Consider the following 72,089-nt stretch of genomic DNA (forward strand, 5'->3'; position numbering starts at 1 on the left):
ACATTCATTCTAAAATAACTATTGCTGTTGCTTTGCACTGATTTCACCTTGTCTTACTGTACCTTTGTGTTGCTGTAACTTTCTGGCACAAAGATCACAAGGATACACAAATTAATTGAGAATAAGACTTCAGCTTTCAGTATATGTACTGCAAATAAAATGTATTGTGGTAGTATTTGTAAGTGTGCTGTTTCATATTGAGTCTAGAATGGCATCTAAAACATATTGTACTGTTTTCCATACATAGGAAACCACACTTGCTACAGTTGGAGGGAGAAAAGCTGATCATGTTGTGCGCCATATACTAGAGAGACTATTCACAAATAGATTGGCATTGAAATACAATTGGACAGGAAAAAATCAGAAGATAGCATTAAAAAATCTGCAGCTGATGAAGATTATACCTGGTGAGTCAAAACGCATAGAATACTATTTTAGGTACTTTCGTATTAACGTCACCGCAGCTGCTAAATCAGAAGTTTCCAATGAAAACAAGCATGTTGTGACTGACCTAACCTAACCCTTCAATTTTTTATTTTCAATTTTTGACTGTTAACGGGGTTTTGATTTAACATTAAATTTTAAACGTTCCAAACAGACCTATGTTCCGAGACAAAGGGTTACGTTGGGTTTGGTCAGTCACTATATTGCTGATTTATAATGCCATTTTTGAATGCTATGAATATGTGTATTTGGGATTTGCCAAAAACAGAACAAGATACAATTTTGTATTTTTTAGGAGCCAAATATTTGACCAAAAAGGTAATGTGAACGTAAATAAAAACCAACATGGCCGCCACCACATCTACTGTAAGAGTTTGCAGTGCTTTAAAAAACGTTAATATTGAAGTGGGTTTTGCCAAAAACAGAACAAAATACAATTTTATAATTTCTGGAGTTAAATATTTAACCAAAAAACCAGAAATATGAACGTAAATAAGAACCAACATGGCCGCCACCGCATCTACTGTAAACGTTTGCAGTAAATGAATGTAAACAAAACCTATCATGGCAGCCACAGAATCTTAATCAAGGGCTGTGGTGGCGTTAATACGAAAGTACCCTATCTTACTATGTTTAATTCTACAGAATTGTCAGTTTATACTGTAACAAAGGTATATGTTTGGCATTTTAAGTAATGATTTTACTGTAGAACTGTCTTAGAGTGGTTACCTTTTGTTTGTTTAAAAAAAAATTCTATTACCATTTCATACATCCAAATTCAACTGAGTGATTCTATTAGTATTGCTTTAAAGTTTTAATACGAAATAACTGGAACAAATTAACAGCTGTATTATCATGAAATGTGTGTGTTAATGAATTATTTTCGTAGAATTCATTTTAGTGAAAACAAGTACGAGTAAGAGTGATAATACAAAACATACACACACATGTGTGTGTATGTGTATATATATTAAGTACATTATAAGTATAGAACATAAAATCACTACATATTCTATCATTTGATTACCAAAACAGAAAATCGAGACAAAGTGTAGCAGGTGAAATACAAAAAGTAAATAATGTAGAGTTGTATATTATGACTCAAAATTTATTTATTAATTTCTTATTGTATGAAATGTAATGAGAAAATATTTTCATTCTGAAATTGGGATCGTTAACATGTGAATGAGAATATTAGCATTGATTTTAGCATGCAAGTTTTCAAAGCCGATGAGGGCGAACAAGCAGGTCAGTAGAGCAGCACCAGGATATAAGGGTGAGGGAAATGTGTAGATTCAGAGAAAACCCACATGCCAACGGCGGCATCATCCAGCATTATTCCCACAATGCAAAAGTTCTGGTTAACCCTGCCAGTAATTGTAATATATATATATATATATATATATATATAATGCATGTTCTGTGTTGCCAGTAAATATTTTTAACATTTCTATTATAGACTAACTTATTTCAAAATTATGTGCATTATTTGAGATTAAAATTATTTGTATTTCCGTACTGTAGTTGTTGACAAAATTAATTGTTAGTTTTATTTCATTACATGTACTGATTGAGCATTAAACCTATCATAGTGCAGAATTGTATTTGTAATGTTAGAATAAAAAAGTTTGTTAAATTCTTAATATTTATTTTCATTTTAGCTGCTGTTAGAAGAAATAAATCCACTAGCAACATCTGTGATGATGATGTGAATACCATTTTACGGAACTGGTTCCGTTTCGCAAAGGACAGGGATGGAGGTCGAGACAGCAGAAGACAGTCGGCTAAATAGAAAAAGACATCAGAAAAATGTCTACTGTGGAAGTTCAAAGAGAACTAATTTGCGAAAAGTGGCAGTTCGTTCAAAAGAAATTTGTCAAGAATTATGTAATGAAATTCAGCACAATTATGTAAATGTTACTGTAAACACACACACTAACAATCATGGTGCTGATTCAAACAATGCAGGTATTTCTACAAATAATAATGATTACATATGCAGCAGTATTAGTAGTATAAGTAGTACTGATGATGATTCTTCAGTTGAAGAAATTGAAAATTCTGAACTTAGTGCTAACATTGTTCCTGTTGAACAAAAATTAGTTGATTGGATGTACAGTTATAACATACCACATAATGCAGCAACAGCTTTGTTGCACATTTTAAAACCACATGTGTCAGGTATGCCCCTTGATTCACGCTCTTTTCTTCACACTCCAAGGTGCTCAGTAGTGGATACACATACCTCAGGCCTTTTCAAATACTTTGGTGTAGAAAAAAATCTAGTGAAAAGAGCCCTAACTGGATTAAAACCTTGTCACTATCCATTGCTAAGAAACATTTACAGGGACTATAGTTCAGAAAATATGGTGACAATTTCTGTTAATGTTGATGGACTACCATTATTTTCCAGTTCAAATAAATCATTCTGGGTTTTGTTGGGTATACTTGACCAGGCTGTTGACAGGTGTCTTTTTGTAGTTGCAGTATATTATGGTGCATCAAAGCCTTCAGATGCTACAGAATTTCTTCAGCCATTTGTAAATGAATGTGTGTTCCTTGAAAGAAATGGAATAAATATAACGAACAAGCACTATAAGTTTTGTGTCAGTTGTGTAATTGCTGATGCACCAGCAAGGTCATTTGTGAAATCTGTAGTTGGCCATAATTCACTAAATGGATGTGAGAAGTGTGTTCAAAAAGGGAAATACTATGGTAGAACAACATGGCCGTACAAAATTGATTGTTCACTGAGGTCTGATGAGTCATTTAAATACATGGAATACCCATACCATCAGAAATCAATATCAGTGTTATCTAGTTTGCGATTAGGACTTGTGTCTCAGGTTCCATTGGACTATTTACATTTAATTTGCTTGGGGGTAATGAAACGATTGATACGCATATGGTGTGATACTGGCCTTAGGAAAGGGAAGTTAAGTTCAAAAAGCATTGATACTCTTTCTAACAGAATGCAGATATTGAGAAAGCATACTCCTAAAGAATTTTCTCGCAAACCAAGACCCGTGAAATTGTTTAAATTTTGGAAAGGTACTGAATTCAGATCTTTTTTATTGTATTTTGGACCAGTTGTTTTAGTTAAAGTTTTGCCCAGGAGTTTATTTGAGCATTTCATGTTGCTTCATACGGCTGTTTATGTTTTGGCAAGTGACATCGGTGAACAAAACTCATGGAGAAAGTATGCAAATGATTTGATGCATGTTTTTGTCAAAGAAATACCTGCATTGTATGGAAAGGATGTACTTGTTTACAATTTTCATAATTTGTTACACCTAGCAGATGATGTAGCCAATTTTGGTAAACTTGATCACTTCTCTGCTTTCCCCTTTGAAAACTTCATGAAAAAAATTAAAAACATGGTTCGTGCACCAAACAATCCATTGCAACAAGTAGTGAAGCGATTAGGTGAAGATGCGTCGTGTTGTTTAAAAACAACAAAACAGTCATCTGTTGTCAAAAATGTTGATGGTTCAATAAGGTATGTTGTGTTTGGAGATCGTAATAAATATGTAATAGGCACAAATTATTCAGATAGTTGTTTCATGACTGTGAACGGTGAAGTAATTGTAGTAAATGGAATTAAAAAGGCACTCTCTCCAGGAATTTACAGTCTTGAATGTAGTCGCTTTGAGAGTAAAACTGATTATAATAAGTATCCTTTAAAAAGCAGTACTTTAAAAATTTACTTAGTGGATAATCTTGTAAAATACAGGAAGTTATACACTACACAGTTATATCGTAAGTGTGTTCTTTTACCAGATTTCAATGATAATGCGTGTTTTTTGTGTATACCATATTGTAATATGGATGTATTTTATTGAAGTTGTCCTGTAAGCAAATATAAATGTACTTCATTGACATCCTGGAAGCATTTGTTTTATCACAAACCCCACAGTTCAATCATGTGTTATTTACTGGCTTGGAAGTTAAAATAAATGTATGTTTTTGTTTTTTCTTACTTGATGTTTTGTATAGTTTATATTACTTCAGCTCCAGTGTTTTTAAAAAATTCTTTATTGCAGTTCCAGGGTCAAAATTACTCTGCGATTACAATTATTATTTTATTTTTTAATACCTATGCAGGAAAGTAGGTAATAATAATGTTCCTTACACACTATTACAGCTGAATCTTGTGCAGCAATAATTTAACCATGCATCTTTTTTTTGTTAGCTTGTAAGTTATGTATTGTAATAAAAGTATTTTTTTCAAAAATGTTTGTTGTTATTTGCATACACATAAACTGCTTGTTTAACGAAATTTATTATAAACTATTATTGTGTTGCTTAGGTTAAAAAATGTAAATCATGGTAACTGACATTTGAAAGTAATTTAATTGTTCCAAATTAATCATATCAATCAATTGGTAATAGGATAAGACTGCTATATTTGAGGTTGTGTATATGTTGAGGCTGCCTGAAGTTTTTGAAGCGACAGGCTAATTTCACTTTATACGACAGTGATAGTTTTCTTAACATTTTGAAATTGTGTATATAATATTATAGGCTCTTTTAATTTACTATGCAGTACAGTATTTTAACAATCATTATCTATTGAATTTTACTTCATTTAAAAATGTTTGGGTGCAGGGAAAGTTAAAGCCTTTTCAATAGGGGTTAGCTCTGAAATAGTTGACTTTGTGATAGAATAACTATTATATTGGCTCAGAACATTCAGCCTTTATCTCTCTATTCTTGTTAAGAGCTGGACTACCAGCATTATTCCTGTTTTGTCCCCCTATTAATTTTCTAGAATATATATTGCATGAGCATTCAATATGCAGTTCTAACAATTGAGTGCAATTTTATTACAGCACTTCAAGTGTCTAGTGATGCTTTTATTTCTGAAGCCTTTATTTGTTTTTAAAGTACCTAGTGTGTGTGTTGCATAAAGTAATTCATTATGCAAACGAAAAAAATGGTTTTGCCATTCACATGTAGTTTACTGTAAACCTTTTCATATAAACTGAATTGCTGCCTATTAGAACTTCAATTTGAAGGGAATACAATGTGACACGTTTGCCCTGTAGTTGGGAAAGTGGGAATATTTGGATGGGTCATTTGCAAAAAGACATTGGTAAATCGTAGGCTTTGCAGATACATTTGGTTGGGCCACACACAGAAAATTGTTGGCATTGCAAATATATTTGGTAGGGCCATCAGAATAAAATTGTTGGCCAGGTGGTGTTAATGCTTGCTAGAAAACCGTTGGCCCTTCATTTGGGATGAGCCAGTTGGACAACAGTAGGCAAGTGTGCCAATTATACCGCTGTCCAACGGTGGACATTTTCAATATGCCAACATTGGCCCAACTGTATGTGCTACTAGGGTTAATACTATAAAGTTTCTGCGCATGTTAGAAATAATAATTATATGGCATTTCTAAAATATTTAACTGAAACTTTTTAAAACACATTAAAACACGAATTATATGCTTGTAAATTGGTTTTTGTTCAAACGACTGAAATCTTTATGTAAATAATTTCTACCGACATACCTTAAACTTACTGTAATGATTCGACATTATTATACGATGTTATAAAAAAGTAAAAAAAAAATTACCAGTGGCAACATTTGAATTAAGGCCCTACATTAACAAACGTGCGTTCTACCACTAAGCTACCAGGATAATATGAGGTTCGGAAGGAGACTATGTATTATCAACGGTAGCAGAGTCACGCGGAGAAAACCGTGTTTAATACGAATTATACTTGTTAAATATACACATTCCCCTACAGCAAGCAGTCTGTTTAACATTTTAATATTTATTTTTATTACAAAATAACTGTTGGTTTCGAGTTTCTCTGCACAAAATGCTAGCCGTCGTTTTAAGTTCTGGTAGCAAAATTCATTGGTTTTCTGGAGTTCCAACCCGTGATAAACCAACATATTGGCCACGGGAGAAACACTCTTTTCGTAAATTAATTCCAACCCAAGAGAATGCTTGTCCTTAAGACTTATTATATGGTCAGTGCAAATGCAATTTTTACGGGAAACTGGAGCCGATTGAAACATCGGCAAGTAGTCTGTAGGGATCATTGTAATCCTCGGGATGTGCGCCAACTGGCCGACTGCTGGCCGGTGAGGATGGTCGCCACAGTTCAGTTGTCCAAGTCCTTTATTAGTAGCCTTGTTCCATTGCACATATTAGGTAGGCTTAAATTCCTTAAGAGCATGATGTGCGTACCGATTTCTAATAAAAGTACTTGAGGTGGCAAGCCAGATGTATTCAGTGAATTTAAAAATTATTGTGGATAGTGGACTACGTCCTCGACATTGCAAACTGTGTCAACGGAATTGCAGTTTGTTATTTGGCAGGAAACGTTTTGTAGAATTAGATTGTTGACTTCATTGACAGGGTCATTCCTAGGCAACAATATTGCCCCTGAACAAGTCTCTATCGTGTAGTTTTTCAAGGACAGGATATAATGCATCCGTAAGATGCAGTATGTCAGTATATCGACCTATTTTTCCATTTAGTACGATTTCAGCGTCGTTAGAGTTAAGTTTTGGAGAAGAAAGTGCTCTTTCTCCAAGGTTGAGTAGTTTTTGTGGAAAATTATTATCTGCTAAGACGGGCTCACATGTTTTTTTGCAAATTCAGTCCTTGAATGGAACTCCATGTGCAAGATAATTTTAAGCATTATTTAATTATGTCTGCACGTGTCCCCTTTGTAAATACGGGAAGTGTCTGCCAAAAAACACCAGCAAACAAAAAAGTAATCCCACCCATTACGGCATCCAAGTTTCTGAGGTCCTTTAACGTTCGGTAAACAGCTTCAACAGCAATCGCTGTGACTTGCGAGACGCTGTGTGGTTTCAGAAGACTCTGCCGTTCGGCGTAACCTTGCTGTTCTCGACTGAGATGTCATTCGTGAGGGATGCGATTCTCTTTAAGGCATGTTGTTATTATACAGTTACAGTAACTATAACTTTACACAAAACTTGACAAAACACATTTCACATAAAACTTCACACGTCAATTTACACAAAACTCTTATAACATAAAAGTAAGAAACGAACCTAAATGAGTATTCAAATTAAAACAATGTGTATGTCTTAGATATAATTGACCAAGCACTCCATACTGATTAAATTATTCATAGAGTTATTCATAGAGAATAATTGAAAACCCCATCTTGTAAAATTTGTTACTTTTATCATAAAAAAAAACAATCTCTGTGGCTGGAGTATTAAACTTAAAAATATTTGGTATCACGGATTTTTTTTGTAAAGGTAAGAAAGCTCAATAGTTTGCCATATATTTTTTTTTTTAATTTTGTACACATTTAATTTCTTTATTTCGAAACGATTAGGCAACGCACGCTTATATAAACGAGACGGTTGGTTTTTTTCTGTTTTCAATTACAGTTATTATGATTTATGCTAAAAACAAATCTTTAACAGAGTAAAAAAATAGTCTATGGTACTCAAGGACAATGTACCTTCCTATTAGTGAAAGAATTGTTTGAATATAATCCGTTGTTTCAGAGAATACCCCTACATCCAAACTTACAAACTTACACACTTTACCTCTTTATAATATCAGTGTAGATTGTAATGCCATTTTTTAAACGTATTTTCCAACTTGGGTTTATTTTTTACTATAATTATTTTAGTTTACCTAGTATTACAGTGTACGATTATAAAGTTTAATTTGGCACACCAAAACGTTTGGTATGTGCCCTAATTTGAACAAAAGTGACTGTATACGAGTTTATGATGCTACATGTGGGTCCGCCATATTTGTGTCCCATTTCTGTTCATCGAGTTCCGTTTCTTTTTCACGAAATTACTTACTACCAAATGCCGTATACTGAATACAGTACTGTCTACATATCAAAAATTACCGGTAAGGGCATATGTGTTTCAATTTGTTATATTAACTATTTTGAATATATTAAAAAAAAAATAAAACAATCAGTAGTATATCCTGCGTTTGCACGCAACTTAACAATTCGCGCATGCACATTGAGCTTCGTCATATTAAATTTCCTTTTCCTCGTGCACGCCTATAAAATAACAGGTGAAATAAAACTTTAAAAACTCAAATTCGCGTAAAAACATACAATTGCAGCAACTACATGCCAATTTCCTTTTTAATTATTAAAATAATAAATAAGTAACGATATTTTACTTAAAAAACACCTACAATTTTAATTACAAAGCATTTTTTATTTGAAACGTTAATTTTGCAGATTAAAAATAATATATTATTTATCCAAATATTTTTAGTTATCTTTGATCTTAAAAGTACATTTAAGTATAAAAATTTTCCGTACGAATTTAATATATTAAGAAGTGGTATACAAAGAGATTGCTTGGTTCTGATGAAAGAATTTGAAAAGAGATGAAAATGTATGAATAAGCTAAAAACTGAACAATATATGTCGCTATTGGTTCTGAACAAGACGCAAAGCTAATGTGCGATAATGGTAATAAGAGAAACGAGTCACTTGGCAATGGAACTGTGATCAAAATTTAGTAAGGGATGAGATGTAATATTTGAATGCAATTAAGAGGGAAAGCGAAGAGAAAGAACAAACTTATCGCTAAAACCAATCTTAATGAAATAATTTAATTTAAAACCCTCTAGGTAGTATTAGTTAATTGAATATAGGATTTAAACAATGATATGGCAAACCCTTACTTATGATAGATATTAAGTTAATCTTCCAGAGAAATTTATCCTAGGATTAAAATAAAGAAAAAAAAACGATTTTGACTCGAACAATTATGGGCCATATGGGTGTCAGTTCAGAAAAAAAAATTAAATAGCGAAAAGAGTATTTAAAGTAAGTTATCTGGATCTATGTGTAGATTTTAAAAATCTTCACCGGTTGAAATGTTTGTAGGCTGAACTTCAAACGTATGTATCATTTTGTAACATTTTAATGTAAAGTCTTTTGACCCTTAGCTGGTTTGATGAAACTCTCCGTATGTTTGTGCTCTGCAAAAATTTTTATATCTCGTAATAACTGTCGTCTACTACACCTGCTGCAACCTCACCTACCAAACACTTCCTTTTTCCCTTCATTATATTTTAAAAAACAGTGGATACATGTAATTATGTAATAACAACAAAATTATGCGGTCACCAATACGTTGTAGTATTTTTTTGTTCATTGCAATATCTGTTCCCTTATATAAATTAACATTAATTCATACATTTAAAATGTTCTAATTTTCGTTCCTTATAGTGTAAAACTTATAAGTATACCTCCTGTGATTTTTCCAATCCTTTATAAAAGGCAGTATAAAGGAAATTAGCGAAGAAGAAAAAAAAGAAATACTAAGCATAATTTTGTACATTATTGGAAGAGGTTCTGGCCAGCAAGAATGAGTTTGATCCTCCAACAATGGCCGTCCACAGCGACCAATCACAGCTCAGCTGTGAATGTCATGTTGTATGAACAACGTGCCAGAACACCAGCCCTTCAGTTGGATGTCACCCTTGAAGATGGCTGCGACAAGGCATTACGGAACCTCGGGCACAACGTCATTGTCACGAACGTGGACTCAACCTATAAGAAAATATGTAGATTAAATTAATATAAATCATATTAGGTGTTTGCTTAAGTTGTGTTGTCTAGAATATCTGTTCAATTTAATCGCTGGGTTTAACTGTCGCTGTATTGTAAAATGTTGTTGTCTGTATTTACTGTACTTATTGCAAATGTCTCATCGTTGTCAGCCAACTGTGTTCGTCTGTGCCGTGGCAATCTTCCTTGAAAATATCTGTGCTGTCTGTGCATTTAAGATTTGACATCTGCTGATTTTGGCTTGTTTTCTGTGTTTGTGAACTTCATTTTGTTTGTACGTTCTTGAGGTTTCTCTATAACATGCAGTAAAATACAAACAATTATGTATGTTTAAAAAATTGTTTTGTTTCAGAATGACGATTAATTTTCACAGTCTAAAATAATCATTGACAAAACACATTTCACTTATCTAAAAGTGGAAGTAACAGTGTGATATATAATACACACCTGTATGCATATGCACATAAACATAAAATATATACATATGTATATACACATATATGCATAAACACATATGTGTATATACATAAATGCATATACATTGCTTAATATTTTAACAACTAAATTTCCAAAACTATTGTACTGTTAAGAATATCTAAAAATTCATTGTTCTTTATGAGAAATGAATAATTATGTTGAAAGTTTGTTTACTTTCAAATGTTTAGTTTTTGATTTTTAATAGTTAAACATATTTTTTTTTAATCTATGATTGAATAGGAAAAGTTGCACAAATTATACATTTTTATCTTTTGTAGTAAAGAAAACAATCTATACAATGAAATAATTTTGTGATAGCATATGTTTGATGTGTAATCAACAACAAAGGTTCTAGATTTATTGAGTCTATGGGAAACCATCCTGTTAGTCAGAAGTATATTTTGACAATCGTAATTAATGGTGATAAACGTGTTTAAGGATGAGTGAACTATTTAATGCTTGTTCTACAAGACTCAACTGGAGAATTCCATGATAATTCGTGAAGACATTTAATACTATATTTCATGGATTGTAATAAGATAATAGAACACTTGAATCATCGCATGAATTTGTAAGAAGACCAGATTATAGCTTCGATAGTATAGTTCACAGAAAGAGACGATATAATCTACAAGTAAATTAAAAGTGCAATACAACTAGAACATAAATATTATTGATGCGGTTTAAAAGAATAACTACAACTTCAAGACGTTCAGCACGTCAGTAAGAACGAGTCCACTACGTCGACCAAAATAAGGAAGGAAGGGAGGAAGAAAGGAAGGAGGAAGCAAGGAAGGAGGAAGCAAGGAAGCGACTGCGTGTGACATCCCGAGAGCCACTGCAGCCGAGTCCACCCTCGAAGCCGCTCATTGAGTCGCCGGCCGAATCCAAGAAGAGGATCGCGGTTCATGACGAGTGCTAACTGCCGCTGGAAGCTGTGCGATACATCTATTATTCTTCATGAGCATTGAATAGTTATGTTCCATAATCTCAACGCTAAAGCTATTGTCCGTTCCTTAAAGGTAATATTGCTCCACTGTCCTGATGTCCAAGCTAAATTGAATTCACGTTTTTTAATTCTAATGTATTTGTAATTTTTAATTTCTTAATTGAATAAAATAATCTTAATACTAATCGGTGCACAATGGATTCAAATAACTATTTAATCTGACGAGATTAGCTTACATTACATATTGAATTACACACTGTTAAATTTACTTGTTCACAATTTGAGTAATATAGACTCAGAATTCCTGTTCTTCAAGCATTGCGTTAAGCCAGAACATGCAATCATATTTATTTTAGAATATACAAGTATCAAATAATTTAAATATATTTTGATATAAACAATTGAATAATTATCTATTTCCCATTGTATTTTTGGTACTCACGGAATCGTGCAATGTTTGGAATCATTAGTATTTTAGACACAAGCTGTATCTGTTTACTACTTAATACTGTTACGATCGCGCTTGGCTGCAGTGCATGGCATCGCCGCGCTCGTTCGGCCTGTCTGCACCCCCTTCCACCCGCATCCTATTCCTGGTATCTCGTGTCATACTATCTCGTGACATCCTGACCGTCGTAGCGCACACCTGCCTCAGATCGAGTTACTTAAAAGAGGCCGCACTGCGGAATAAAAGGACTCCGACATGTTTATCGGCGCGTTTTGTGGGAACCCGATGCTTGTTGCGTTTATCGGCGTTCATTAAGCAGCCGCCGATTCCTTCGACAGGACTCACGATGCATTTCTGGACATTTCGACGGCGAAGGTCGCGCGATATCTCGGAGACATGCCCGATTGTTCTGGACGGGAACCCAAGGGCTATATAAGGAGGTTGGGCCGACCTTCGAAGAGTTCAGTGGGGAGTTCTCCCACGGCGGAGTTTTCGGGCGATAGTGCCGCGGGTGCAGCAGAGTGGCGAAGTCCTTGGACGAAGGTTCCAGGGCAGGGAGTGAGTGAGTTCAGTGGAGTCGGGAGGTTCCGGGCGATAGAGTCGCGGGCGTGGCGGAGTCCCGAGTGAAGTTGCGAGCGAGTCGTCGTGTGGGATCTCGGCGAAGGGTGTGACGGCGGCGGCGTAGTGCGGCGACGGAGTCCCGCGGCGGAGACCCACGAGGGGTGCTGCGGCGAGAGTTGCGCCGGAAGTGCGGCCCAGCGAGGTGTGTGAAACGAATGACTGGGGAATTGACATTTCTTTAAGTGTAGTTAATTATCTGCCATTTTAGAAGATTATTTGTAAGTGACAAGTAGTGGTAATAAATAAAGCTGTGTGTGTGATAAAAATCTTTAATTGGGCTATCCTTTACGAACCCCCGCGAAAAATCGTAACATTTTGGTGTCAGAAGTGGGATAGCCCTAATTAATAGATTTAGGATTCAGTTTTATTATAAGAATAGTTAAGAAATAGAATTTAGTTTACGAGAATATAGTTAGTGTTTAGAACTTTAGTTAATTTGAAATTTCTATAGTAAGTTTTAGTATACTGTAGTCAGTGTTAGTTTTGAATGTAATAGAGTTATTGTTAGTCTAATTAGAAGGTTCGACTAGGTCATTTAAAATTAAGATCAGTATTAGAAAAAAATTATTTAGGTTGTTTAATTAGAAAATCCTTTAGAGAGAGATGGCTGCTGAAGAGTTAAGTGTAGAAGATATCGGGAAGATAATGGTTGCCCTAGAAAAGATCAATAATAAAATGGAAGAAGTAAATAATGAAATGAAGACCGAAGTGAAGAGTGAAAGGAAGGAGAAGAACAGCGAAGATAAGAACAGAGAAGAGAAGAACAGAGAAGAGACGACCAGCGAAGAGAAGACCAGCCAAGAGGAGATCAGCCAAGAGGAGACCAGCCAAGGGAAGACCACCCAAGAGACCAGCCAAGGAAAGACCACCCAAGAGGAGACTAGCCAAGAGAAGACTAGCCAAGAAGAGAACAGCGAAGAGAACAGCGAAGAGAACAGTGAAGAGAACAGCGAGGAAAACAACCAGGACATGAATATGAAAGAAGAGATGAAGAAAAGCACAGAAGTAGTGAAGATGGGTTACAAAATGTGGAATAATACACAAGAAGAAATGAATATTAACCAAAGAGAGAGGGGAAAATGCCAAAAAGAACTGAAGAAGAGCCGAGAAGAGATGAACATGAGTAAAGAAGAAATAGAGAAGCTCAAAGAAGAAACGAAGAAAGACCAAGAAGAGATGCAGGAAGACCAAGAAGAGGTGAAGAAAGACCAAGAACAGGGGAAGAAAGACAGAGAAGAGAAAATGAGAACTTAAGGGGTCATGAAGAGGGTACAAGGAGAAACTAAGTGCAGTCCAGGCGAGACTCAGAAGAACCAAGAGAGCACGAGTAACCAAGAAGAGACGAAGAGGAGCCGGGATGAAATGCTGTGCGAACAAGAAGCTGCGAGAGAAGAAATGGAGAGAAAAAAGGAAGATACAAGGAAACCGTTGGAAGGCAGTAAGCAATGCACTCAAGAGTATCGGGTCTGTCCAAGGCAACGGTCAGCCCGTCTTGGGCAGCTGGCTGAACGACATGGGGAATCTGCGACCCAGAAGTGTCGCCGGGTGCCAAGAGAAGCTACATCTAATGAGAGAGAGGGTTATCTGGTGAGACTGTACAGCCCGCGATGGAGGAAAGGCAGGAGGCCTAAACTTCCAGTAGCATGGGGACCTCCAGGAGGAGATGCATTACCTGTTCGGGACGAACAGGTTTAAGGAGGGGGCAATGTTACGATCGCGCTTGGCTGCAGTGCATGGCATCGCCGCGCTCGTTCGGCCTGTCTGCGCACCCTTCCACCCGCATCCTATTCCTGGTATCTCGTGTCATACTATCTCGTGACATCCTGACCGTCGCAGCGCACACCTGCCTCAGATCGAGTTACTTAAAAGAGGCCGCACTGCGGAATAAAAGGACTCCGACATGTTTATCAGCGCGTTTTGTGGGAACCCGATGCTTGTTGCGTTTATCGGCGTTCTTTGAGCAGCCGCCGCTTCCTTCGACAGGACTCACGACGCGTTTCTGGACATTTCGACGGCGAAGGTCGCGCGATATCTCGGATACATGCCCGATTGTTCTGGACGGGAACCCAAGGGCTATATAAGGAGGTTGGGCCGACCTTCGAAGAGTTCAGTGGGGAGTTCTCCCACGGCGGAGTTTCCGGGCGATAGTGCCGCGGGTGCGGCAGAGTGGCGAAGTCCTTGGACAAGGGTTCCAGGGCAGAGAGTCTGAGTGAGTGAGTGGAGTCGGGAGTTCTCCCGCGGCGGAGTTTCCGGGCGATAGTGCCGCGGGTGCAGCAGAGTGGCGAAGTCCTTGGACGAAGGTTCCAGGGCAGGGAGTGAGTGAGTTCAGCGGAGTCGGGAGTTTCTGGGCGATAGAGTCGCGGGCGCGGCGGAGTCCCGAGTGAAGCTGCGAGCGAGTCGTCGTGTGGGATCTCGGCGAAGGGTGTGACGGCGGCGGCGGAGTGCGGCGACGGAGTCCCGCGGCGGAGACCCACGAGGGGTGCTGCGGCGAGAGTTGCGCCGGAAGTGCGGCCCAGCGAGGTGTGTGAAACGAATGACTGGGGAATTGATTTTTCTTTAAGTGTAGTTAATTATCTGCCATTTTAGAAGATTATTTGTAAGTGACAAGTAGTGGTAATAAATAAAGCTGTGTGTGTGATAAAAATCTTTAATTTGGCTATCCTTTACGAACCCCCGCGGAAAATCGTAACAATACGTTTTATTTTCTGTTGAAAATCCCTTTGAGAATAGCTGAATTAAAAGTACGTTGTTCACGAAAGAACACTAAAAATACGTAATTATTAATGTCGCATCCGAATTATTTGAGATGGTTTTTTCATGTTTCTTTAAAATAAGGCGCCCATTCCGAGTACATTCAAACTTAGAGTGATAGTCCTCAAACCTAATTGTGGAAATGGATTTTAAAATATTCTTAGGAACACACACTTTTTTTATTTCATTTATATGTTTCAAACATACAAATCGAAATCCATTGGTTTTATCAAGATATATATTTATTGAACCATTTGTAGGCATATAGAGTTGTGTTATCATAACACAATATTTATAGACAATTTTATGCATATACACATATATATGTATTTAACCACATATGAATATCCACATATATATATGTTGATCAGTCTACTGGCACAAAATTTAACTACGTAGAGTACACCAGCCTAACAAAGAGTAAATCACCCAAAGTAACCAAATTATAAGGAAAAATAAAATTTCATTTTTATATATATGTATATATAAAATATATCCTGTATATTTAATGTATATATAATGCATATATAATGTATACATAAAATTTCCAAAGATAATTTAAAATTATAACAATTGAAAAAAAAACGTGTCGAAATGCCTCATTTCCGGCACAGTATGTATATGTATACACACGTAAATGTGTACATGTATTACATGTATATAAGGTACATATACAAGCACACACACGATCTCGACGGGAACATGTGTGGGCCGGGACCAAGCTGGAGGGTGTCTGGTCCGCCCCGCGCCTGGAGATTGCCGACGGCGCACAGCGGCAACTCGGCTCGACGGGAGATGAAGTGACGGGATAAGGCGTTCCGTGGAGGGACGGGACTGTCCGCTCGCATCGACGCTGGTAAGCGAATTTCCAACGGCGCGACGAAATTGCCAAGGAAATTGATTTTCGTACCTTCTCCGAAAAAAAAAAAGTCTAGTTTGAACTGAGGGGCCTTAGAGGTCATGGCAGATCAGGACCTCCCCCCCCCCCCCCCCACCTTTTGGCGTGTACATAATAACACATACTACGAAAGCTATTCGTAAAGTAATTTCCGTTTGGTGATTTAAAAAAAAGACAAACTCGTAAAAAATGTTTTTATTTACAGTTTTAGTTAGTTACATATCTGCTCCACATCTTAACCTAATCTCTGTTCAGTTCCAATACATTTTCGTAACGCTTTACCAGTTATTTAACCCCTGTGCATAGAAGATCGCCATCTGGAAATAGAACGGACGGCCATAAGCATCATGGACTTCGAATACAAAATACGTGTAGCCTAAAGTACAGGCGCTTAGTACAATTCTCCGAAAAACGTTTAAGCAATCTCCGTACTCGAGAATAAAAATGAAGAAAACCTGTTTTCAGGCCGAAACGGGTGTCATTTTAATTGGTTTGATGAAACGTGGGTCAACAATTACAGCAAAAATTACAAAATTACGATTGTCAACTGGTTCCATTCCCAGGCGGTGAACTTCTATGCAGAGGGGTTAAAGTAACTGGTGCAGTGTTGCAAAAATTATTTGGAACGGAAAAGAAATTATGTTAAAATGTGAAGTAGATATGAATTAAACTAAAAGTGTCCAGAAATACTTTTTCTCACGATTTTTTTAATGACCAAATGGAGCTTACGTTATCAAGACCCACTGTAAATAAAATAACTTACGGCAGAGAATTTATTTTTCTGAACGTGGTCACGACAAATAAATATCTTACGAAGAGTGAATCATTGACCTCCTGACACAATGGTACAGATTTTGAAGTGGGATGCGAAGGTGAGCAATATCATCGAACATGACATGTAATAATGTTATGGGACGGAGCAGTGATGGAATGCGGTGGATGAAGTTGAAGTACCCGGAGAAAACTCGCTGGACAACGGCGAACTTCCAAAAGCCATCTCCCGCTTGTAAGAAATCGGCGTGCGCACACATTCGGGGAGAGAACTCAGATCCCTTTGTTGGAAATATTGTGGGTGGACCACTTTTCTCTTTAAACATATGATTAGCTGTTAATTGTTTGACTCCAACGAGCATACATTTGCTTAATTGACAATTAGTAATTGTCTGTATGTTAGAAGGCCAGATGACAAGTCTATAAATGTAAAACATCACGGAACAATAATTTAATTATGTAAACGAGTAATAATTTAAGTTAAATTTATAGATTATTTGAAAGTTAAAAAATACACAAAAACCATAATAACATAGATTTTACTTTCAGAACTATGGCATAGTATTTAATTCCGAAATTAAACTAAAATTAAAAATTTGCAGAGCTAAAATAAGTTTCCGTATTATAACGTGTTTAAAAACAACATATCTGAGTTTTTCCTGCAAATCGAGAAAATTAGAAACTATATTTTTCCAACTTTACTTCTCTAACTCTATTATCATTTAAGTTGGAGACAACAATTTGACAGTTTGACAGGGCTATGATCATTGTCCAGACAATGCAAATGTAAGTCCATGCGTTATTCGGTACTCGAACTCAGAGTCCCTCAGCAGTGTGATTCCATAGCCCGTGTCATCCTTAGTTACCATCCTGCGTTTACCAACCTCCATTTGCTCTCTCTTTCTACTCCACAATTTCTGCCATTAGCGCTGTCCTTGTTTTGATGTTCTTTGTTGCCAGATACACGCCATAGAGAACAAACGTTTTAGACACAATTTTATAATATTCTAGCAGAACCTGGCAGACGTTGTCCTGCCAGTGTTTATTTGTTTATTTACCTCTATATAGTTTAAACGGATGGTTTGTTTGTAATATAGTATCAATGAAGCGCTTTAAATGGAATTATATTTCAAATTCACTCACCAAATACTAATCACAGTCACAATCACTATTTGTTGTTATTGAGGATTAAGGACAGTAAAATTCACGATATACCAATTTTCATGGCAATCGGTCAAACGGTATCGGAGTTTATCCACGTCATACATACATACATACAGACACAGTATTTCAGAAACATTGTATCTAGTAAAGGAAAATTTGGAAAAATTAATTTTGGAAATATATTTTCTTATTGTATTAGATCAAGAGCATCAAAAGATCATATTTAATTTTTACCTCTAAGGAGACGTAACTGAAAGACGTCATATTAGTGTCACACGTTTTTGTCAACAAACGTTTTGTGTCATTTAGTGTTATACATTTTGACTTTGTTTGAGAATAGCCCACCATTTAATGGAATTCTTTGTTATTAATAGTAAACGACTGCTACAAAAAATTCATTTTGTGAAATAGTAATTAGAGTTTATCACTGAATGTTTTTGTCAGAATAACTAAAACTTTTTTATACACTTATTTTTATAGTTTTAGCAAAACCCGATTGTAAAATAAAAAATATATATAACTTTTAATAGATAACGATGCTTTAGAAAATAAAATTTCTAATTTTAACAACATTCTGGCCTCAGTGGGCAACATTTAGGCCGGATTTATAAACTACGCAAGACGCAATAACGCAACGCAAGTATTGTTCAAATTCCAGCTTTCTTGCCTTGTGGCTGGCGTTTTAGACGTCCATACATGAAGGGAAGTGTTCCGAAAGGTTTTTAAAGACGCATACATTATGTACATAGAAAAGCACGATGTTATTTTTGTTATATTCATCATGTTTACACATACTTAACTTTCAAACTGTAAAGAAAATAACTTTTTGGAATACAATTATTGATATTGTCTTTTGTTTTCGTGATAAATATGAATTATTATAAGATGCCCGGGGTAGAAACACAGTATGTCCAGAAAAGAATGTACCAGTTTTACATTTTAATAGTATTAACTGTAAGATATGGAGAGTTTTTTTAATGGTCACAATTAAAGAGTAACTCAAACAGTTTTAGACAAGCGCATGCACGTGTACTGCTTTGTTGTTTTCTCGCTTACAGCGCCATCTACGTAAAATGGTGACTCCTGAGCGTAAAGGGTTTATTTAGTGTTCTGCAATTCGCCAAGAGTGAACCTGTAATTTCAGTTCAACGTACGTTTCGTTTAAAGTTTGATTTTGATCCTCCATTCGGCAAAAAAACATCCGTCGATGGTCGCTTCGTCAGAGCTTTTATTCGCTGGCCTCCACGTTCACCTGACATAACACCATGCCATTATTATTTTTCTTTGGGGCTTTATAAAAGATCGTGTCTACGTTCCGCCACTACCTAATGATTTTTCCAGAGTTGACACACAGATTTGAAGAGGCTATTGCTTCCAGACTTGTTAACCAAATAGTGGGGAAATTCAGACTTTAAGTTGGATGTGTGCCATACAACTGAAGGTGTACTTACTGAACATTTAAAAGAAAAACAACTAGGTTATATTAGCATCAATCTGATGCATGATTTGTTGCGAATAGTCTAAACTAAGCTGTTACAATATACCATATAATCTGGGTCATTCTTTTATGGACAACACTGGTGTCTCATGGACAGGGTGGTTGGCGTGCGTGGTTGCGCTTGTTGCGTGGCCTGCAAGCCCGGCCCCGCTCTAAGCTGGCGACTCACCCCTGACGCTCAAGTCGCCGCTGCCCACCACAGTCTTGAAGTCGGGCGCCTCCGTGGACACCTCGCAGCGGTACGTGCCGGAGCTGTTGAAGCCCAGCCGGATCAGCGTGATGGTCGTCATGTTGGACGAGCTCAGCTGTCGAACAAGCAGAGCCCAGCGGTCAGTCCTCCGCGTGTCGTTGGCAGAGACCGGGGAAAATTCGCGGCTTCACTTCGCCATGGACCAGAATCCAAATACGTTAATTTTTTTATTTTTTTGCTGCTTCAGTGATTGGACCACAGGTTTTTTGAAAGACACAGTGAATGAATCATAGAATCATAAGCATCCCAGTTAAAAGTTGTCGAGAGTCGTTAGCCAAAGAGCAGGTGTAAATGTACCCGAGTACACAGATGATCATGGAGTCTATCCTTGAGGTCATTGAAACTGCGAATATTTCCAGTCTCCAGTCATCCGGCACGACCACACGCGACACGGTTCATGGCTACAGACAGAATGAAATTGACACTATTATACAAACACATTTCCATTGTATCATGAGTAAGGACAAGCATTTTTCGCGAAGGAATCTGAACACCCGTTAGACTGCAATAGGCTATGGGAAGCCTGCACAAGTGTTTCGTCCTTGCAAATTGCGGCCGTCTGCAAGGGAAGCCATTACCTTATTTGACCGGGCCAATCATGACGCTTTTGAGTCTGCACTGGATTACTGTGATTGGTGTGCTCAATCACAGTAGACATGCATCCAAAAACTCACCCAAACACTGAACGCTGATGATACTGCAGTGTTTTAACCCTCAGCTAGTTTCGAAATATTTTCGCGAAAAATACATAATCCTTAACATGGGTCTTTGACGCGCCTTGAAACACAGGGAGACAATAAGTAAATAACGAAAATCCACCATGACCCAACCATGTGCAATTCGTACAGAAAGTATAATGTGGCAGCAGCCAGTGAACTGAAGAAACTGGTTTTTTTATTTACAAGTGTGTGGAAAATAGACTAGTAACACAAGATAACGAGAATTTTGCGGGTCCCTACCAATGATGAAGTAAGTTTTTCTATATGGAAAACAGAATCTAACATAACCAAACTTATACTGAAAGATGGTGACACAACAGAACAAATGTTTTGAATATTTGCTAAACTTCAACACACCTTTTTCATCACTCGTCATTCCTTTCTCCATTACCTCTGATTTATGAATGACGCTAGTTTTTAACTTTACTGAGTGAACAAATATTGAGCTTGTATTGTGACCATTTGCAATGCGAAAAGAGGCAGAGAGTAGCAGCAGCCAACGAACGAAAGGATTTGGTTTGTTTTTGTCTCTAGCCGTTGCCTGTGGTAACGAACCATTCCATAATCCACCTAGAGTCATTTCGAATGAGACTGCAAAACAGAAATCAAAATGGTTGGATCTGGAATTGCAAGTGAGAGTCCTCTGTAATGCGAGTACCACTGCATCGCACCTATCCATATCAAACATAGTCTAGTTTTCCGGCCAGGAAATCTACACACGTGACCACGAAAGAGAAGTCGGTAAGGTGGAAAAATTGTAGACATAATCCATACAATATAATATGTTCGTTGAAGAGTAACCGACACTAAAACGAAAAAAAATGAAGCCATGGCAACCTACTGCCAAAAATGATTAATTTAACACATATGGAATTACTAAGAAGTAATCAAGTTAGTGAAACTATACAATACAAATGAACACAATAAATCAACGAAACAACGCGGAAATAATAACTGCTATTGGACAACATGTATGGTTTTATCATTTTAAAACCCCATTCCTTCTTCAGATTTTTAACGTGTTAACATATTGATTAAAAAAGTTGACTTTGGATTGTTAAATATGGCTTTTACATATTTTTTTGATTTCTCTGCTACGGGAAAATGCTATGCAATGTCGTAATACCACAATTCCTTACAGGCTTATGAATACCAATTGACAGCAATTTTTATATATGAAAAAAAGCAGTCAAATACACTAGCCTTTATTCAGAGATTAAATCACTCGTAGGTATTTGCAGTGTAAATAAATTTTGTTCATATATTATCAAGCGAAATTTCACTGGAATATATGTTTTACTACAAAGGTAGGGTCTGGAAAACATGCTCAGTTTCGCATTGAGATAGATAACATACAATTTTACGATACTTCCATTGGGTCCAAGTAAACCTGATAGACTCTGAGCTAATGAGAAAATATCAACTAAAGGAGCAGCAAGAAGTCACAGCAGCCCAGACCAACCAATAATATGTTATCAATGTGCAGATTGGCCACGGAGGTGGTCGGGTTACAGAGCTCATTGAGTCCGCGACCTCTATGCCCTCGAAGCATATTTATTAGTTATACGAGCTCTAACACTAGAACATGCCTTACAACTTGTAAAAAGGTTAGGCCATACCTATGTTTTAAGTTATTTCATAGTTTGCTGCCAACAATGGAGGGGATATGGTGATATATTATGAACACAATCCATTTCTAGAGACCCAAAAAACTCGCATTTATTTTTAGGCAAAAGGCAAGGCTTCAAACTGTTATACGTTTTATTACCCTTTCATTTTATCAGGGTTACTTGACTCTCCTTGGAGAACAAGAGCCCAATAACGTACTAGCACGAGGAAGCAGTGAAGACGGTGCACGTAGCAGCACCCAACGGTAAACGACACTATCCTCATTATGTATAGTAATGTGGAGTCTACCCTGGCGCCAGGAAATAACACGAAATCTGCGCAAGTCTGTATCTATTGCAGAGTTTTTATTATGGCGCTAGTACAGAATTTATTATTAGTAGAGACCTGCAAAATTCGCGGATTCAATGACCTCCAGGATATACTCTACTACACTCTACACACTCGGGCAAATTGCTACCTGTTCATTGGCTGCTGACTTGTGAGTCGTCTCGACCGAGTGTCTTTGATTCGACACTTCTTTGAGCGAGGGTCTCTAATTGACCCTCATTAATCCAGATTAACAGTGAACCAATTGCAGAAGCAGCGCTAAGGTATAATTATTTGAATTGTAGCATATCACGAAATGAATCCGCGAATTTTGCAGGTCTCTGATTATTAGGTGATTTCAGGCTTTACTTGATTGTCATCCTGAAGATGCTGACTGCAAGGTGTATCGAAACGTTGGGTAACTTTAACACCGCATGCCAAGACTGCCGAGACAAGCAGTTGTTACAAAAACTAATTCCGTACAGATTCGTTAGAGGGAAACTGTTTCCCGCAAGCTTTATTTAAAAAAAAAATAAGTCAAAGAAAACCGTATACAAATTGTTTTAAATTCTATAGCTTGGCAGACCTAAAACCTAGTTTTAGACACTTGTAGAAGTAAATATTTTGGATGTAGTGTAACTGTTATGAAATTAATTGGCTGTTATGTTGTCTCGGAGTGTTGTTACTATCAGAGAGAAACATCATAATAAAGTTTAGGATGATGATATTTATGTCATGTAGTTCCCAAAAGTCATTTACGTAATTAATAACATAAAAAATTCTACTTTCTTTAAATTATTCATGCACTAGGGAATTTTGATTTAATGCAGTTTTTTGAAATACGTCATTGTAGTTTTGCAATGTTTGTCATGGAAAAATTCCGAAAAAAAATATGAAGTAAAAAATTCACAGGAAACAAGACTGAATCAGCTAATGTCAAACAAACGGAATCAACGATGAAACTAAACAAGAATTATGGACAACACAACGACGACAGTACGGACAAAAAATAATGTTCAACATATAAATAGCATACAGCACAAGAATACCACTGAAGGAACTTGGTCATGGAAAAAAATTATATAACAACACAGACGAACACATTGGGCTAACAGCGATGAGACAGATTAAATGCAGGCAGACAACAAACCTGGAAAACGCAACAAACACATAAACTCAGCAATGAAGATAAACAAGTACTATGGACAACACGATGACGATAGCACTGACGAACACAGAAGAATTCCAATGAGAAGAGTTGCGATGTTTCGGGAACTGACATCTGTTCCCGTCATTCAGGCACAAACATATATTTTAGATTTTGGAATTTTTCCATGAAAAACAGTGCATAACTGCAATGGCGTGTGTCCAAAAAAAACTGCATTAAATAAAAATCTAACATTTTTAGCAGTTTAACACTCTCGACTCTATTTTAAGTGAACCACAGATAAATTTGTGTCAGTGAATGTTTTGTGTGCAGTGCATAGCTCGCGTTGCCAGGGGAACAGGAGACAGAAAAAGTGTTTCGGGTGAGTGAAGTATGCAACCGGATTGTCAAAGCTGGGACGCGGATTGCGTTAAAAAGAAAATAAAAAAAAGGCTACTGTAAAGCTCCCGGCGTCACTTTTTCATTTTTTGGTGTTTTTGGTGTTTCATGACCGCACAGAGCACCTGCTAGCAACGACCGCTCGTTCATGGCACAGCACTTTTCCGCTTTACGAACTCGCGTCTGTTTTGATAGCACCCACGGACTCTACGCGGAATCGTAAAGCCAATGTTGGTTATGCTGTGAAGTCGTTCTAAACGGATTCTTTCGTATTTGTTTAAAACTATTTAAGGGGAAAAATGGTAAAAAAATAAACAGATAAAAGGTTTTACTTAGAACACATTCTCTTTGGTTATGAACTAACTACACATTACCACCAAGTTTTGTCAAACATTTTACATTGATTTTAAAATTTACAGTAAAATTTTGTCCAAGCCCGAAAACTTACTTAAGACATTAAAATGGTTTTGAGATTAGCAGATTTTTTATGAAGTTTAATACTCTCTGCAAGTAAGTGTGATCGAGAAGGTAAGTCAAATAAGCAATGAACATTAACTCAAATCTTATATCTAAAATGTGTAACGCTATATACCTACCGTGTTTTCCTCTGAAGGATATTTGTTATCTTTCTATTTACTAAACACATAGTATATTGAAACTGAGATTTATCAGGGTCTATAATTGCGAGTTCGTTATTTAAATACCAGCAGATCTGAAATGATTTTTTTTTCTCTTTGGCTAAAAATTTATCATCTAATAGATTACCTTAATTATCGTTTGTACTTTGGCTGCTACCAAAGTAAATTATTTTGAACTGTGTGTCATACGGTTCGATTACACCACGCTCCCTGGTTATTGCTGGCTCAGGGTCATTTAAGAAGTCGTTATTACGTAGTACAATATGTAAGTGACATATAATTCTGTAAGGTTTAAAAGGTAAAGATAGGAACGGAAATGAACCATGTTAGTTTCAACAGGTTTTAAGTCGTAGTAGATTTCTATCATTAAAATTGGAAGTTTAGCTTTAGTAGTATATAATAGCCGGTCCTGAAACTGGCTTCTGGTTGTGGTGCCTGTGGTGCCGACCGCCATCTTGGATTGTGACGTCACGGCGGCCATCTTGGATGACCTTGACCTTGACCTTTGACCTTGACCTTTAATTTGATCCTCAAAAATCGCCAAAAATGACCAAAATTGGGCAAAAATTGCCCAAAATTCCTCAAAATTCGCCAAAATTTCAATTTTTTTGAAAAAAAATTCTGCCAAAAAATCTCAAATAATTCCACAGTTCAAAAATTAGGATTTCGAAAATCCTCAAAAGTCGCTTTGCCCTAGAAAAAACGAAAACTCCTAAAAGCGGCTTAAAACTCCTAAGAGCTAGCCGCTTATAAGCCGCCGACCTTGAAAATAAGGATGTCATGGCAGCCATATTGGATTATGATGTCACCGTTGCAAATTTTGTTACGCCCGCCATCTTTAACTTTTTTATTTATTATCCGATTTTAATGAAATTTTTTTTAAAATTTATAAAAAAATTTAAATAATATAAATTTAATAAAATATTTATAAAAAACATACTTTTTAGACACGGAGTTCGGAGTCCTCGGTTCGAACCCGACGAGTGCAAAAAAAAATTAAAAATGGCTACCGATCCTTCCCTCTCAGTGGACGCAGGCAGACTGACCCCCACCACTTATGTCAAAGTATACATATCTTCACCTAGTATGACGTCATGTCCGCCATCTTGAAATTTGGACGCCATCTTGAAAATCTTTATTTATTATCCGATTTTAATGAAAAAAAAACTCCAAAATTCATCAAAAAATTAACGTATTTGAATTCTGTTTGATTATATAGATGTACGTCCTTGGTTCGATTCCCGGCGAGAGTAAACGGTTGATCCTTCCTCCATGAAAGCTACCTAGACTGATCTACCACCTCCAGTACCAAGGTATATATCATCAACTGGTATGACATCATGTCCGCCATCTTGTATTCATCTGCTGGAGACCGTCATCTTGTTTTCATCTGCTAGAGTGTGCCGATACCATGTAGTATAATTTTATGTTCACCATACCTTTGTCCTCAACTGTTGACATTGAACTTTGACCTTGACCATGAACTTTGTCCTTGACCTTGAAATTTGACCTTGAACTTTGACCTTGACCTTGAACTTTGACCTTGACCTTGAAATTTGACCTTGACCTTAAAATTTGACCTTGACCTTGAAATTTGACCGTGACATTGAAATTTGACTTTGTCCTTGAAATTTGACTTTGTCCTTGTCGACCATCGTGGATCCGACATTTTATGTTCAGTACATGCTACCAGGAGCTACCACCTGTCAGAGTACTCCATCTTGTGTGTGTACTTGTATTATGGAGTACATTTCCATCTGGTTAATTTTATTCTAACCCGCTACAGTGCAGTAATCATTTATTACCAAGGTGCCCCCGCCATCTTGAAATTCGACCGCCATCTTGAAATCATGTAATAATGTAGCTAGAAAAGCGGGAAAAAAATCCAAAATTCATTAAATAAATCACTCATTAACTTACATATTGATTCGATCCGCTCCCGTCCTCGGTTCGATACCCGATCGATGCAATAATGTTTAATTTTATGAAAAAATAATAATTTCAATATACCATGTTCATCATTCTTAAAGAGACTTTAAAACCTCTACTAACATCATCCTATCAGACATCAAGACCACCATATTGGAAATTCATAATTGTAATGTTAGAGATTCGTGAAAAAGTTCAAAATTCATTAAATAAATTTGTAATTTATATACTGATTGATTAAATCGACTAAGGTCCTTGGTTCGATCCCTGGCCGATACAAATCAACTTTAATTTTAAAAAAGTACCAGAAAAGTGTAAGGTTCGAGAAATAAAACACCTCAAAGTCTTTTACAAACATAATATTTATTACACAATTTCTATCCTACTACAGAATCACTTGCGAAAGCCAGCAATCTTATAAACATTTAGCCCTGCATAGACGTGCATCGACTACTTCTTAGCTCCAAATGGCTCCAAATGCTTCAAAAGGCTCCAAATGCTCCAAAAGCTCCAAAAAAAGGCTCCAAATGCTCCAATAACCACCAAATGCTTAACACAGCTCCAAATGGCTCCAAATGCTCCAAACGGCCTCCAAATGCTTGACAGCCTCCAAATGCTTGACAGCTCCAAATGGCTCCAAATGCTCCAAACGTCTCCAAATTGCTCCAAATGCTCCAAACGGCTCCAAATGCTCCAAATTGCTCCAAATGTTCCAAACGGCTCCAAATGCTCCAAATGATCCAAATGCTCCAAACAGCTCCAAATGCTCCAAACGGCTCCAAATGCTCCAAATGTCTCCAAATGCTCCAAACGGCTCCAAATGCTCCAAATGTCTCCAAAAGGCTCCAAATGCTCCAAACGGCTCCAAATTTCTCCAAATGCTCCAAACGGCTCCAAATGCTCCAAACGGCTCCAAATGCTCCAAATGTCTCCAAATGCTCCAAACAGCTCCAAATGCTCCAAACGGCTCCAAATGCTCCAAATGCTCCAAATGTCTCCAAAAGGCTTCAAATGCTTCAAAAGGCTCCAATTGCTCCAAACGGCCTCCAAATGCTCCAAATGGCTCCAAATGCTCCAAATGGCTCCAAATGCTCCAAATGGCTCCAACAGCTCCAAAAGGCTCCAAATGCTTCAAAAGGCTCCAATTGTTCCAAGAGCTCCATCTTCAATTGATTCCAACTGATTCCAATTACTTTTCTTATCGAACTTGGCATGGTTACTAACATGTCTTTATTAGTATACATTTTGACTGGCAGTGGTAACGTATTTTGCACCTTTAAGTTATAAGTTTTATTTAGAAATCAGATTTCGATAAATGGTAGATACCATTTGGAAAGAAAACATATTAATTTATCTTCAAGTTTATACACATTTAATTTAAGCCATTATTGTATGTAGCCAGCTTCCCTCAGTTCTTTGAGTATGAAGGATATTTCTTTAATGTTCGAATAGTTTCCTGCACATAGAGATCCATGTAGTAGTCGTAGCCTGTCAACCAATATGTTAGAATCTTCCCATGAGGTATAATCAAACTCTTCTGCTGCGTTCATCATCCTTGCATGTTTATAATAAATATTATTATCTCTGGTGTCTATCGTTTTAACACCAACCTCAAGGTCACTTTCGTCATCGTGACAGTGATTATCACAAGCTTGATCAGGATAATTTATTTTATTACGACGTTTCCATCGTTTTGGTCTCAAACCTCCATCACAGTCTTCGCTCTTGCATGCTTTTGGTGCTTCAGCACAGTACTCAATCATGTCAGCCTTAGATGTGTCAGCACAGTCTTCGTTCACGCCAGCTTCTGATGTGTCACCACAGTCTTCAATCATGTCAGCACTACAAACTTGATCAGGATAATTTATTTTATTACGTCGTTTCCATCGTTTTGGTCTCAGACCGCCATCACAGTCTTCGATCTTGCCTGCTTTAGGTGATTCAGTACAGTACTCAATCATGTCAGCCTTAGATGTGTCAGCACAGTCTTCGTTCACGCCAGCTTCTGATGTGTCACCACAGTCTTCAATCATGTCAGCACCACAAACTTGATCAGGATAATTTATTTTATTACGTCGTTTCCATCGTTTTGGTCTCAGACCGCCATCACAGTCTTCGATCTTGCCTGCTTTAGGTGCTTCAGTACAGTACTCAATCATGTCAGCCTCAGATGTGTCACCACAATCTTCAATCATGCACGCTTCAGATGATTCATCATAGTCTTCGACCTTGTAAGCTTCAGATGGTTCTCCATCTTTCTCATTTTCATGGAGACGACTAGATATTGGAGTAAATATATTTTCATTTCTAATGTGGTTACAACTTTCTTCGTTTGTTTTAGATTTTAAATTATTATCTTGATCTAGATCAGTAATTTTAGCATTAGCTTTTTCGCCTTCGTTCCTCTTCCGCGATGTTGTAGCCCAGTCTTCGTTATCTTTATTCATCTTAATTGTACAGGTCTTGTAATGTCTATCCAAGTAATATCTTCTACCAAAGGATTTCTGACACTGACTGCAATGAAATGGTTTTTGACAAGGACCCAAATTACACTCGCTTCTCTCATGTCGTTTAGCATTCTTTCTCAAGGTAAACACCTTTCTACAGTATCTACAGTGATGACGTTTCGATACAGCGTCAGATCCTAAATCGGAATTCATATTAGTTACCGAGACTAATGCCAGATGCAAACTAAGAGTTTTAAATTAGATATATTACTTAAATAGAATTTTTTAATTATTTCATCAGCGAGAATTAATTTATCTCATTCAAAGGTACTTTTTGCAAGTAGTTCTGCTTTTCAACAACAGATGTCGCCACATGTTACTTGCAGGTAAATAATATTTAGTTCTTTTATGCGGGATGCGGGATGCTCACTAACGATCGAAATAGAACGATGGCTTCGCTAGACTCCAAGGAGAAGGAAGTTCGTCCATCCTGTTAGTGCTTCTTAGATTTCTCAGAAATTATTTGACTGAGTAATGATAATTTTTTTTTTAATTTCCGCCTGATAAAAATATTACAAGTAATGATTGAGTAGCAGAAGTTCACTAATTATATGCAACCTTGAATAAAAAATGACATGCTTCATTAAGTAAAAAAATCCTTCATGGAGAGATAAATTCCTCATCAGTAACCAGAAGCACTCGGAGAAAACCATCAGATGTATAGTCAGGAATAATCAGAAGCACCCAGTGAAAACCATCAAAATATTGTCAAGAATAATCAGGAGCACACGGAGAAATCCATCAAAATATTGTCAAGAATAATCAGGAGCACACGGATAAATCCACCATAATACTGTCAAGAATAAACGGGAGCACACGGAGAAAACCGCCATAATATTGACAAGAATAATCGGAAGCACACGGAGAAAACCGCCACAAGTTTTCTTTGATATCATAAAATTTCAGGAAAAAATAATAAAAAATAAAAATAAATTAATAAAAAATTTAAAAAAATAAAATAAAAAATACATAAACAGATTCTGCTAGCTTGTGAACTTCTCATTGTTGAGCAAAGATATAGTTCTAGTACAAGACAGAATTTTATGTATTTTTTATTTTATTTTTTTAAATTTTTTATTAATTTATTTTTATTTTTTATTATTTTTTCCTGAAATTTTATGATATCAAAGAAAACTTGTGGCGGTTTTCTCCGTGTGCTTCCGATTATTCTTGTCAATATTATGGCGGTTTTCTCCGTGTGCTCCCGTTTATTCTTGACAGTATTATGGTGGATTTCTCCGTGTGCTCCTGATTATTCTTGACAATATTTTGATGGATTTCTCCGTGTGCTCCTGATTATTCTTGACAATATTTTGATGGTTTTCACTGGGTGCTTCTGATTATTCCTGACTATACATCTGATGGTTTTCTCCGAGTGCTTCTGGTTACTGATGAGGAATTTATCTCTGCATGAAGGATTTTTTTACTTAATGAAGCATGTCATTTTTTATTCAAGGTTGCATATAATTAGTGAACTTCTGCTACTCAATCATTACTTGTAATATTTTTATCAGGCGGAAATTAAAAAAAAAATTATCATTACTCAGTCAAATAATTTCTGAGAAATCTAAGAAGCACTAACAGGATGGACGAACTTCCTTCTCCTTGGAGTCTAGCGAAGCCATCGTTCTATTTCGATCGTTAGTGAGCATCCCGCATCCCGCATAAAAGAACTAAATATTATTTACCTGCAAGTAACATGTGGCGACATCTGTTGTTGAAAAGCAGAACTACTTGCAAAAAGTACCTTTGAATGAGATAAATTAATTCTCGCTGATGAAATAATTAAAAAATTCTATTTAAGTAATATATCTAATTTAAAACTCTTAGTTTGCATCTGGCATTAGTCTCGGTAACTAATATGAATTCCGATTTAGGATCTGACGCTGTATCGAAACGTCATCACTGTATATACTGTAGAAAGGTGTTTACCTTGAGAAAGAATGCTAAACGACATGAGAGAAGCGAGTGTAATTTGGGTCCTTGTCAAAAACCATTTCATTGCAGTCAGTGTCAGAAATCCTTTGGTAGAAGATATTACTTGGATAGACATTACAAGACCTGTACAATTAAGATGAATAAAGATAACGAAGACTGGGCTACAACATCGCGGAAGAGGAACGAGGGAGAAAAAGCTAATGCTAAAATTACTGATCTAGATCAAGATAATAATTTAAAATCTAAAACAAACGAAGAAAGTTGTAACCACATTAGAAATGAAAATATATTTACTCCAATATCTAGTCGTCTCCATGAAAATGAGAAAGATGGAGAACCATCTGAAGCTTACAAGGTCGAAGACTATGATGAATCATCTGAAGCATGCATGATTGAAGATTGTGGTGACACATCTGAGGCTGACATGATTGAGTACTGTACTGAAGCACCTAAAGCAGGCAAGATCGAAGACTGTGATGGCGGTCTGAGACCAAAACGATGGAAACGACGTAATAAAATAAATTATCCTGATCAAGTTTGTGGTGCTGACATGATTGAAGACTGTGGTGACACATCAGAAGCTGGCGTGAACGAAGACTGTGCTGACACATCTAAGGCTGACATGATTGAGTACTGTACTGAATCACCTAAAGCAGGCAAGATCGAAGACTGTGATGGCGGTCTGAGACCAAAACGATGGAAACGACGTAATAAAATAAATTATCCTGATCAAGTTTGTAGTGCTGACATGATTGAAGACTGTGGTGACACATCAGAAGCTGGCGTGAACGAAGACTGTGCTGACACATCTAAGGCTGACATGATTGAGTACTGTGCTGAAGCACCAAAAGCATGCAAGAGCGAAGACTGTGATGGAGGTTTGAGACCAAAACGATGGAAACGTCGTAATAAAATAAATTATCCTGATCAAGCTTGTGATAATCACTGTCACGATGACGAAAGTGACCTTGAGGTTGGTGTTAAAACGATAGACACCAGAGATAATAATATTTATTATAAACATGCAAGGATGATGAACGCAGCAGAAGAGTTTGATTATACCTCATGGGAAGATTCTAACATATTGGTTGACAGGCTACGACTACTACATGGATCTCTATGTGCAGGAAACTATTCGAACATTAAAGAAATATCCTTCATACTCAAAGAACTGAGGGAAGCTGGCTACATACAATAATGGCTTAAATTAAATGTGTATAAACTTGAAGATAAATTAATATGTTTTCTTTCCAAATGGTATCTACCATTTATCGAAATCTGATTTCTAAATAAAACTTATAACTTAAAGGTGCAAAATACGTTACCACTGCCAGTCAAAATGTATACTAATAAAGACATGTTAGTAACCATGCCAAGTTCGATAAGAAAAGTAATTGGAATCAGTTGGAATCAATTGAAGATGGAGCTCTTGGAACAATTGGAGCCTTTTGAAGCATTTGGAGCCTTTTGGAGCTGTTGGAGCCATTTGGAGCATTTGGAGCCATTTGGAGCATTTGGAGCCATTTGGAGCATTTGGAGGCCGTTTGGAGCAATTGGAGCCTTTTGAAGCATTTGAAGCCTTTTGGAGACATTTGGAGCATTTGGAGCATTTGGAGCCGTTTGGAGCATTTGGAGCTGTTTGGAGCATTTGGAGACATTTGGAGCATTTGGAGCCGTTTGGAGCATTTGGAGCCGTTTGGAGCATTTGGAGAAATTTGGAGCCGTTTGGAGCATTTGGAGCCTTTTGGAGACATTTGGAGCATTTGGAGCCGTTTGGAGCATTTGGAGACATTTGGAGCATTTGGAGCCGTTTGGAGCATTTGGAGCTGTTTGGAGCATTTGGATCATTTGGAGCATTTGGAGCCGTTTGGAACATTTGGAGCAATTTGGAGCATTTGGAGCCGTTTGGAGCATTTGGAGCAATTTGGAGACGTTTGGAGCATTTGGAGCCATTTGGAGCTGTCAAGCATTTGGAGGCTGTCAAGCATTTGGAGGCCGTTTGGAGCATTTGGAGCCATTTGGAGCTGTGTTAAGCATTTGGTGGTTATTGGAGCATTTGGAGCCTTTTTTTTGGAGCTTTTGGAGCATTTGGAGCCTTTTGAAGCATTTGGAGCCATTTGGAGCTAAGAAGTAGTCGATGCACGTCTATGCAGGGCTAAATGTTTATAAGATTGCTGGCTTTCGCAAGTGATTCTGTAGTAGGATAGAAATTGTGTAATAAATATTATGTTTGTAAAAGACTTTGAGGTGTTTTATTTCTCGAACCTTACACTTTTCTGGTACTTTTTTAAAATTAAAGTTGATTTGTATCGGCCAGGGATCGAACCAAGGACCTTAGTCGATTTAATCAATCAGTATATAAATTACAAATTTATTTAATGAATTTTGAACTTTTTCACGAATCTCTAACATTACAATTATGAATTTCCAATATGGTGGTCTTGATGTCTGATAGGATGATGTTAGTAGAGGTTTTAAAGTCTCTTTAAGAATGATGAACATGGTATATTGAAATTATTATTTTTTCATAAAATTAAACATTATTGCATCGATCGGGTATCGAACCGAGGACGGGAGCGGATCGAATCAATATGTAAGTTAATGAGTGATTTATTTAATGAATTTTGGATTTTTTTCCCGCTTTTCTAGCTACATTATTACATGATTTCAAGATGGCGGTCGAATTTCAAGATGGCGGGGGCACCTTGGTAATAAATGATTACTGCACTGTAGCGGGTTAGAATAAAATTAACCAGATGGAAATGTACTCCATAATACAAGTACACACACAAGATGGAGTACTCTGACAGGTGGTAGCTCCTGGTAGCATGTACTGAACATAAAATGTCGGATCCACGATGGTCGACAAGGACAAAGTCAAATTTCAAGGACAAAGTCAAATTTCAATGTCACGGTCAAATTTCAAGGTCAAGGTCAAATTTTAAGGTCAAGGTCAAATTTCAAGGTCAAGGTCAAAGTTCAAGGTCAAGGTCAAAGTTCAAGGTCAAATTTCAAGGTCAAGGACAAAGTTCATGGTCAAGGTCAAAGTTCAATGTCAACAGTTGAGGACAAAGGTATGGTGAACATAAAATTATACTACATGGTATCGGCACACTCTAGCAGATGAAAACAAGATGACGGTCTCCAGCAGATGAATACAAGATGGCGGACATGATGTCATACCAGTTGATGATATATACCTTGGTACTGGAGGTGGTAGATCAGTCTAGGTAGCTTTCATGGAGGAAGGATCAACCGTTTACTCTCGCCGGGAATCGAACCAAGGACGTACATCTATATAATCAAACAGAATTCAAATACGTTAATTTTTTGATGAATTTTGGAGTTTTTTTTTCATTAAAATCGGATAATAAATAAAGATTTTCAAGATGGCGTCCAAATTTCAAGATGGCGGACATGACGTCATACTAGGTGAAGATATGTATACTTTGACATAAGTGGTGGGGGTCAGTCTGCCTGCGTCCACTGAGAGGGAAGGATCGGTAGCCATTTTTAATTTTTTTTTGCACTCGTCGGGTTCGAACCGAGGACTCCGAACTCCGTGTCTAAAAAGTATGTTTTTTATAAATATTTTATTAAATTTATATTATTTAAATTTTTTTATAAATTTTAAAAAAAATTTCATTAAAATCGGATAATAAATAAAAAAGTTAAAGATGGCGGGCGTAACAAAATTTGCAACGGTGACATCATAATCCAATATGGCTGCCATGACATCCTTATTTTCAAGGTCGGCGGCTTATAAGCGGCTAGCTCTTAGGAGTTTTAAGCCGCTTTTAGGAGTTTTCGTTTTTTCTAGGGCAAAGCGACTTTTGAGGATTTTCGAAATCCTAATTTTTGAACTGTGGAATTATTTGAGATTTTTTGGCAGAATTTTTTTTTCAAAAAAATTGAAATTTTGGCGATTTTTGAGGAATTTTGGGCAATTTTTGCCCAACTTTGGTCATTTTTGGCGATTTTTGAGGATCAAATTAAAGGTCAAGGTCAAAGGTCAAGGTCAAGGTCATCCAAGATGGCCGCCGTGACGTCACAATCCAAGATGGCGGTCGGCACCACAGGCACCACAACCAGAAGCCAGTTTCAGGACCGGCTATTATATACTACTAGCTTTCTTAAACAATAACAGCTGAAGTTAAAGGAGACTGGATGTCTATATCTCTCTACCTCTAGTCTATATACCTATATCCATATATATCTTTATGTGTCACTCAATAAAATTGAAAATATTAAAAAAATCATTGCTTTCAATTAGCAATATTTATCTATCGTTTTACCTGGCACAGGTGTGACATAGGTATATATAAAAAAATGCGCGTATTCGAATGCAAAGTTGTGTCAAAATTAAAAACAATCGGGGAAGAGCTTTTGGAGATTAAAGATTTTGAACGAACGAACATTTATATATTTATTCATATAGCAATCATGACGCGAAATAAGACCATGCAGGGAGAGCCGCGGACAAGTGCCTGGTCCGCGGACACTCACGTCCAGCAGGATGCCGGGCACGGGCAGCGACTGCGTCTGGGGCGAGTTGTCCGGGATGTAGCGGAAGAACTCGAAGTCGTTCTTGTACCACTTCACCGAGTACAGCTTCGTGTCCTCCAGCTTGAAGTCGCAGGTCATGGTGACGGAGCCGTGGAGCTCGCCGTACTGGGGCACCCGGATGTCCAGCAGCCGGAGACCTTGGCTCCCTGCAACACAGGCGATCTCTCGTCGTCCTCGGAGGTCACTCCTCCCCACCAGCCTTGAACTAGTGGCTTCCCCCGTCCACTTATTACATTCAAACCGCTGTGAACAGGACAAAACTATTCGCGGTAGCGAAAACACTATTTAACTATTTTTTTAAAAGCTCCAAAATAATTATTTTGATTTGCCCCTAAAATAAGGCAAGAAACCTCACAATTAAGCAAATGTATGAATTTCCCGGGATAAATTTATAACAGTTTAAGAAAGCAACCATAATTTTGCAGTTAGTGTATAAAAGATTGACAAGATGATTTCATTTTTGTTTTGTTTTGGACGTAAGAAGGCATCGCCCGGCGAAAAGGAGAAGCAGTCTGGCTGAAGCCTCCTCTTTAAAGACGCCCCTTAACCCGGCACAGAATGAAAGAGGCGTCCAGCGAACAATGGTGCTAGGGGTTGGGTGATGGCCTGAAAAGGAAGGGGGAGGAGGGAAAGACGGTCGTGAAGGAGGGGAAATTAGATTTCCGGGCCGCGCGATCGAGGCCATTTTCGCTCACCTGTCCTCTCGCGCGCGGGGACAGAAATAAAGTCCCAAGGTTGGCGGAGCGATTTTCTTTCGGCCAGAAAGTGAGGCAAACAAATTCGAGGTCCCGCATGCACGCCGACGAGAACTGGGGCAGCGCGGAGATAACACAGTCTGACAACTTCAGCCAAGTTCTTGGAAGAAAGCCGAGGGGAAGAGACGTGGATGGAAGGTAGGGAGAACTCGGGAACAGGTGGTCCAACCCGACGTTCTTGCTTTCCCTGCATTGCAAGGGGGACTCCCGCGTCCCGACAAGTCTAGCGGGTGGCGTCATTAGGGTTCAAGTTCCGCTGGGAAGTGAGGGAAAAGTTCTTCAAGTGGAGCCTTGTTCCGCTGGTAAGCGAATCATTGCCAGAAGGAGCCACGTCACGGCGGGGCTGAGATTGACGTGCTTGGAAAGAAAACTCGAATAATATTAACATAACGCAATTCCTGGGAGGCTCTTGTGATTGAAGTGAGCTGATTTCAATAAATATTTATTTTATTGATAGAACATAAAAAAACTAAAATATTTCTTATACATAACCAATATTATAAGTTTTTTAAAGGTTTTAAATTGTAGTTAGAAACTACTGATATTTCTTGTAAATGTTTGTTAACTTAAGCATTAAAACCTTTCCTGCTCCATCTTATGTCATTTTCTGAGGGAACGCTAACGCACGAGTTTTTGAAACACTGACCTACAGAGTTCAAATACAAAAGAAGTTCACATGAGTTTATAGTTCACGTAATTTTTTAATAATGAAGAAACAAATTACAACTTTAAAATACTTTAAGAACTTGAGAATACTCTCTTTTACAATTGTAGCATTTAAAAATGGAGATAGTCTTAGAGCTAAAAATCCAAAACCTTAAAATAAAAAATAAAATAAATTCCGAGAGTCGTCAAATTCTATCCGTAGATAATCTAAGGACAGATTTAATTTTATAAATTTTAATGTGTGATGATTAAATAATTATATAAATCAAAATTTTACAATCATTTTATTTTGCTTTAAATTTTACGTTACTAATTAAAATAAATATATTTAAGTGATTGAAGTGATGCATATTAATGCTAATTATGATACCAGATGTTTGGAATTATAATATATCTTGGATAGTTAATAATGCATATCATATAAATTATCCTTAATTTGTAAAGGAACGGAAAATATTCGTATCCAGACTGCTCTCGTAATTAGGTAAGTTATTATTATTTTTTCTCTGACTTATTGACATTACACACATATCTGAAATGAGCTTTATAGATTATTTATTTTTGTCCCTTTGTTGACTCCACTCCATCCGGGAGAGACTTCAGTTAATCTGCGAGATATGCTCAATATAAATTCAAAAATTGTCTAATTGATAGTCACTACCGAGGCCTGGAAAATATCGCAGATTTATTTGCAACCATACATATGTATCTTTCACAAGTCTGCTCGCTCGTTTTGTTTTAGCGATAGGAATGCAGTTTATTTGACACACCCCAGAGAACTGTAAACCAGTTATATCTTCGCAAAAATACAGAAAAACAATTAAAATATATCCAGCAACCTGTTAAAATATATTCATTGCTCGTATTGGGACCATACATGGAAGAAGGCTATTCTTTCATGTTCACCCATGAGGCGTGTTCATCCGCCTACATTTATTAACTTTTTTATACCTGTGCTTACTTATTTTGAATTCATTCGGTTGTCTATTCAGTATTTTTTTTTGCTAAATTACTTTTTACTCAATATTCTAGCTTAAATTTTTTAATTTGTTCAACAATTTTGTTTAACTATTATTATTTATTTTATTTGAAAAATTTAATGGTCCCGTAATTATTGTGTTGCGCCTAATAAGTGCGCTTTGGTTATGGCGGCGGTTTCTCGTGCGGACCGATAAGTTGGTTCGCCAAGTTGCAACTTACTCACGGCATTCTGTAACATCCGCGTCGCAGCGGATCTTCGTTACTAGAACTTTTGTTTAGGCCTCCAGTACTAACGATTGCTAACAGACTAGTGGAGACGCATTTTTGCTCAAAAACTTAGTCACTGGTTACACAATAATTTATGGTACATTATGCATTTGCCTAATTTTTTGAAACGATGCAACATTAAATGTATTTAATTGTAATTCAGATATTTTAGGCTTACTAACTTTATTAGTAATATATTTGATAGGTTTTCAAACAAATCCGAAGTTAACTTGGAAACATTTATTCAATAGAAAAAAAATTGGTTGTCTGTAAATTCGGTTTACGGACGATAGTTTAACGTGACAACGTCCTAACAAAACATTGATGAAATGATTGATCCAGAAGAAAATTAAATATCATATTCGGCCTGAGACTGAGGCGTAATAGGTTTTTGCAACCAAACCATTTAGGCATTAAAAATATTATATTCTTTGAGGAAGAATTTTTTTTAAATTTTTCTATCTTTTGTATGATAAAATCTACCTCTGCATACTTTTATGAATTAAATTGAATCATTTTTATTGAATTATCACTATTTTGTATGGATACAAAGAAAGAGTGAAATGAAATCTACAATTTAATTGATAAATTTACTTTTATTAGCATTCATTAATACAAATATATTTATTACTTTTGTAGTGTCGCGGCACCCTATTTATTTTTACAAGTACAGAAATAAAAGAATTGCACCGGCCAGGATTCGATTGGTCAACCTTTGGATTTGTAGTTAGCGATGCTAACCGCGCGGCCACGAGGCCATATTGGAAACCATTTTGTTCATATGTGATATATATATATTTATAAAAATTTTGTTTTGTGTTGTGGAAGTTTTAAAAACGTATGTAGTCCGCCATGTTTATTTCTTATAGTGGTAGGCGGAAAATTAATAACCGTACCGATTGTGCTGAAAATCGGCGGACGATCGTTAAATTACATCATACTAATAATTCAAACGACCAAAATATGATTGAAAAGTCAAATCGATGGTTATTCCAATCGAGTGGAAGAGAGATGCCACGCATGCGTACAATGAGCATAACAAGACAAATCCGTAGTGGGACATCCGTAGTGGGACAATGTGCGTTACGGGACACTTTTTCGTGCGTGCAGCCGGCGTTCATCGATTTATTAGACGTTGTCACTTAAAAATTTGAAAGCTACATTTTGTAAACCAAATCCTACATACTGTACTACATAAAATAATTTAAGACTACATTTTATCAGTGTGGTGGGATCTCAAATAAAAATGTTTTAAAATTTTTTTTGGGAAAAATCTATAATATATCGCTCTATCTCGCTATCTAAGCAGCAAGCAAGCCAAAATAAGATACGTAGAATGCATTTATATGGCAAGGAGAACAGTAATTCATGTTCTCAATATCCTTGCTCTATGGTATACACAAGGGGAGTAGGAGAGACCGTTCTGTAATACAGAAACGAGATAGTCGTTGGAGTAAGTGTAAAAGAAAAAACATGTTCAATGGCGGAAAAGGGAAGGGGGCTTAAGATTGGGTCACTAGATAAAGACGAGGGGGAGAGGGGATATTTAATGCCCCACTCCTCTTCTTGGGCAAACGTTGGTGAAGAGAAGCTACAGTTCTATATTTTTGTTTTACTGGAAACGGCAAACATTTTTATTTATAAAAAATTTTAATTGAATTAGAATTGTAAAAATTTGTATGTACATATTAAGTATGGTTGTGTATCATATTATAGCTATCATAAATTGGATTTCACTGAAGGCATGGACTCTAATTAATAATAATAGGTCATTAAAATAGTAACTTATAATTATATGTTTTTAAAATTGAATAATCGGGCCTAAAATAACCTGCACTACTCTCTGTGAAGTTTCAATTCTAGCGCGCGTGAGGGCTACGTTCCCACATGTGTGTGTTTTTTTTAAGAGCAAGAATAAATTTTCGTAAATAAATAGTGCCAACACAGGGATAAAGAGAGAGAAGTGACTAATTAATATCATGATTAACTCTACAAACTCTCAGTTTAAACAGTAATAAAACAACTAATTCATATTAAAATTTGAAAGACGACTTTCATGGCCGAGGCAGTTGAGTGTTATTATTTAGTATACCCATTTACAATTTTTAAGAACTGGTAATCAATGATCTTTTATTGTTTAAATAAATTATAAAAAATACGTGACTGAAAATTATGATTGATCTACATAAAGTTTGCTAAAACAGTTATAAATGCTTGAGAATTAAAATTACAGATAATTAACAAAACATGTTTCTTGACGTTATCGTTGTGGCGGCTTTATAACTAGACACCATAAAAAGGTTATATTTACGTAATATTTAATAGATTACCTATTTTATTCTAATAATGCGTAATTTGGTAGTTTCCAATAAATAAAGTACTTATTTTCCAAAATTTGTCATCTTTGGTCAGAGATTGGGAAAATATTTTCATCACACGGTAAGAAAATATATCTTAAATTAGGGGATTATTTGTGAGTTCCCTCAGCAGAAATACAAATCACCTAAATCTCAGGTGTCTGTGAAATTGTCTTTCATTTTATTATTTGAAATGATTTATTTCATTATATTTTTTCCAAATGTTTAAAATGCATATCATGCCAATCAATGACTGTGTTAACATTCTCTTTGTCTGTTCCCTGTTTTGACTTTTTAATTTTTGTCAGACTTCCATGTAGAAAAAAAAACTGCAGCTTCAGGGTTTATCGTCAAATAATTTTTAGTCTGACTACAACAGATTTAACAAGACTTGAATTTAATATTGAAAAAAAAAATAGCTGAAATAATTAAGTGTTTAAAAAATGTGTTAACCCTAAATTTTAATAATTATTGTTGTCCATTCATCACACAAGCGAGATATAGTAAAACGTATTTTTGTAAATTACTTATGCTGTATATTAAAAAATATATATATAAACATGTTTAAACAAACGTCAAACTGATTCATTTTATACAAGCAACCTCTCTGTTTATCAATACGAAATGGAAATCTTCCATTCTTACCAAATACATTTCCACACTTTATAGCCTAATAAAAAAAAACGGTATTGGGGAAAAGCCTTAAAAAATTCACATTAGAGTAATTTTTATTCGCGAAAGACGTGATAACACGGTCTACAATCACAAGATATTTCGTGGCCATATATCAGCATTGAATCATGACTTTAATCACATATTAGCATTCACCGTATTGTGCTTATCCCCTCCTAGCACATGATACGAGCTTACTTTCCTGCATGGCTAAAACCATGCGTGTTTAGGGGTATGGGCTTCGGCCTGAGACCTCAATTAGATTCTTCCCTACCTAGACGGCCTGCAAATGCACTTAGTTTTTTTTTTTTAGTTAGGTTAGGAAAACAAATTGTCCCTATTTATGCAACTTCGATCTGACACCAAGCTAAACATTGCACAAAATTAAATATTTAATAAACGTGTATCTAATACGTGTTTGCAATTGGCTAATACTGCCAGTAACGCAGTTACATTGCCCGTTCCATTTGGACCCCGACTGATACTATACGTTTTTAATGTGCGCGTTTGTAGCAGTACAACCGTTCAGAGTACCATCTTTTGGAGAGTTCGAAAAAGGGGAAGGGGGGTGGTCGTTGGTTGCGTCACGTGCCAAAAAAAAAAAAAAGGAATCCTGGCGCCTTGTGTTTACACGGCCGCGAAGCCAGAGGAGACCGGACCCTTTTTTTCTTCCTTCCTTCGGGCGGAGCTGGCCGGGCCCAGGGGAAGACAGGCAGGGCAGCAGGTGGCGAGGCTGCGCCTCCCTTCTCCTCTTCTATCACGGCCTTCCGGGGGCGGAAGATAAAGATGCCTTTCCCACGCCATCTGCGTACCACTTCGGCGGAAAAGTCTGTTACGTCTGTGCGACGGCGGGCGGAAAAGAGAAGAGAGGTCACTTTCCCCGCCGGCTCTCCGCCGCACGCACACACACGCGCGCGTGCAAGGCACGAGACCGCGGCTGGTGAAGTACTACCGTCCCGTCCGTGCCACGTGCTCCGTGCCCGCAGGCTTGACGGACGGCCTATTCGCAGACAGAGGACGAAACAGATCTGTATCAGGTTTGCACGTCAGTAACTACCTTGCTCACAGGATGATCTCTATGCGTGAGTCGCAGGATCAGTCGTGTGGTGCGGGTGATCCACCGGAAGATACGTGCAGAATTCGCGTCATCACACTGGGAGCCGGTCAAAAATAGAAAAAAAGTTGTAAATTTGAATGAAAATTTCTCTGGCACTTGGGTGCTTGATGCGCCCTTGAAATACAGACCGATTGTAAGGAAATATCGAAGATTCGTATTATTCAGTCACATGCCATCGGGACAGAAAGTGGAATGTGGTAGTAGCCAATGAACGAAATAAATTTGTTTCCTAATGTACTAGTGTACTCTATAAAAAAATCTACTTTTTACGAGACAATTTTTCGAGAACCCAGTTTTCAACGATATTACTTGGCAAAACTGCGAGGTAGAGCTTTGTAAATTGTAAATTGTAAATTGCACATTTACTATTCTAAGTGTAAACTGTAAATTGAGTTTCCAAGGGACTATCCTGTAAACGTACAAAAATTTTTTCAAGGCACAGACAAGTGCCCAAAATAAGACGAATTTGGGAGATCTATAACTATCAGATATTTAGTCTTACACTATTAAATAACTCGATTGGTTTTGAGTACCGAGAATTTTTTCATATAAATATATTTTTTTTATAAATATTTTGGCTTCTATTTTAATATGAACGTTTTTAAGAGTAACTTTGAAAAAATTAAATCATATGATCTGAACTAACCGTATTACTGGATTCACATACATTAAGTTGGTAATAACATTACCAGTTTTTCTGAACATTTATATTTGACATTCATGCTGTTAATAGAAAAAATAATAATTTAAATTAAATCGGTTTCACATAAGTATATTTTGACGTATAATTTCACATTTTAACGCGCTTTTTACCGAAAAGTAAAGCTTAGCAAGATTTCTTCAGTCGGCCTGTTCAGTTTAGCTGGGAAATGTTGCAACGTATACTACCAGTCTTTTATATTTGAAATATCGTTTTTCTTCTTACGCAACTGACACTACGGGAGTATATTTTCTTTGAAGTAACAACAAATGGCAAAATTGAAATATAAATTTGTACCTACTGCTCTCACCCGATTGACTAAGTCAACAATTTTAACAGTATTCTCTGCAGCTTGGAACAATAGGAGTGAGACGGAGTGATTCTTGGCCTCTGTGTGAGACAGTGAGGGGATTAAATCAGGTACAGTAACCATCGTCTTTAAAGAGGGTGGAGACTTTGCGTCTTCTCTGGGCAGTAAGTTGATGAAGTAATGCATGGAGTGATGCTCACTTTAAAAGTGTCCTTTGTTTACGCTCATGAAAATTCGACACCCATTTAATTGCACAAAATGCGTATTTCTCACTTTTATAGAAAAACTAATCTATCCAAAGGGAAGGAAACTTAAGATGTACAATTGCTTTCAACACTTCTTACACTGTAAATATTTTTGTAAGTAGAACATAAATATTCATACAAAGTTAAATAAATTTGTAATTTTGTATATTTACATGAAAACAACTGTATCAATAAAAAAATAGTGTTTGCAGTTATACTGGGATTGGATTCTTACCCGAGTATTTATGCTATGTATTGTCCTAGTACCTCCAATAATTATAGATATTAGAAAACCGTTCCCTGAATAGCTTCCCAGTATTAGCTGTGCACGTTAATAACAATTATAAAACAAAACAAAATCCATTTATCTTTGCCATAGTTTAAAAAAATTATTTAATGAAACATCAAACAAGATATAAAATTATGCGGCGATTTTCTTAAAAAATACTCAGTTTTAACTCGAAAAAGTATTTCATACACGTTAAAATACCCATAGCCATATGATGTACAAAGTTATACAATATCTTTCTTGTAGTATTACAAAAAAATTCTTGGCACCTGATTTCTAAGGAAATATTTTGTAAAAGTACAATAAAATGATTTTTGTGTAATACTTTCTTCATTAGAAATTTTTTTGAATCCCCAAGTTGATGCTTCAGGTTGCGCAATGAACGCCGAGCGTCAGTTAGTAGCCTCGCGCTTAGAGGCGTCATTGCTTTAGAGGCGTCACCGGGAGTAACCCTTAGCGGTCCGTGGTTCTGGGTCTCGCTAACACAATCAGGCGACCAGTTAGGCGGTGCTTCAAGTGGCTTCTTCTCACGAAGAACACATTCTCTATTCAGTCACGTGACGGAAGCCTAATGTCTTGTCATTTCTGTCGGGCTGCAGTTTGTACAACTCGTTAGTGATAATTTACCTTCTTTTTTAACTCACATGGAGACAACGTGAGAATAACCGATACAAGTGATTGTAATGTTAAATATTAAAACAAAATTGAGAAACAAAAGTTTTCAAACGTAGATATTAAGACCAAAATACATTAGTTTTTTTATGGTAAGTGATAAAAAATTTAACAATTAAAGAATTGTGTACTAAATTCGTTTGATGACTTTTTTCTTTCGAAATATATTGAGTTTTGAAGTGAAAAAACTTTACAGCTGACAGGTTAAGACAAGATCAGAGTGTAACGAAAAACAACATCAACTCTCAGTATTGTGGCTCTTGGATGAAGTGGTGTAGAAATAACTAATAATTTGAGCGTAAGACTCTGCACAGGTTTCTCGTCACCACGTTTGTTAAAATTTTTAACATGTAGTGTGAACCTGTATTGAGTAATTCATTCAAGCCATTTTTATATATAATACTAACTAATACCCGGTATGCGTTGCTATGACTTTTTCATTTTTTTTTGGTAATATCTTTGAATTAGGTACAAGTACACAAATAATCTCTGTCTAACTTTCTATCTCTATCTATATATGTCCCTCAATATATCTTACTTTATTTCTCTCTATATTTTTAAATCAATATATATCTCTCAATATCTATATATCTCTCAATATCTCTCCATGTATGTCTATATATACATCCATATCTCTCCATATCACATTATCTTTCTCTATGTCTCTCTGTGTCTATGGTTATATCTATATCTCAAACCATCTCCATATCTACATATCTATACATCTCTTTATATATCCCTCGCTGTATCTCTCAATCTCCCTATATATGTATACCTCTCTATATCTCTTTATCTCTCTCTACAAATCTCTATATCTCTGTCTGTATCTTCCTATCAATATCCTTATCTTTACAAAACAGAAGACGAATATACATTTATTTATAGATATTTTTGCCTAGCTAAATATTTAGCTATCTTTTTACCCGTTACAGTTGTGAAATAGGTATATAAAACACACGTGTATTCGAATGCAACGTTGTGTCGAAATTTTAAAGAAATTGATAAATAACTTTCTGCGATTTAAGATTCTAAACGTGAAGCGGGTGTATCTTCAGAGTTCGTACATGCGCCTTCCTTCTATCCCTCTCCTCACGTCATTATACTCCTCTCCTACCCCCTCCCTCTCGCCAATAATTTATTTACAGGTGAATTCTCATGTGTCTGGTGTGCGGTGCGCTGTTTCCCCTTAATTTCCCCTCCGCGCATGCGCAATTGTGTTAGGCTCTATTATTTAAGGGCTCGCAGAACTCATTGGAGCCTCTTATTAACTGAGTTTTAGTAGAAACAACATGTATTGTTGTTGCCGTTCTGTCAGATTTAATCACTTCATAGCTGTTGGTCGTCATAATGTTTTGTAAATTTGTATCTGTTAAATTTTTGTTCGGGCACGTCTGACAGAACTTTACTTAAATTCACTTTGGGAAATAAACGTGCTGGTGTAGCGGGGTTGAGAACTCTTGTCTAAAGGATCATCACCTTTAATAAATTTGAATTTATGCTAGCCAGCTTATAACCTTTTGCAACGACGACCACGGTGAATAATTCGCGTGTACGGCCATGCAATCTCTAGTCCGCCGCGTCGAATGAAGTACTGTCAGGTTTGGTAGAGTAATAAACCTTCGTGTAACTAGTACTTTGTCTCGGTTTGTACGTCAATGCTTGAATTTTTGAGAGTCATTGTTTGTAACTGAATTTGTTGGGCTTGCGCGCTTAATTGGGTGCGCAGTTTTTTTTTTGGGGCGTTTAGTCCTATTGCCTTGGTCGTGGTGATTTGCTTTGAACTAGACCCGGGATTGCATGTGTCATAACGTTTTTTTTGTTGTATATTTGGCGTATGTAAATTGATCATTATTGTATTACGTATCTAATCAGTTTCTTGTTAATTGCTTGTTCGAATACGTATAGAGTTTACTAAGCTATAAATGGTTTTGCTATTTTGGTTATATTTATTTGTTTTTCTTTCATACCACGTAAGGGTTTCCTCCACAGTGTAGCTACTCATTTCCTATCCAGCTAGGAACTTCGCATTAACGTGAGGTGTTATACACCGAGTTTGTAGTCTCTTGCGACTTCCGTATCCCAAGGGGCTGCAAACGAACGAACATTTATATTATTATTTATATGGGTATGGCTAACAAATTACTTACCATATGCATAGATGGCAGCAGCAGCGCTCGATATCATGTTTGCATAATAAATAGCACAGTCGCATACTTCCGCAATCGGATACGTACATTCTTATACACTCGAATATCTGTACACTCGCCTGTGCACTTTCATACTTGCATAAATACAATTGTAAACGTGTTAAAAATATTTTTTTCGTGTTTTACATCTAATGCGCTTGGTAGCTATACATAATTTTATTTGTTTCAGAATTTTAGATTTCTCTTTAAACACGTTCTCACGAACCATGTTGGAATGCTTGAAATGTTGTAAAGTAGTGCCTGTAATACTAAAGTTGTCTTGAAGCTGTCTTTGCGAGGTATTTTTTAACGCCCGCAAGGAAATGGTTTGGTAAAAGAGTTTCTGATGTCTTTTTAAAGCTTTTTTTCCCTCTCCGCGGTCCGCACCCTGATACGCGCGCCCCGTCTCAGCTGGCGACGAGACGCTGCGAACTGAAAGCCCGGAATGAAATGAAATCGTCGACGAAGCAACGGCTCGTTATTCGGTCAAAGACCTCCTGGGCCTTTGCGAGCAGACGAGGGAGAACGCCCCTGGGTTGTGAGTAAGAGGCGCTGCAGCATCTGTTGCGGACACGAGCCTCAAATGCCAACTTCATATTCGGGTTGGCGCTACCGTCCGAGTTCTCGGTCAATTTTAGTTATTGTCAATTGGAAACATTTTAAAAACTAGTTTTAAGACTGTTATTAAATATTAAATTTTTTATATGTAGCTGTTAATGCCTGGAACTGAAAAGAAAGTGGCTCAGTTGGCAACACAAAAGACGTTGGAAACATTGAGAACCTTCATGTATATTAACATTTGAATTTTATTTTGAGTTTATAGTTATTTTATGATTAATAGTATTAATTTTATGGCTACTTACCTTAAGTAGGTAATTTTAAGTATGTGTAGAATTTTATTTTACGTGTGTGATTTGAACGTTACGAGTGATGTGTTTTGGCGCTGGACTTGTGTTTGTAAGGAGGGGAAAAGAGGGGAGAGACGTATAGTAAGAACAGTTGAAGGATCGTAGTCAGCGTCTAGCAGGGCTATGTGAGTTTTTGGAGATTTTCGCGAAACGGGACGTGATGACGGTTAAACGATGATGTACCAGGAATTTGCTTTACAATCTGGCTATAAAGTTTGCAGAGGTCAATGTCTGTTTTTTTTTTGTTTTTTTTCGTATTTCTCACACACTTTATTTTGGCGCTTAGGCTATGAGATTAACTTCTCTTTTATCGTCATGAAATTTACCGTCGGAACCAAATTTAGTGTTTGTTGGCGAATGTAAAATTCAAACTGTCAAAGGAAAACGTCGGGGTAAATGGTGCCATCAAATGAAGAGCCCGAGTGTACATTATTAATATTTCAAAGCATTTATAATAAGGCCTTAAACTTTGATATGACTTAAAGCTGTGTGACATGAGTGAGTATCGTAATTTGCATGCATGGTTAAATACGCACACACGTTAAATAAATTTTAACTATTTACTTAAAACTCAAAGTCCAAAATTAAAACAAATAAAGCTAATGTAAAAGTTAATGTTAGTATTTTTTATGCACCCACTATTATACTTTAAATTTTTTTAATGGTACCATGTTTTTTAAGTATCATGATCATCATTTAATTAAGCATGCGCATGAATAAGACATTCCTTATTTTAGCTTTGGTGTTACTTCCTTTGCCTATAGCCAACTCATCGATCATGTAATTGTTGGTATGTATGATATACTTCTACCGCTTGCATTGGTATTAAGTTGAAGGATACTTATTTATGAATTTGGCTGTTACTTCCTGTCACACCTTCTATAATTTATTTGCTCCGCTAAGAATTAATTTCAATGTTATTTACTTTTGTGTATAACCCTGTCAGTGTGAGAGTGGCTCTAGAAATTTACACGATTTTTAGAGTTTGTGTGAACTTGGATTATGATAGCGCCACGAGGTATAGACGCTGCTCCCAAAAGGGTGTGAGAATTGTGGTCACTGACATGTATATGGGGTAGTGCCTACATACAAGTGTTTGGAGTGTAGCCTAGTGCAGATATCTAATAATTAATAGACTCTATTTCCAGACTGTTAGGTAATCATTGTGATAAAAAATGATTGCCCTTCACCAAAATTTTGAAATGTGCGGTGAGCACTTTATTGCTCTTACTCATCCAAGCTACGTAAGGTAATTTTAACACATAGCAGATTAACCTTGCCAAGACGAACTCTATGCGTTACACACTGCGAATGATAAATACGCGTTCTTAGTTTATTTATTACTCAATCCCTCATGTTTACCACGTGAGGCTAGTTGGGACGTGTTGTTAGGAGCGGGGGACGTCACCCGTCGGTACCCTCGATGTCGCCACTCATGTCCCACCAGTGCAGTTCGGAGGGGACATTTTGAAGCAGGGTCCCCGCTGATATGAACGTGAGGCAGATGCTCATCAGGCATAGTGCTGTAGTTGTTTCACAACCACACGATCTTGCGGGTCACACACGGGGCGACCAGGCCTGGAGGAATGTCAGGTAAGTGTTGCCATTGGCCGGGCATGTTCGCGACCTCGTGCGCAACTGCCAGCATTTCCAGCAGCGCCCTGAAGGGCCGGTGCAGCAGCGCCCAGGTGACCAGACTGTAGTTGTCACTTCCCGCACGTAGCGATCGCATAAGCGCTGGCTGTCTCTGACGCACGTGGTACGCGCAAGGATGGGAGACACCAGTAGTAATACTGAGAGCGCATCACGCACCCAGCGCGCGGCGCGCCAACCTCTCGCCAGATCCTCCCGCTGACGTAAGCAAGCTCTGAGCTACTCTGCAGAGGGACGGGTGTGGCTTGGTGGGGAGTTCCAACCCGGGTGCTCTGCTGCGAAACGTGGCGCACGTTTCCACGAGCCGGTGGGGGTTTCTCGGGTTTGCTTCAGTTTCCCGCACCACTGTTCCATCCAAACTGCCTGACTCCTCGTGGCCTGCAATGATCTCGCTGCCGACGAGATGTTAATGCCAGGTCGCACACACCTTGATAATATTTTAATCCATGCAAATTCAAAACTATACTGCCATTGCATTTGTTGTCGTGTTATTCATATTTCAAACAGTTATTCTCTAAGTGTAATATAGTGGGTATACAAACATTTACGTGACTCGCCTATTATCTCTTGAAAATATTTGTGGCAGAACAAAAAATGTAAGAAAGGTGTTGTGTTGAATTTTCAGAACAGGCCCTAAAATAATAGTAATGACGAGGAAATAAAAAAAATAACCAACATGATGTGTGAGAACCAGTCATATGAAACAATATTAATTTAGTGGTAGGCCTATGTTAACCACAAGGCTAGAGTGTCCAAAGTCCTATTCATACTAAAGATATTACATACTTTTCATTGGCTAACACTTTTGTTTGACGTCATATTATTTTTCAATTACGGACAGAACAAAATGATTTTTTTTTTCGATCAGTTCAAAATTCAAACCTTTGTGATGCTTACCCAATTGGCTCACTGTTTATGCGGATGGAGTTAGAGCCAATGCGAAACGGTAAATAAAAGAAGTATCGACTCACGGCTCGTACGGTAACACATCTCTCAAGGCAGGCCCCTATGAGCATGAAACATTTGACAGAGTATGTAGAGGACTGTGGATCATGTAGGTCATTGAACAAGCTAATATTACCAATTCCTTTTTTTCACGATTTAGGATTCGCAATAAATTACAGCTAATTAATTACCAATAGCTTGAGGCTTTCTATTTCGAGGCAAGTTGAAATTCTAGTTATACAAGATTACCAAAAGCCCACACGTTTGTATGTAGCAACTTGGTGGAAACACGTTAACTGCGAAATGTTGGTCTCAATAAATCAAATATGAAGATTTATCACGAAAATGTTCTTGCATCAAGATAACATACAAAACGGATTGTAACTTCATAAGTAGTTTTTGGGTACATGAAATATATTTTACGCCACTTAGTTATTTTTCGAAGGAATCACAGAAGTTTGAAATGCAAAAACCTGCAACATTATGGCAAATTCAAGAGTGTATACACACGCGCTTGTATTTTATAGTGAGGTAATTTTTTTTTCAGACACAAACATGGCTTATTGAAGCCTTACAAACAGTAAAATGTTTCCGCCAGGAATCTTTATTTTCAATAATAATTTATATAAAAAACAAAACATTATAATATAGACCTGCAAAATTCAGGTAACTTTATGTACTCAGGGTAGAATCCACATCGTAGTACACAATCAGGGCAGGGTAGGTTGTTGATTGGTGACTGCCACATTGTTCCATCTGCCTGGTTCCTAGTGAATGGATCACAAGTTAAATTGGGAGTGTCAACTGACAAACGATCCAATGACAATAAGTTTTCAAATGTACATCAGTTTGCAGCCTTGTTTATTGCTAGATAACTGGGAACAATTTAATGTTTCATTTCACAATAGGGTATAATCCAAATGGTTTTTACCTTTTGCCACTTTAGTGATTGGACCACAGATTTTCTGAAGGACTCTGAGCCAGTGAATAACGCTCAACGAAAGAAGTATCGAATTACAGGAATTCCAGTTAAAGGTGATCAACGAGCAGGTGTAATTTTTCCGAATACATAGATTACTTCCTAAAGGTCATTGAAAACGCGAATTTTTCCAGTCCCTAGTAATAACGCGAGTTTATTTTGTAAGAAATTCTAATTAATGTAGTTAGTTGTTCGAGTCATTTAAAGTTCTTGCAGTTCTATTTTTTTCTGGGTAATTTTTCAAGGACATTATCATCCTACCGGTGCGCGATGGAGACCAGAGAGGGAGTTCTTGAAAGGCCACCACGGACCGCGAAGAGCGGCGATGTTTATTTGATTTACAGCCATTTGTTGCGCTGGAGAACAGCTTCCCTCCGAGTGGCTTTACTCTGCCTCCCCCTACCTTCATCCCCCCCCCCCCCCCCGGTGCCGACACCCCTCCAGGGTGGTAAGTGCCAGCTCGCTGTCCCTCCCAGCCATAACTCACCCCTTTTACAACCCCCCTCCCCGCCGCACTCCTGGCGCGAGCCAAGACCTGGGCTTGCCAAACGGCTCTACCCCCCCCCCCCCCCTCGTTTAAACTCCCACCCCCAGTCATCAAAGAGACTCGACAGATGCCACCCGTTGGCAGCCGAGCGGAGCAGGCGCCGATACTCGGAGACAGGAACAAAAAAAAAAAATTAAATTGTGGTTTCATTTGGCGATAGTCCGAAAATTAAAATATTTTGCATTGTGCTGCTTCTGTCATTGGGCCACAGGTGGCTGCGTGTGAGTCAATGAGGAACAATCATTTAAGAAAGAACAGAAGTGAAGGGGAATGTCAGTCTCTTTAACTTCAGCAAACTCACGCTCTGATTAGACATTCCACCGCTTACAAAATGTCCGACATCAAGGTAAACAAATTCGCCAGACGAATCTTCTGTCCTTACTTTTTCTGTGACAATATTGTCTCAAGGTTATACAGCACTTAGAGATTATCCTGAAGTTCTCTGAACAAGTAAATTTTACCGGTGTCTCTAGCTAGGAGTCCTCTAGGATGTATCGAACTAACGACAGTCCAATCCACAATACGTTACGATTAAATACCTGCTAAATTCACATTCACCAGGGTAGAATCAACATTATTGTACAGAATAAAATCAGTGTCGTTTACTGATTGGCTGCTGCCAAAATGGACTATGTGTCCTGGTTCCTCACGAATAGGGACACATGTATCTCGCGATATACGTTTCGTGTCTAGGTATTTTACGAAGTACCGTAGCTTTTTCTTGTAGTTATTGGTTGTGGTAAATGAGAGGTACCGTTCCTCTCTTGAGGGAGCCAATGGAAATGCGGCTACTGTACTGCTGCACACCCTCAATTCGCCATAACTCTAAGAAATAGCTTGACACGAAATGTATTCATGAAATACAGATGTCCATACTCATGACTGGGTTACATGTTGTCTTGCAAGTTAGTGATTTTTTTAGAGTCATTCAGAGAGATTTATTAAAAATGATAGATGGTATTAAAATGTACGACATTGTGTAACCTTGTCTGTTGATAAATAATAACATGAATTTGTATGTATCTATATATGAGGAAAAAAAACTCAAAGATGTTTTAAGGACAATCTGGTGTTAGAATGTACTGTGAAATGTTAGGGTTTTTAAGTTCTGAATCTGCTGGAAATTGATTCCTAGGAAATATTAAACGTGTAATTAATCAGAAAATTACATAGACATTGAAATTAAATTGGATTTGGTAATGGTCGAAGCAAAATCAAGATAAAAAATTAGACTATCGAAAGCAATAACAAGATTTATATAAAAATCTTTCGTACATTTAGGATGTAGTATTTTAAAAACCTCGTCGGTGATAGTTGCTATTTTTTTGGAAATATAAATAAACGATTTGAGGCCTTTTATATTTTACAGAGAGACGAAATTGACAAACTAATCATATTTAAAGGCACTCAGAAATGTTTGATCACTGATTACAGTGAGAGAATGGGATTTAGATAGAAGGAAAGTCCGTTTGTATTCAAGGTACGCATCAATACCTTCCGACTCTCAAACGAGGGGTTGACTAACATGTCTGCGAGCTTTGAATTCGTTTTCGGTGATCGTATTTTATCATCTCAAAATGATCCAAACCAAGGCAAAGCAGCTTTCTGTTTAAGGGGATTTATTTCTCTCTCATCGACGCCACTTTGCTGGGTAAGCGATGTTCTTCTGTTCCACAGCGATGTGCGTCTTTGCTGCGCGAAGTTGCAACACGACACGTCTCCCCGTATATCCGCGCTTCTTATTCCGCGCGCTCTCGAAACAGCTGAAGAATAAAGTGTACCGTCTCCCGAGCGCCAGCAGCCCCACGTTGCCACACTTCTCCTTCCTTTTGCAACCCCGTAGAACGGGGAAAGCCCCTGGGTGCTTCGAGGCTGGGAATATTTCACTGCTGTATTTACTCGCGTCGAGGACGGACGTGTCTGTGTATCGTGTCTCCTCCCGCATCGGCGCAGCGCGACTGTCGCTGGAGTGCCAGAGCGTTCTGCTGTCCCCGCGAGCTCAGCGGCACCTCGGTGTCAACGCGTGTACTTTGTGTGACAGTGCACCGCCATATTGCTTTTTTTTTTTTTTGTAATTCGACGGTGAATAGTCTGCCTGAACAGAACATTTGTTATTGTAGGCTTCAAATTTGTTTTACCGAGGCTTAATGCAACAGTTTTGAGATATCCGTGATTTATTTTTATTTGGTCCTGTCAAATAAATTTTTTTATAGTAAAATAATATATTTATATTCAAGCAAAAAATATTCATCAGCCTAACTGGGTTGGTCAGTCAGGACTCTGCAAGCCTCGGTTTCAAACGCCATTATCGTTCTATCACTCTGTAAGCTTACTCTGAAAATTACGATTTGCAGGGTAAGTGATAGCTTGAACACACTTCTATAGGGAGACAACTTACCCAGGCTGCACTACTCTACAACCATGTGTAACAACAGAGTAACTAGTGAAAGGGTAACATAAATATGCACACAACTAATGAGGCAAGTTGGTAAAACATACAATAATCAGTACGAAATTAGAACTCATTTTATTTGAATGCAATCCAAACAACGTGAAAAATCTATAATCATGTAATAAAATTAATAAAATAATATGAAAATAATAGTACATGAAAATTCTCTAACTTACTTAATTAATAAAATCGGTATATGATACCTAGATTAGCGTGGCCGTTAATCGGTGTGCACATGTACTAAAAGTTTGTAATATTTATAAAAATAATCTCAGGGTTAAATTTTAATGCTGCTATAGTCGGTAGACTCATGAGATACTACACTCAAGACCACCAGACCTGAGTGTGCAGTGTGCTGAACATTGTCGATTATTCCGTGGAATCAAATCACTAGTGCCATTGCAATTAATGTTACTTTAGTTATTGCACTTAAATGAGTCAAAATGTCCAGATTACAACTCGATATTACGCCGTTAATATATTATACAGTGATGGCGTCACATGGATTACAATTATTAAAGCCTAAAATGGCGTACCTTTTTATGCTAAATAAATCGTAAACATATGTAACTCAGGTGTATGTATCCTTGATATATACAACTCAATAATAAACATATACTTCATATTGTTTCAACTGTAATAACATTCCGCCGAAATTACTGGACTCACACACTAACAAAACCAACTTCGGTCACAGCATTTACGTTGCCGTCAAGTAAACAAACCATATTTACTAACTTACAGTAACCATGGCAACTAGATTCAAAGAAATCAAAATGAACCACTTTGACACCTGATAATACTCTGTACCCTTACACCATTTTGGTTATTTTCTTGTCTTCTCAGGACTATCATATATATATACACACATATATATCTTACATTTGTGGTTGCTTCACCAATTTTGTCACAAGGTATTTAACAGAAGGTCATTTTCAAGCAGTAATAGGCCACACAAGTGAATATAACTATTAACAATTGCTTGAATTTTTACCGCTATTAGATGATACATAAAGAATATTTATTTTGCTAAAGAAATTTGAGAGTATACAGAATCTGCCCCAATAATAATAATAATTGTAGTGACAAGTAAATGCAGTGACCTACATAAGGGTGAGCCCGAGCCTTGGCACAAACAACTCAAGCTTTATGATCAACAGAAAAAAAATAAGGACGCCTTCTTTGTTGTGAAAAAAATCTGAATTAAAAATTTTTTTTGTTAAATTTTTTTTTTTACTTTTTATCTGGCTATAATAAATCAGAACTATCTTTTGTTGTTTTATAAAGTGGGTATATATTTTGATACTTGTAGTATGCTCTTTTTGGGGAACTCTGTTGGTTACACTTCTCGTGCGTACCTCAAAGTATTTCAAAGTTATCGCAGCTTTAACTCAGTTTAAAAAATAATTAAATAAATATTTTTTAAGTTATACAATATATATGTTAAATTTTTTTTACATACATTGCGTAATAAACTATGGCGTAAACTATTTAATTATAGTGTTTTATATTGTCCAAGGTGGATAAAATTTTAAATGTACCTATAAATTTATTTGTTAGTTTCTTCGATAAAAAGTATCAATATGTAAAAAAAATATTTATTTTGAATCGGAAGGAAAGGTAAAGTTTATATCAAAATATTGAAATAATGATTTTAATGTTTAACATTTATGCCTCAGTTGGTGTCAAAATAAGTTTACTTAAACGTAATTTTTTCTAACATTTCAATGGACATACAACAATTTTAGAAAACACTTGAGATTACCTAAGATTCACTAGATTCACTATTAGATCAAAATGAATAGGTTAACAAAAAACGAAATAATATAATGCTACTGATATCCAAAAACCTAAGCTGCATAGAAATAATTTGAAATATGTTCTATTTCATTAATATTTTGAGTCTTTTTTTTTTGGTGGCACCTTTATTTTTAAAATATTAATATAAATATTTTCTTTATAGCCAAACCAAGTAGTAGGTTGGCACCATTGTTTAGCGCAAAACTTTATATTTTTACGGCTACCTATTGTTACGCCTTGAAACTCTTAGGCTATAATTGGAAAACGTGGTTAGCTTTTCTAGAGAAAGAGCGATGTTTGCTGTTTTAATTACTCCCAGGAACACAAAAAAAGGCGTTTTCCAAGCTAATAACGGAAGAAACCAGCCATCTGGAATAATTTTTTGTCTGGAATTATTGCAAGGAATGTTTATTCTACCGTATTAATTGACTTCAAACCTACGAGAGTCCGGAATTGTTTTCCTTGGCAGAATGAGATTTTATTACCTTAGCCATGTTGAAACACAGGTAGTTTTATTTAATTAGAATATTTTTGCTTCCTCAGTTTCATTATCGCATTCTGTTTAGACAAAAATATAACCGGAATTCAAAAAACCCTTAGAATATGAAGCGCAATATAAATTTATAATCATGATTTTAAAATCCGACATGTCTCTGTGAGTTCGTGAAATTTTTTTAAATCTCTTTAAAATAATTAAGTTTATAACTAATAAAGTCTAACATGCTACTCCAAGTTTTTTTAAATTGCATATACAAGTGTTAATATTGGTCATCTATAATGCAAGATAATATACATAAGGAAAATAGGCTTTTAAATCAAAACGTAGTGTTACGTAGTGGTATATCTAAATTTCCTTAAGAAAATTGATACATTCCAAGAATAACTATTTTGACATCCACTAATATAAACATTATAAAATATTTAAATTGATTTTTGAAGCGTTTATTAAAATATCATTTTGAAGGAAGCAACGTTGGAAAATATTATCATTGTGACGAAATGAGTTATAGTTGTCCATCAAAAAATTATTATTTACGTTTTGTAATATATTTTTGTCAATATGTTACAGTAGTATAGGATAGCCGGTCCTGAAACAGGATTCAGGTTGTGGAGCCTTGGATTGTGACGTCACGGCGGCCAATTTTGACTCAAAATTCCTCAAAATTCCTCAAAATTGACTCAAAATGACTCAAAAATTACCGTTTTAAGAAAAAATTTCCCGTTTTCGAGGGAAAAATTCCCGTTGCGAGGGAACATTTCCCGTTTTATTCCGTAAAAATCCCAGAGGCTAGAAATGTCCTGATAGAGGCTTAAGCATCCTTAACTCAAGCCTCAGTTAAGTCTCTATCAGGATGTGACCTTGACCTTTGACCTTGACCTTGACCCCGACGGCCATTTTGGATCCGCCATCTTGGATGACGTAACTTTTTTTCTCGAACATTCCGGCCTTGTGTTTTCCACCATTTTGGATGATGACGTCACCGTTGCATTTTCCGTTACGCCCGCCATCTTGAAAATCCGCAATTTTTATGTTAGAAAATCGGGAAATTTTTTAAAAATCATTAAAAAAATTATTTAATCGAATAAATAATAAAAATCTTAAAAACCACTGTTGCAGTTATCGTTACGGTCGCCATCTTGAATTATATAAATGTTGCATATTTCGTTACACCCGCCATCTTGGTTGAGTACCATGTCATTCTTACACTTTACGTTACGACCGCAAAATAGGATCCTATTAATGTTGCAATTATCGTTATGGTCGCCATCTTGAAATTTAGATGCATTCTTGGAAATCCGTAATTTTTATGTTAGAAAATCGGAAAAAAAACCAAAATTCATCAAAAAATTAACATAATATAATTATGATTGATTATATCGATTCCCGTCCTTGGTTCGAAACCGGTGAGGTCAAAAATTAAAAAAAAACATTAGATCCTTCCTCCACAGATGCCACCTACAGACTGACCTACCATCACCAATAACAAGGTATTTACCATAAGCTGGTATGACATCATGTCCGCCATCGTGTCTTTGTCCGCTGGAGGCAGCCATCTTGTTTTCGTCTGCTAGAGTGTGCTAGCGACATGTTAGTATAATTTTCTCTTCTCCATACCTTTAACCTCGACTGCTGGCATTAAACTTTGACCTTGACCTTGAACTTTGACCTTGACCTTGAAATTTGACCTAGGCCTTAAAATTTTTACCGTGACCTTGATCTTTGACCTTGACCTTAAAATTTGACCTAGGCCTTAAAAATTTTACCGTGACCTTGATCTTTGACCTTGATGAACATCATGGATCCGTCATTGTATGTTCAGTTCTTGCTACCAGGAGCTACCACATGCTAGTGGTCATTGCTACCATCATGTTTTCGTCTGCTGGAGGACACCATATTGTGTACTCGTCTTACCATCATGCTAGTTTTATTCTAACCTGCTACAGTGCAGTAATAATTTATTACTACTGAGGTGCCCGCCATCTTGAAATCATGTAATTATTTAGCTAGAAATGCGGGAAAAATTCCAAAAGATTCCGAAAAAATCAATTATTAATTTACAAATTGAATCGATGGATTCCTGTCCACGGTTCGATTCTTGGCCAGTGGCAGTTGTAACTAATTATTAAATAAATTTTAGATTCTGTTTTCCATTACCTTTCGAGGAGTTTATTAATCATTCACTCTACGAAAAACAACTCAAGTCAATATACCTGACCAACGAATTAATACAGTGCCGATTAGCCTATAATGAAAGTCTAATTTTTCAATAATCTGAATAACATATAAGCCGTTCATGTACAAAGCCACACATACAGGCCAATTGTCTTCAGACCATGAGACCGAGTCATGTCATTATCAGACGTATAGGCTAGTCATTTCAGGACCGCATGACCTTCGTCGTTAGCTAAATATATTCAATTAATCCATCGTGACATTTTTATACATTCTAAAGGACCAAGTAACCTTGAAAAATATTTTAGTAACACCAAGAGGTTTTAAACTAGTACATATTCAATCACAACATTTTGTACTACGCGCAATCATCAAAAAGGAAGCACCAACAACGAAAAGGCAGCACCGCCAACAAAAAGACAGATCATTTGGAAGCACCGACAACGTAAAGGCAGCACCGCCAACGAAAAGGCAGCACATTTGGAAGCACCGACATCGAAAAGGCGGCACATTTGGAAGCACCGCCATCGAAAAGGCGGCACATTTGGAAGCACAGACATCGAAAAGGCAGCACATTTGGAAGCACCGACAACGAAAAGGCAGCACATTTGGAAGCACCGACAACGAAAAGGCAGCACATTTGGAAGCACCGACAACGAAAAGGCAGCACCGCCAAAGAAAAGGCAGCACATTTGGAAGCACCGACAACGAGTAGGCAGCACATTTGGATGCACCGCCATCGAAAAGGCGGCACATTTGGAAGCATCGACAACGAAATGGTAGCACCATCATCGAAAAGGCAGCACATTTGTCATCGACTCTAATATTCATTGTCTCCAGGAATTTGCTCGCTCCAATATTCATTGGCTCCTATATTCATTGGCTCCAATATTTCATGGACTCCAATATCAATTGGCTCCAATATTTATGGGCTCCAATATTAATTGGCTCCAATTGCTCCAAATGCTACAATATTCATTGACTACAATATTCATTAACTACAATATTCATTGGTTCCAATATTCATCGGCTCCAATATTCATTGGCTCCAATATTCATTGGCTCCAATATTCATCGGCTCCCATATTCATCGGCTCCCATATTCATCGGCTCCCATATTCATCGGCTCCAATATTCATCGGCTCCAATATTCATCGGCTTCAATATTCATAGGCGTCAATATTCATCGGCTCCAATATTCATCGGCTCCAATATTCATCGGCTCCAATATTCATGGGCTCCAATATTCATCGGCTCCAATATCAATTGGCTCCAATATTCATGGGCTCCAATATTAATTGGCTCCAATTGCTCCAAATGCTCCAATATTCATTGTTCCAATATTCATTGGCTCCAATATTCATTGGCTCCATTAATTCGCTCGCTCCAATATTCATTGGCTCCAATATTCATTGGCTCCAATATAAATTGGCTCCAATTGCTCCAAATGCTCCAAGAGGCTCCAAAAGGCTTCACCAATCTTTTGACTCCAACAGTCTTTTTGCTCCGATATTCATTGGCTTCATTATTAATTGACTCCAATATTCGTTGGCTCCAATATTCATTGGATACAATATTCATTGTCTCCATCAGTCATTGACACCAACAGTCTTTTGGTTCCAAAAGTCTTTTGACTCCAAATATATTTGGCTAGAATTCTTCGAGTCTAAGAGACTATGAGGCCACATGGCTACGAGTCCAAAATGATCTAGCTGGTTACAAGTTATACATGGCTCGTGAGGCTACAGAGCTACGAAGCCTCTAGAAAACGAGTTTACGTGACTGCGTGGATACAGGAATACAAGTCTACATGTCAACTTGACTACGAAGCTACGAAGCTACTCGTCTACAAGGCTCCAATTGTCACATCTGTCTTCGACAGAATTTTCTCTTTTGCTCCAACTGCACCATCAGCATTATTTTATAAGATTATAAGGCTACTTGCTTACGTAGCATCATGACTACGAGACTACGACTCATGAGGTTACGAGACTATGCGATTGCATGTCTTCAAGGTTACGTGATCGCGAGGCTATAGGACTACGAAGCTTCTACTAGAACTCTATCTTTGCTCAACAATGATAAGTTTACAAGCTAGCAGAATCTATTTATGTATTTTTTGTGTTTTTTTTTGTTTTAAATTTTTAATTTATTTTATTTTTAAATTTTTTATTTTTTCATTTTATGATAACATAGAAAACGTGTGGCGGTTTTCTCCGAGTGCTTCTGATTAATCTGGTTAATATTATGGTGGTTATCTCCGTGATGTCCTGATAATTCCTGCCATTATTATGATGGTTTTCTCTGTGTGCTCCTGATTATTCTTGTCAATATTTTGATAATTTTTCCCGTGTTTTTACGATCATTCCTGTAGTTTCTTCAAGTGCTTCTGACTATTCTGATAAACCGCTCTCTGCATGGTTTTTTTTTTGTCTAACGAGACATGACTTTTTATTTGGAGTTACATTTAATTCGTTACTTTCTGCTACTAAATCAAAACTTGCAATATTTTTATCAGGTGTAATTTAAAAAAATATCATTACTCAGTCAAATTAATAATATGCTTTGAGAAATCTGTGAAACACTGACTGGAAGAACAAAATTCCTTTTCCATAGAGTCTAGCGAAGCCATCGTTCTATTGCGATCGATAGTGAGCATCCCGCATCCGGCATAAAAGAAATAAATATTATTTACCTGCAAGCAACACGTGATGTCATCTGATGACAATAATCGACACTACTTGAAACAGGATATTTTGCATGAGATAAATTAACTCTCACCACTGAATAGTGCTATTGTAGACAGTTAGAGACATGAAGTTTCGTAGCCGCGCGGCCAATTAGACATGCAGTCTCGTAACCATGCGTTCTGAAAGCTTCGTAGTCCTATAGCCTCGCGATCACGTAACCTTGAAGACATGCAATCGCATAGTCTCGTAACCTCATGAGTCGTAGTCTCGTAGTCATGATGCATTGGAGCCTCGTAGACTTGAAGCTACGTAAGCAAGTAGCCTTATAATCTTATAAAATAATGCTGATGGTGCAGTTGGAGCAAAAGAGAAAATTCTGTCGAAGACAGATGTGACAATTGGAGCCTTGTAGACGAGTAGCTTCGTAGCTTCGTAGTCAAGTTGACATGTAGACTTGTATTCCTGTATCCACGCAGTCACGTAAACTCGTTTTCTAGAGGCTTCGTAGCTCTGTAGCCTCACGAGCCATGTATAACTTGTAACCAGCTAGATCATTTTGGACTCGTAGCCATGTGGCCTCATAGTCTCTTAGACTCGAAGAATTCTAGCCAAATATATTTGGAGTCAAAAGACTTTTGGAACCAAAAGACTGTTGGTGTCAATGACTGATGGAGACAATGAATAATGTATCCAATGAATATTGGAGCCAACGAATATTGGAGTCAATTAATAATGAAGCCAATGAATATTGGAGCAAAAAGACTGTTGGAGTCAAAAGACTGGTGGAGCCTTTTGGAGCCTCTTGGAGCATTTGGAGCAATTGGAGCCAATTTTTATTGGAGCCAATGAATATAGGAGCCAATGAATATTGGAGCGAGCGAATTAATGGAGCCAATGAATATTGGAGCCAATGAATATTGGAGCATTTGGAGCAATTGGAGCCAATTGATATTGTAGCCCATGAATATTGAAGCCGATGAATATTGGAGCCGATGAATATTGGAGCCCATGAATATTTGAGCCAATGAATATTTGAGCCAATGAATATTGGAGCCAATGAATATTGAAGCCAATGAATATTGGAGCCAATGAATATTGGAGCCAATGAATATTGGAGCCAATGAATATTGGAGTCGATAAATATTGGAGCCGATGAATATTAAAGCCGATGAATATTGGAGCCGATGAATATTGGAGCCGATTAATATTGGAGCCGATGAATATTGGAGCCGATGAATATTGGAGCCGATGAATATTGGAGCCGATGAATATTGGAGCCGATGAATATTGGAGCCGATGAATATTGGAGCCGATGAATATTGGAGCCGATGAATATTGGAGCCGATGAATATTGGAGGCAATGAATATTGGAGCCGATTAATATTGGAACCGATGATTATTGGAGTCAATGAATATTGTAGCATTTGGAGCAATTGGAGCCAATTGATATTGGAGCCCATGAATATTGGAGCCAATTGATATTGGAGCCCATGAATATTGGAGCCAATGAATATTGGAGCCAATGAATATTGGAGCGAGCAAATTCCTTGAGCCAATGAATATTGGAGTCAATGACAAATGTGCTGCCTTTTCGATGATGGTGCTACCATTTCGATGTCGATGCTTCCAAATGTGCCGCCTTTTCGATGGCGGTGCTTCCAAATGTGCTGGCTTTTCGTTGTCGGTGCTTCCAAATGTGCTGCCTTTTCTGTGGCGGTGCTGCCTTTTCGTTGTCGGTGCTTCCAAATGTGCTGCCTTTTCTTTGGCGGTGCTGCCTTTTCGTTGTCGGTGCTTCCAAATGTGCTGCCTTTTCGTTGTCGTTGCTTCCAAATGTGCTGCCTTTTCGATGTCGGTGCTTCCAAATGTGCTGCCTTTTCGATGTCGGTGCTTCCAAATGTGCCGCCTTTTCGATGGCGGTGCTTCCAAATGTGCCGCCTTTTCGATGTCCGTGCTTCCAAATGTGCTGCCTTTTCGTTGGCGGTGCTGCCTTTACGTTGTCGGTGCTTCCAAATGATCTGTCTTTTTGTTGGCGGTGCTGCCTTTTCGATTTTGGTGCTTCCTTTTTGATGATTGCGCGTAGTACAAAGTGTTGTGATTGAATATGTACTAGTTTAAAACCTCTTGTTGTTACTAAAATATATTTAAGGTTACTTGGTTCTTTAGAATGTATAAAAAAATGTCACGATGGATTAATTGAATATATTTAGCTAACGACGAAGGTCATGCGGTCCTGAAATGACTAGCCTATACGTCTGATAATGACATGACTCGGTCTCATGGTCTGAAGACAATTGGCCTGTATGTGTGGCTTTGTACATGAACGGCTTATATGTTATTCAGATTATTGAAAAATTAGACTTTCATTATAGGCTAATCGGCACTGTATTAATTCGTTGGTCAGGTATATTGACTTGAGTTGTTTTTCGTAGAGTGAATGATTAATAAACTCCTCGAAAGGTAATGGAAAACAGAATCTAAAATTTATTTAATAATTAGTTACAACTGCCACTGGCCAAGAATCGAACCGTGGACAGGAATCCATCGATTCAATTTGTAAATTAATAATTGATTTTTTCGGAATCTTTTGGAATTTTTCCCGCATTTCTAGCTAAATAATTACATGATTTCAAGATGGCGGTCAAATTTCAAGATGGCGGGCACCTCAGTAGTAATAAATTATTACTGCACTGTAGCAGGTTAGAATAAAACTAGCATGATGGTAAGACGAGTACACAATATGGTGTCCTCCAGCAGACGAAAACATGATGGTAGCAATGACCACTAGCATGTGGTAGCTCCTGGTAGCAAGAACTGAACATACAATGACGGATCCATGATGTTCATCAAGGTCAAATATCAAGGTCACGGTGAAATTTTTAAGGCCGGGGTCAAATTTTAAGGTCAAGTTCAAAGATCAAGGTCACGGTAAAAATTTTAAGGCCTAGGTCAAATTTCAAGGTCAAGGTCAAAGTTCAAGGTCAAGGTCAAAGTTCAAGGTCAAGGCCAAAGTTTAATGCCAGCAGTCGAGGTTAAAGGTATGGAGAAGAGAAAATTATACTAACATGTCGCTAGCACACTCTAGCAGACGAAAACAAGATGGCTGCCTCCAGCGGACAAAGACAAGATGGCGGACATGATGTCATACCAGCTTATGGTAAATACCTTGTTATTGGTGATGGTAGGTCAGTCTGTATGTGGCATCTGTGGAGGAAGGATCTAATGATTTTTTTTTAATTTTTGACCTCACCGGTTTCGAACCAAGGACGGGAATCGATATAATCAATCATAATTATATTAAGTTAATTTTTTGATGAATTTTGGATTTTTTTCCGATTTTCTAACATAAAAATTACGGATTTCCAAGAATGCATCTAAATTTCAAGATGGCGACCATAACGATAATTGCAACATTAATAGGATCCAATATGGCGGTCGTAACGTAAAGTGTAAGAATGACATGGTACTCAACCAAGATGGCGGGTGTAACGAAATATGCAACATTTATATAATCCAAGATGGCGACCGTAACGATAACTGCAACAGTGGTTTTTAAGATTTTTATTATTTATTCGATTAAATAATTTTTTTAATGATTTTTAAAATTTTTCCCGATTTTCTAACATAAAAATTGCGGATTTTCAAGATGGCGGGCGTAACGGAAAATGCAACGGTGACGTCATCATCCAAAATGGCGGTCGGCTCCACAGGCTCCACAACCTGAATCCTGTTTCAGGACCGACTATCCTATACTACTTGTTACCCTTGGTGGTTATGAACTATGAGAGAGTACATCTATATGGACCATGCTACTCTAAGAAAGCTAGAGATGCCGTTTGACAACAATATTCGTACCAATTTAGGCGGTATTTAAATATGTTATTTTTAACCTTAACATTAATTTTAATGGTTTATTAAGTGCATATATTTTGATTTGCATTGAGTGCTTGTTTATCTTATGTTTGCGTTCATTGAAATTGGTTTTCATTAAGTTTTACTTTCATAGTCTGTTGGGTAGGGCCACAGTTGGCCAATCAGAAAAATTCTTTTAGGTCATTGGATAATTTAAACTTTCCGAATAAATCGTTCTTCTTGGACAAGACGCCATCACCAAGATGTGGGAAAATTATCTTAATACAAATAATCGCGTGTATTATATCTCTTAAGTAACTGAGTAGGTAAATGCTCCCTAATGATGGCGACTGCAAATATCGACCGAAACATCGGTGAATTATTCGCCAAGGACACGGCTACAACCCATAAGCTAAGCTACTTCAGATTTTTGATTGCTTGAGAGATTGACAACAACTTTGTTTTTGTCTAAACCAGATGAAATCTTGTTCTTATGGAGCTCTGAGAACTTTTTACACTGTCGTGCTGCGGAATGGTACAAAGTTGTATAGGCTTGTAGAGCTCTTATTCTGTCCAGAGTATCCCTAGTTGCAGGTGATAGTTAACTGGCAAGTTTCAGGTGTAGATCGAAAAGTTCCTTCGCATTAAAATGCAAATCTTTTCTGGTCTGGTGTATTCTTTCTCGCAAAATAGCAGTGCTGGCTCGATGGTAAATTCGTTGGGCTACTGGAGTCTGAAAGTTATGGTGGTTCAGTGGGTAACTGCTCCCTGATGATGGCGACTGCAATGTTGACCAAAACGTCAGTGAATTATTCGCCAAGGACACGGCTACAACCCAGAAGTCCAGATACTTCAGACAATGGCCGAGAAAGCCTGCGAACATAAAAAAATTATAGTAAAAATAAATATTACATAAATTCACTAGTACAAACAAGGAAATGCATAACGTTTCTCGATTTTAACAATCTTCTTAGAAGGCGAAGCGAGTCATTTTCAGGACAGTTATACATTACAGTAGATTAACCAGGCACTTCCAGTCTGTGACCAGGCACGTAATCGGTGGCCAGACTCATCCAGTTGGTTGTCTAGGAACATCAGATAGGTTGGTCAGACACGCACGTCCGTACGATTGGTCAGGCTTACACGTCCAGTGTTGGCAAGATACGCCAAGTCGGTGGCCAGGCACGTCTATTCATCAGTCAGGAACGCTCATCCAGTAGGTGGCATGGTAGCCAGACGCATACAGTAGGTGGTCAAACACATTCAGACAGTATCCAAGAAGTATTTATCGTCGATACTCGACACACATTTAAACAGGTCATGTTCAATGTCAGGCGTATAGACCCATCTTCTACGAACCTGACAACAGACTTGTAGATGCACATTCGTCAAAAAGTAAGCACATTAAAAAAATGACACACATTAGAAGCACAATGAAAAAAATAAGAATATTTGGAAGAGCATTTAAATAAACTTATAATTTAAAAAATTTAAAAAAGACGGTTTGTTCGTTAAAATTATTAAAAATTAAAAAAAAATTAAAATATAATTTTTGTCTAACAGACAACTAATGCACAACTCTGTATAAATAAAAACAAGGGGCGCTTGTTATCATTTGTCTTAAATTTTATATCACTAATTTTAGGATATAGTCATTACGAAAAAGAAATATGAGAACTTTTAGTTATACAGAGTTGTGGTGCATTATTTGGCGGTTGGACAAAAAACTAAATTTTTTTAAAATTTTTAAGTTCACTTAATGATAAAATGAATTTTTTTTTAAAACTATAAGTTTATTTTATTCTTCTTAGTCTCAAATTAAATTTAAAATATTGAATATGAGTAATTAAAACAATTTAAAATACTAAATATGAGTGATTAAAGTATTTATTTGTTGCAATGAACTTAAAATTAGTCTTTAATGTTTACTTCATCTAGTCATTATAGCTAATGCGTCAACAATACGTTGAACTTTTCTAGATTTCTTAGAGCAATCAAGGTCTTCTACTTGGAGACCATCCAGTGACTATACGCGACTAAGAGCTACATAAGCCTTTTCCGGCAGCAAAGAGACGCGATCCCAAATAAACAACTGCATAATCTACACTGCAGCCTTGCATTTTATGCGCGATAGATGCCCAACTCAGTATTGGTGACAAAATTCGCCTTTCAGCAGTACCATAGCTGTATTTCGCTGGAATATGAATGGCTATTGGTTTAATTATATGTACACCATCTGTGCCAAAATCAACGCCGGAACAGTGGGCAGATAATTTCAGATGTAGTACCCAATTTTCCGTAAACGAACCCCGAGCAATTTTGCCACCATAACTCTATATCGGAAATTTTCTAAATAGAAAAGTACCTATATATTTTTGAAATTTTCGAAATTGAGAGGCATTACACACGAGGGGAGAAAGATGAAGCCCGGGCACATTTTCACCAAAACATGACTTCTGAAAAAATATAAATCGAAAAGAATAGACTCTTAAAATTCTCAAAACATTGGGGCATTATGCATCCCACCTTTCCCGGTCTGCTACGATAGTATCATACTAAAAAATTACCACCTATTTAAACATGCGATAGTTTTAACCACCATACAGCGTCGATACACTTCAAACTTAATTTTGTTAGGCGCTAGAACATTGGTCTACGTTTGTAACTTCGAAAGGACCAGAGTTGACTCTCGGTCTGCGATTAATGCGGTGGCCCTGATCGCCTCCCTCGCACGTTGCGGTTAATATCTCGCACTGGACTCCTCTCTGCGAGGACCCTCTGCGGAATACAGCAAACACTCACTCTGTCTCTTTCTCATTCTCGGCCAACCCTCTCCCTCTTTCACTCTCTCTGTCCAGTATACACTCCACCTAATTAAAACAGAGGGGAATCCCTGAGATTGAGCGCAAACCATACCAACACTTCCACCAACTTAAACTTAATGTCGCGTAAATGGACGTTATGTGTTACTGTGTGAGCCCACTGCAACCGTTATGAAATACCATTTTCCTACCCATGTTTTGATGGTTACAGCTAAAAAAGTCGATATAGATTAAACTGATACTAGCCACATAATTTGAATCAGAGAGGTATTTCTGAGAATCAGAATCACGGAATCCAATGTCCTGCACTGACAACAACAAACGGCGTCCTCGACCCTATAGACGAGGCAAGCGAAAACCAGTTGACAAAGTTGTATTTCATGAGCTACTTTTTACCCTTTATTTCAGTGTAATTTTTATAGTAACAAATAGTATTAGCGTTAGAAAAAAAAACACCTACGAGGCAAATATGCCCATGTCGTTGTAATGGTCGCGAACTTGCTCACATAACAAAATGAAAGAAAAGAAGCATAGCTTCATATTTTACAAAAATCGGATTAATATTATATGCAAAAAAATTGTGTTTATTTACTCGTCTTCCAAACGTTCACGCATCATTCATCTGATTTATTTTAAACAATGCACAATTACCCATCTAATAACCACCCCCATTTCCGTTCACCACTCTCAAAAGACAATTCTGACATTACTGGATGACATTTTTTTCAGTTTGCATTTAAAATAAAGAAGAAAATTACTGTCTTTAATTGACTTCTATAATTGAGGCAGGTAATTGTCTACACACAAAAAAAAACAGACAATTATTGTCCACACTCGATTTATATATAAAAAAATCCTCTTAAACCTTGGTTAACCTTGGTTAACCCCGGGAAACGCCAGATACTTCAGTTAGTAAAATAATAAAAATAGCGTTCCTAGATATTAAAAGGTTGTGATATATGTATTTAGGAATTAACACAATCTAACATAATATTTCAACTATGAGTAAGTTTTCTCAACTTTCAAACTTTTCCTTTAAACCTCCTAAACAATAATCACATAATGCAGATCCTGATATTAAGTAACTATTCAAAGCTGTTATTTCTTTCTGCTTTAAAACTGAACAGTCAGTGCTTTACAATAACTGAATATAAGTTTATCTTTACATAGTCTCTGCCGAGTGCAACCCCCCTTCACTCACTCCTCCGATTCCAGCGCTGCCTCGTCTCTAGCGCGAACAAGCTTCCCCTAGTCGCCACTCAGCGCTACTGATGTTCGTGAGCTCCGTCAGTGTCTTGGTGCGGGGTTGGTGACCAACTTCACGACGACGATGACATCAGCTGTATGTAGTCTGTCTCACGCTTGGACTGTAGTATAGAGTAAATGGCTACCACTGTTGCCAGATTTATACTACATGGCTTATTAAAATTAATAATATTATTCTGTTTACCATATTTGATTAAATATGTCTAGTTATTTGTTTAATAATATATATATTTTTTAGACCATACATAAGTGTCTATTGACATTATCAGAGTTGTAGTCATTCTGACAAAAATATTTCAATGCTAGAAACAAATACTACTAATTATTTCACAGGAGAAAATACTTGTAGCAGTTGGTCTATATTAATTAAAGGGCATTCCATAAAATTATGTGTTATGCATAAAAGAGCAAACAGTTTTTATTTTAAATAATATAAAACGCTAACATAAAATTGTTGAATCCAATGGTATATTTCAATTATGAACCCGTAGAAAAAATTATTATTAGATGATGCTCTTGATAAAATACTACAGAAAATAGTTTTTTTTTTTTAATTCTCAATTCAAGAATTACTTAATAATATAGAATGTTTCAGATATATTAAAAAAATTGATTATAATGAAAAGTGGCTTGTAAAACTATTGTTATTTATGGTATATATCCGACAACAGAGCCCACCGAAACCAGGTCAGTGATAATGACAGAAATCGTACATTGGAAAGAGAGCGTAAATGTCAATTTAAAAGCATACTCCAAACTAAAGATGAGACGCGCTGAGAATCAATGCGGGCAGGCAGGGGATGTGACAACCGTCACACTATCACGTCATCAAGCGACCGGCGAGGACCTGTGCGAGTGACAGATATGACGGCGGACGGTCGTGCTATACGCCAGCAGGGCCGTGCTACTCACCAGTACTGCCGTTCTACTCGCCAATACTGCCATGCTACTCGCCAGTATTGCTTTGCTACTCGCCAATACTGTCATACTACTCTCCAGTCTGCCGTGTTACATGCCAGTACTGCCGTGCTACAGGCCATTACTGCCGTACTACACGCCATTACTCCGTGCTACAAACCAATTCTGTCGTGCTACTCGCCAATACTGTCATACTGCTCTCCAGTCTGCCGTGTTACATGCCAGTACTGCCGTGCCACAGGCCATTACTACCGTACTACACGCCATTACTCCGTGCTACAAACCAATTCTGTCGTGCTACTCGCCAATACTTCGGGTTCTCACACCCGCAGCGATCACTCATATCAGTAACAACGTATCATGAGGAAGACGAGAATGAAAACGTGAAAAAGATATTTATTCATACTCGTAGACGTGGCTACATTTCTGGTAACGTGTGGTCTTATTCACCGAACCCAAATGCCGGATTCGTGATTTATTAAAATGTTTGAAGACCGTGCCCGAAACCCGTCAGAAAGTAAACCAAACTAGTCGGCACGTTGCAACCCCGGGTGCGGCCATGATGTATTAAAATGTTTGTGTGTTCGGGCATCAGCGAGAACTACAAAATTTATTTTAATTTAGCTTTTTTTCTTGTTTTTTATAGAACTAACCTAAACACTAGGTTGTGTAGTATTAATAAAGTGGGGAATTTTTTTATTATTATAATATAGGTATATATTATATAACATATAAAATATATATTAACTACTATCACATTATATAATATTTTAAGTTGATATTAGTAAGTTTAAAAACATTCGACTAATATATTTGTACCTAAAAATTTTGTAATGCCTGCAAGCAGTTTTTTTGTTGAAGATTGTAGAGCTATTTGGTTTAATAATATGTTTTAAATATATTTTTTAATATACTTCCTATAGTTATTTATCCTTTTGTTTATTGTTTGTAATTAATAAAATTAATATTAGTAAATAAATCGAAAGCGTTTATGTTTATGTAAATTACAAATACGTATTTATAGAAACTTTGCTTTGTGTCACATGCTTTTTTTTGTAATATGTTTTTATTATTCTTTATCGCCTGCAACCTGAATGTTTATTATATTTATTTTATTAATATTAATAATAAATATTTTCGAAGTATATTCATTCCAATTTCCATTACCATTCTGTGTTTACAAGACCCAATCAACATTTTGAAGTGATGAAACAGCAGAAAAATATTGCTTCCTTGATTTTATTACTAATATAAACACCGCGTTTGGATACTAATATTTTTATTTAAACTGTATGTTCTAAATGCATGCTATACAATGTACATAGGAAAGTATTTTTAAGCTTCGTGGTAACTCTTACTATTCAAACGATTGTAAATGAACTGTCTCTGCGTCGTATTCCCGTAAGCGCGCTGCGTGTGGACCGGGCGGTGCGACCAAGGTGACGTAGTGCGCAGTGGAGGACGAGTTTGGGCGGCCGGACGGTTTCACCTCCCTTTCTTTACATCATGGGTGCGGCGGTGTCGCTGCGGTGGGGCGGGGACTAGGCGGTACTTCCACACTGTGTAGCTCTCTCGTGGCGCGACTTCCAACTCACGCGAGGCCTCGCGGCGGAGGCCCGCGGGACGACGCGCGCCCGGGCTGCGTGTACACCCCTGGCGCCCTAGCCGCGGGCTCTGGGCCGCTAGTAGCGCTAGCGCCGTCTAGCGGCCGCTCCTGGGCATGCGTCTGGACTGCGGCGCAGGAGGCGTGTACGTGTGTG

General features: G+C 37.2%; 1 protein-coding gene and 1 long non-coding RNA gene across 2 annotated transcripts in view; one reads left to right on the plus strand and one right to left on the minus strand.

The window, feature by feature from the left end:
- Nucleotides 1-2,610, plus strand: part of LOC134529233 (uncharacterized) — a 3,416-nt gene extending 806 nt beyond the window's left edge. Inside the window, exons 3-4 of the long non-coding RNA XR_010074507.1 lie at nucleotides 248-407; nucleotides 2,106-2,610. This is a non-coding gene — a long non-coding RNA (uncharacterized LOC134529233). The remainder of the gene's footprint in view (nucleotides 1-247; nucleotides 408-2,105) is intronic.
- A 17,123-nt stretch (nucleotides 2,611-19,733) lies between these two features.
- On the minus strand, nucleotides 19,734-49,246 carry LOC134530202 (uncharacterized). Its single transcript, XM_063364901.1, has 3 exons — nucleotides 49,153-49,246; nucleotides 35,550-35,755; nucleotides 19,734-19,886 (listed from the first exon to the last, which is right to left on the minus strand). The coding sequence occupies exons 1-3, from the start codon at nucleotides 49,244-49,246 to the stop codon at nucleotides 19,734-19,736; spliced, it is 453 nt and encodes a 150-aa protein (XP_063220971.1).
- Nucleotides 49,247-72,089: the final 22,843 nt, after the last annotated feature.

Source organism: Bacillus rossius, chromosome 1 (genome assembly GCF_032445375.1).
Source record: "Bacillus rossius redtenbacheri isolate Brsri chromosome 1, Brsri_v3, whole genome shotgun sequence".
Taxonomy (NCBI): domain Eukaryota; kingdom Metazoa; phylum Arthropoda; class Insecta; order Phasmatodea; family Bacillidae; genus Bacillus; species Bacillus rossius.

What these genes read in the sequence shown, in the direction of transcription:
- LOC134530202 (XM_063364901.1), bottom strand. Translation starts at nt 49,246, where the DNA reads ATGAGCATCTGCCTCACGTTCATATCAGCGGGGACCCTGCTTCAAAAT. An exon ending in CATGAGTGGCGACATCGAGG is followed by an intron (nt 35,756 to 49,152) that starts GTACCGACGGGT and finishes CCTGTGTTGCAG; the next exon opens with GGAGCCAAGGTCTCCGGCTG. An exon ending in TGCCCGGCATCCTGCTGGAC is followed by an intron (nt 19,887 to 35,549) that starts GTGAGTGTCCGC and finishes CTTGTTCGACAG; the next exon opens with CTGAGCTCGTCCAACATGAC.